The 63309-nt window shown below is 32.8% G+C and overlaps 5 protein-coding genes and 1 long non-coding RNA gene across 11 annotated transcripts; 1 reads left to right on the top strand and 5 right to left on the bottom strand.

The window, feature by feature from the left end:
- Nucleotides 1-15978: 15978 nt before the first annotated feature.
- On the top strand, nucleotides 15979-22315 carry LOC105126660 (uncharacterized). 4 transcript variants are annotated; one of them, XM_011027601.1, is made up of 13 exons: nucleotides 15981-16261; nucleotides 16616-16834; nucleotides 16921-16967; nucleotides 17080-17136; nucleotides 17225-17297; nucleotides 17565-17620; nucleotides 17721-17900; nucleotides 17984-18156; nucleotides 18734-18882; nucleotides 19129-19271; nucleotides 19358-19572; nucleotides 19674-19822; nucleotides 21545-22311. In XM_011027601.1, the coding sequence occupies exons 2-13, from the start codon at nucleotides 16745-16747 to the stop codon at nucleotides 21653-21655; spliced, it is 1443 nt and encodes a 480-aa protein (XP_011025903.1). In that variant the 5' UTR covers nucleotides 15981-16261; nucleotides 16616-16744; the 3' UTR covers nucleotides 21656-22311. The 4 variants fall into 4 exon arrangements, with proteins under 4 accessions (XP_011025919.1, XP_011025903.1, XP_011025896.1 ...); XM_011027617.1 differs by having other exon boundaries at nucleotides 15979-16834; nucleotides 19737-19822; nucleotides 21545-22315; XM_011027594.1 differs by having other exon boundaries at nucleotides 15981-16834.
- A 114-nt stretch (nucleotides 22316-22429) lies between these two features.
- LOC105126685 (uncharacterized) lies at nucleotides 22430-23079 on the bottom strand. The gene is made up of 2 exons (XR_842467.1): nucleotides 22631-23079; nucleotides 22430-22534 (listed from the first exon to the last, which is right to left on the bottom strand). It is a non-coding gene; the product is annotated as an uncharacterized LOC105126685 (long non-coding RNA).
- Nucleotides 23080-24675: 1596 nt separating this feature from the next.
- On the bottom strand, nucleotides 24676-30166 carry LOC105126651 (cullin-3A-like). The gene is made up of 2 exons (XM_011027582.1): nucleotides 29604-30166; nucleotides 24676-27031 (listed from the first exon to the last, which is right to left on the bottom strand). The coding sequence occupies exons 1-2, from the start codon at nucleotides 29762-29764 to the stop codon at nucleotides 24994-24996; spliced, it is 2199 nt and encodes a 732-aa protein (XP_011025884.1). The 5' UTR covers nucleotides 29765-30166; the 3' UTR covers nucleotides 24676-24993.
- A 9852-nt stretch (nucleotides 30167-40018) lies between these two features.
- Nucleotides 40019-42367, bottom strand: LOC105126641 (homeobox-leucine zipper protein ATHB-13-like). Its single transcript, XM_011027570.1, has 3 exons — nucleotides 41832-42367; nucleotides 41333-41724; nucleotides 40019-40773 (listed from the first exon to the last, which is right to left on the bottom strand). Exons 1-3 carry the CDS (start codon nucleotides 41959-41961, stop codon nucleotides 40417-40419), a joined length of 879 nt encoding a protein of 292 aa, XP_011025872.1. The 5' UTR covers nucleotides 41962-42367; the 3' UTR covers nucleotides 40019-40416.
- A 7563-nt stretch (nucleotides 42368-49930) lies between these two features.
- LOC105126626 (sucrose transport protein SUC3-like) lies at nucleotides 49931-57071 on the bottom strand. 2 transcript variants are annotated; one of them, XM_011027550.1, is made up of 14 exons: nucleotides 56515-57071; nucleotides 56359-56424; nucleotides 55582-55680; nucleotides 55423-55487; nucleotides 55258-55342; nucleotides 55156-55189; nucleotides 54951-55050; nucleotides 54645-54720; nucleotides 52175-52528; nucleotides 51866-52009; nucleotides 51098-51331; nucleotides 50951-51014; nucleotides 50812-50855; nucleotides 49931-50452 (listed from the first exon to the last, which is right to left on the bottom strand). In XM_011027550.1, exons 1-14 carry the CDS (start codon nucleotides 56773-56775, stop codon nucleotides 50285-50287), a joined length of 1794 nt encoding a protein of 597 aa, XP_011025852.1. In that variant the 5' UTR covers nucleotides 56776-57071; the 3' UTR covers nucleotides 49931-50284. The 2 variants fall into 2 exon arrangements, with proteins under 2 accessions (XP_011025852.1, XP_011025861.1); XM_011027559.1 differs by lacking the exon at nucleotides 56515-57071 and having other exon boundaries at nucleotides 55423-55462.
- Nucleotides 57072-57318: 247 nt separating this feature from the next.
- Nucleotides 57319-62610, bottom strand: LOC105126610 (protein kinase 2B, chloroplastic-like). 2 transcript variants are annotated; one of them, XM_011027532.1, is made up of 6 exons: nucleotides 62059-62610; nucleotides 60512-60858; nucleotides 60294-60429; nucleotides 59057-59193; nucleotides 58793-58916; nucleotides 57319-58073 (listed from the first exon to the last, which is right to left on the bottom strand). In XM_011027532.1, the coding sequence occupies exons 1-6, from the start codon at nucleotides 62120-62122 to the stop codon at nucleotides 57598-57600; spliced, it is 1284 nt and encodes a 427-aa protein (XP_011025834.1). In that variant the 5' UTR covers nucleotides 62123-62610; the 3' UTR covers nucleotides 57319-57597. The 2 variants fall into 2 exon arrangements, with proteins under 2 accessions (XP_011025834.1, XP_011025841.1); XM_011027539.1 differs by having other exon boundaries at nucleotides 60512-60852; nucleotides 62059-62608.
- Nucleotides 62611-63309: the final 699 nt, after the last annotated feature.

The following is a 63309-nucleotide window of genomic DNA, read 5'->3' as shown; positions in this document are numbered from 1 at the left end:
TATATATATATATAAACAATGTTTAGTAAATACTCGTAATATCTTTTTTTCTCTTCAATGCTTTTCAAGAGACACTTATAGTGTTTCATCAATATTCAATTACACATATATAAGTTTTTTAAAAGAATTAACATATATTTTTTTTTAAATAAATTAATGTAAATTATTATTTTCAATTCAGATCGAAACATGAAAACTAATTTTAAATTATGGTAGCAATGGAGTATAATTAAAGTAATTTATTTATTCTTATTGTTTCAATAAAACTTAAGTAAATTGTACATAACTGATAACACAATATTTATAGATGTTTTACTGTAGTGATTGTAAATTGTTATTTTACATTTAATGAAGCAAAAATATATTTTTGAAAGGTAATTTAACTTGCGTGTCTGTAAATAACACTACGTTTATAATAGTAAAGTTTCTTTGATGTCAGTAATAAAAAAAACTATTATTGTAATAATTTAATTACTTATGTTTATTATAAAATACTTTAAAATGTGTGGGTTGGGTTTTTCACTGTAGCAGTAGATTTTTTTTTTATTTTTGTTTCTTCTGTTTTTTATATATAGTGTTTCACTGTGCACACAGTGCAGAGTGAAACACTTGACTTTTTTTTTTTTCTTCTTTTGCCTATGAGTTTTTTTTTTTTTGGCCTTTTCCTTTATGTTTTTTTTATAAATTTTTTTTGTTCAATTTAGTTTGTTAATGTGAAATTTTTTTATTTAATTATTATATTTTTATTACACGATTTCGGATTTGATGAGTTAACTTGAATTTTTTTTTGTTTATTTTTAATCAATTTTTTCGCTTGACTCATTGATTTTTTTTTCTATTTAGTTAGTAAATTTTCATAACATAAATCTTAGGTTAGACAGATGAACTTGATTTGATAAGTTAACTCAATTAATTTAATTTTTTTTTTCTCATTGGTAATATGCTTATGTTTTTGGTTTGTTTTTATTTTTTTTCAATTAACTTTAAAACGCATGAGTTTTTCACTGTAGCAATAGTTTTTTTTTTCCGCTTTTGTTTCTTCTGTTTTTACATATAATGTATTACTCTACACACAGTGCACATTGAAACACTTGACTTTTTCTTTTTCTTTTTCTTTTTTCATTTTTGTTTTCCTTTTTTTTGTTTTGCATATTTTTTTTTTGCCTTTTTTTTGTGTTTTTTTTCTTTCGATGATTTTTTTGTTAAATTTAGTTTGTTAATATGAAATTTTTTTATTTAGTTATCATATTTTTATTACACGGATCTTAGGTTTGACGAATTAACCTGAGTTTTTTTTTTTCCTATTTAATCAATTTTTTTCGTTTGACCTCTTAATTTTTTTTTCTATTTAGTTAACAAACTTTCATGACGTGAATCTCAGGTTTGACAGGTGAACTTGATTTGACGGGTTAACTTAGTTAATTCGGATTTTTTTTCTTTTTTCTCATTGGTAATATGCTTATGTCTTTTGTTTGTTTTAATTAATTTTTTTCGTTTAGTTTAGGTTGTTAATATTCACTTTTTTTTCTATTTCTTTTAATGAATTTTTTTTGTTTAATTTAGTTTGTTAATGTGAAAAAAAAAATTATTTAGTTATCATATTTTAATGACACGGATCTCGGGTTTGACGTGTTAATCTGGTTTAACGAGCTTACTTGAATTTTTTTTTCTTTTTAATCAATTTTTTTTTGTTTAGTTTAGTTTGTTAATTTTTTTTTGTTTGACCCATTGATTTTTTTTTTGTTTAGTTATCAAACTTCCATGACATGATTCCTAGGTTTGACAAGTTAACCTGATTTGACGGGTTAACTCCGTTGATTCAGATTTTTTTTTCTTTTTTCTCATTAGTAACATGCTTATGTCTTTTTATTTATTTTTATTTATTAATTTTTTTCATTTAGTTTAGGTTGTTAATGTTCAATTTTTTTTCTATTTAGTTATCAGACTTTCATGACACAGATTCCAAGTTTGACAGGTAACCTGGTTTGACAGGTTAACTCGGTTAATTTTGGGTTAACCCGACAATTTTTTTTCTATTTAGTTATCAAACTTTCACGACACGAATCCAAGATTTGACGGGTTAACCTAGTTAATTCAGATTTTTTTCTTTTTTTTCATTAGTTTTTTTTTCTATTGATTTTTTTTTTCAATTAATTTATTTAATTATCATACTTTTATGACATGACCTTGTAACCAGATCCACATCTAAGGCTATTGAGCTTGGTATTATAGCGAGACCTATTGAATTATGCAAGTTTAGTATTATTATTATTATAAATATTACTTTTAGGTCAGCCGTTATAGTTACACCCAAGATTTTTGGGTAAAGCTTTGCAAAAAAACCTAATACTTTTAAATCTTATTTTTTTTTATATTTTTTATAAATAAATTAACTTGCGGCATTGTGTGGGTTACATGACTAGTATAATACTAAACAACTTTTTTTGCATTGTGTGGGTTACGTGACTAGTATAATACTAAACAACTTTTTTTATTGTTAACATTATCTTTTGAGTGCTATAAGAATCATAACTGTCTTATTCATGGTAAAAGACATCATTATCATAGTCAGAAGACATTTAAAGTGTACAATAAATTTTAACTCCACTCTAATAAAAGAATATTTGCATAAAAAATAATTATTTTTTTATAATATTGAAAAAATACATAAAAATTATACAGCATAAACATTTCAGAAGATACTATTAAAGCATATTGATTAAGAATAATTCATAAGCTGCGTTTTTAATAGAGTTCATGAAATTTAGCTGATATATTTTATTTTTAAAAGTTCTTGAAATATTAATTCTACTGGCAACAAGTATTTTTTTTTAATATACATATGTCATAGCTATTTTACTCATTTAAAATGTAAATACAGTCATTTTAGAAAAGTCCAAGATGCCTGACTCGAAAGAATCAAAACTTGTTCCCTTTTCTAATTCGCGAGACGGAAGAGTTGTTGCGCGCTAGCTATCAAGTGGTTGTTTGTTATCGTGGTTGTGGGTTAGGTATTCTCGTAATCATAACTTTTAGTGTTTGGTAAGTTATAAACAGTAATTTTTATTTATGAAATCCGCTAATAACTGTGGTATGCCATAGGTTTATGAGAAGCAACATTTTACTACTTCTCATCTGGATATTAACACTAACAGTAGAGCATGACTCCACTATATCACTGTTTACTAACATAAATATTAGGGTTTTTTTATAAAAATTTTTAAAATTAGCAAATTAATTAATTCAGAATATTGTTCACATAAAAAGTTTATTTTTTCTAAAAAAACAGTGTAATTAATTGATTTCGCTCATATTATTCACATAAATATAAATAATATATATATATATATATATATATATATATATTTTAAATATAGTTTAAGGTGAATTAAATTTACTCGTACTGTAATCTAAATTTTATTCATGATAATATTTTATCTAATTTTATTACATACTCAAAAAATCATGAAAACTATAGTTCTTGTCGAATGAATTTTGTACGTAATGAAATTATATTTTTTTTAAAAAAAATTGAGTTTTACTCGAAAAACTAGTATCTAATATTATTTATAACACTACATAAATTAGAAGTATATCGCATGATGATGTAACATTTGTGAAATTTGATCGCAATTCCAATTATGTTCTTGTTGGGTCCGACCCAGTTAAAAAAATTCAGTTTTTATTTTTATTTTAATTATATTTTATTTAAAAAATTAAAAGGATATCGCTTGATGACGTAACAAAAAAATTCATTTTTTGTTGTTACATGCTTAAGAAACCATGAAAAATATAGTCATTGTTGGATAAATTTTGTATGTGATGATATTACATATAATTTAATGGAACAATAAAAAAATATTTGATATCAATATTATTTATTCTATGATGTAATAATAGTAGTTAAATTTCAATATTTAAATTAAAAATATTTTTTAATTATTTTATAACCTCAATTTGAAAAGTATTTTTTTAACCAAATACATTAAACTATTTTTTGTTCAACCTTAATTTCAACCACAGTTTTAACCAAACATATATTTTTTCAAACCAATCTCAACTAAAAATACTTTTTATAAAATAATATTTTTCAAATCACAACTACAACAACAATCGCAATACTAAATACACGGAGAATCTCATACAATGGTAGCCTAACAATCACAATACTAAACACACGGAGAATCTCATACAATGGTAGCCTGGTCTTGCATTTTCCATGGGCTTTAAGTTCTGGGCCTACTCCCTCGAATACAGCTGGGCAAGTTTCCTTGAACATTGAATGAAAACACAAACATCTAAGCATCCCAGCAGAGGACCAGGAATTCCATAAACCTGCAAACTCAATTTTTAAAGCATCATCATCATCAAAAGTTTGTGCAAGGGTACAACACTGACACCTTCTATATGTCCCATGTGTAGTCTGCTTAATCAAATATTGTACCCGCAGCAGACTTGGGCAGTGAGAAAAGAAAAGCCAAAAAATGGACCAACCGCAGGTCATGAAAAGAAACTGAAGCTGGGGTTACCAATCCATCAGGACTCCAGGTCTTTTGACCATGTTCAGCAGTTTTCTTTTCTGTTAGCTGTTTGTAATGAGAGTATATATGGAAGATCAGAACGAGGAGAGAAGGTGCTGTCAAGTCATTGTTTGGCAAAGAGTATTAAGGGGGTCTGGTGATCGAGGGAGCGAACTCTTCCATGAACGCATATCTTTAGTGAAAGATGACAGGTTGTAACTTCATCATCAACTACTCTTTGTCAGTTGCCCTTTGCAGGCTCTGCTCTGCCTATAAAGTCCTCTAAATAAACAATAAAACTTCCTTTTTTTGGTACAATCCACATGAAATTGTATTGCATGAGACAGCTTGTACGCTGATTATAACAAGTCCATTGTTAAACACCCCCCGTGTGTTTTTCCTTCAGTGAGCTAGATTATTCTTTGCCTGACCGGCCACAAAGATGACAATGGGCAATTTTAGGTCCCATATTGGCACTGACCATCCAAGTTTAAACAGTTTTGAACACAACTGAACTAAGCTCAATACGAGTCATTTTCTGCAGACACCGTATGGTTTTCTCTTGGTGGATAAATATAAATACTCTACAAAATGCATTGATAAGTTATACTAGCAGTGGCGCGGGAGAGCCAAAAGGAGGTGGAGCAAGGTTTACGTACTAGCAGGGCACAGCTTGGACCATACCCTCTCATGACAATTAGAATGGGGATTGATCCGCTGCCTTCATGATCTTGTATATAATTATTTATGTGTATAATAATTTCATGGGCCTTCGATTTAAACCAAAACGTACTCTTTAATTAAGTGTGTGGTATATCATGGGACTGCAATGCTGCTTGTTGAACAGTTAGAAACTATTTTTCAAATACAAAGAGAGCACAGTATTTAAGTCAATTGGACAATTTAAATAACGATAATGATAATAAAAGAGTGCTGTTGGGATCCATAGTTTGCATTATGATTCAAGTCAAAAGTTGTAACTTGACCGCCCCTTAATTTATGCAGCGCTGGTGCTCACTAACACTCTTGCATTGCCACAATATTATTTGATTAATTAACAACAATTAACACTAACACATCTCGAAGATTAGGTTGAGTTAGCGCACTTACAGCTGCGTGAGTTAGGCATGGAAAGGGTTCAAACCCTGCTAGTTAGGTCATGCAGAAGAAGAAGAAGATTATTTTATGGATCTAGCTAGCTTCTAGGATATTGAGTTATGAGCACCAGTTTTGAAAGGCAAACCCTAATTATGCAGACCATTAACCAGTCAAGATCTACCCCGGCCCTCTTACCTGTAATAAGCAAAGATTAATTATACCCTGTATATTACCGGCGACACCATGCATAAATAAGAGTATATGGATACATACGCCAAAGTAGTGGCGATACATGGAAAGCCAGGCCACCACGAAAAGGGGATATAGCAATAAGAACCAAGTGATGGGAATATTGGGAATATACAAGCAAGAATGGGGGCATAGGATTCCGAAAACCTTTCTCTTTAGCAAGAGCGTGCTTTGCAGAAAAGATGGCGATGGCAAGTGATCCGTGAAGTGAAGAGCCAACCCTGGCCTTGAAAGGTGGCTCTAATACACGAGATGGTGCCCACATATGTGTAGTAGGAATCCCAAGCGAGTGAGCCGGCCCAACATTCGCATAAAAGCTAAGTATGAAATAAACAAAAGTGTAAGGTTCCCCAATGTGCTGTACACTATTTGGATCCACACGTGGGGTCTTTTCCTCTTTCTTTTTCTTATAGATGGATCAAGGAATATAAACACCCAAGAAACTCTCCTTGAATAAAAACAAACTTTTACATTAAAAACAAAAAATCAAAAGGGAGAAAACAAAAGAAGGGAGAAAGAAAATAAAAGGAGAAAACGAGAGAACAGTAGGGACAAGATTGAATCCAATGTCTCGATGCAACATGGTCCATGCTCCATGCTTGGATCAATAGAAAATTTCACATTAATCATCCTTGTGAAATAATAATAATAATAAAAACCATAATATATAGCGCTAAGACAAAGCGTGTAAAGTAGTATGTACTCTTGGTTTAAGCTTTGTTGATTGGTTTTAATTGTAGGGTAAAAACGCTCTCTCCCCTTTTCAGCCTTCTTTTTCGACTTTGCTGTCCTCTTTTTTCATAGTCCAACTTGAATTGATGAAAAGGAAATAATTAGGAAGCGCTCGAACAAATCCCAGATTGCGGTCCTTAGAGAGAAAAGTAAGATTAATATTTTGTCGAAAAAATTATCTGTTGAACTTTGAATATATATCAATTAAGATTAATAGTTAGGTTCTGATATATATAATATTAAAGAATCATTTCATCCCTAAAACTAATTTAAACCACCAAAATAAAAATTCAAAATATAATTTTATATTTCTCTATAATATATAAAAAATGACCAAAAAGCAAAATTAAGATTAATGTAATTAAACGCTGGACGACCAAACAAATGATCAGAGCTTCGGGTTAACGATTCGTTATTTATTTGAGATTAAAATTGAGAAATTGGAGACAAACAAATGTCTTCTCCTTTCTTTCCTTTAACCAGCTTTTTTGAAAGTTAGGAGTACAGAGGAGTTTTTTTACGGGCCCCGTAATATTTGAACTAGGCAATGGGATAGCGTATCAAAAATCAACCTCATTGCTTTTGAAGAAGGCCAGGAGACGCATCTACATTACTTTTAATTAATTTAATTAAGTATATGGCCGGATTTATTCTATTTATTAATTTTCCGATAAGAAATATGGCCCGATTTCATTGGCAATTTTGTTCTTGGGCAAACTGCTGCCATGATCGCCGATTAAGCTTTGATATAGGTATTGCTTCTTTATTTTCCATTGGGTCATTGTTCATGGCTGAGTGGTTCATCTCTATATTACATAAGAGAAACATCATCATTTAAAGATGATTTAAAAACGAAAAGGCAATAAAATTTGAAGATTATTCAATGGAGCCCGATTACAGTGAAACCTTTATGTATACATATAATCTAGAGTCCCGTTTCTATAGTCCGTGCTTGGACCAAAGTTGAGGTAAGTTATCATATGCTCATTGAATATATAGCACCTAATCATTCTCATTTTTCCTTTTGTTGAGAATGGGAGCGTAATAAAGGCCCACGTGTTGATTTTTCTCTCCTCTTTTTTGTTTTCACTGTACAGAAAACTTGAAAGGAGACACACATGGCAGGCGACAGTTGGTGAGCTGGCCGCTCTTGCTTGGTGCCTTGAGTCCGCTAAAAGATGATGCATAAGCCCCACCCCCATCCAATCAAAATATCAATCTCTTTGGGAACTTGGGCCTCTACTAAGCCTAACGAAATCATGGCGTGTATTTTCTCTTTTTCAGAAAGCATTTTTGCATTAGTTTGCCTAAGTACTGCTTTTTTGGGGATGTTGGGGTGCTTTATTGGCTAAGTATATGATTAGCACATGAAGATTTGGCAGTTGAGTGCTCATCTGGGGCTCAATGCTGTTGTGTTTTGCTCCGCTTACGATATAGAATCCATTAATGTGTTAATGCATTTTTTAGGAGAATTTATCTGCTAATTGGAAATTACAATTTTGATCTTAGCCTTGCATTTTCATTTATTAACTAAGTTTACTATCTAAAATCATGGATCAAGCAAGTAAAATCCTTAAATGTCGATAAATTTATCCATATCATTTTGTGGTTGATGCATTTTTTAATTATTTTATTTCATAAATATAGTTTGTTATTAAATATGAAAAGCCTCGCATTCTACATGTCATTTTATAAACTGATTATTTGGAAAGATATATTGATTTAGAATAATTCTAGTGATTGTTTCAAGATTTTAAATGATAAACTAGGTTCACTTGATAATCTTATGGTGCGCTGAATAAAGATTATGTTTTATTAAAGGCAAAAAAGAAAACGTAAGGCCTGTAAAGTTTTTTTAACAGTTTACTTTATTCGTCAACTCAACATTAATTAATATGGAACTTAAGCAAAGATGTTTTCAATCACTTCATAAAATAAAGTAAATGATCATACTTATCTTATTTGTACATATAAGAGGTTACAAATTTGGAACATTATTTTCTTGATTAAGATGATTGATAATCAACATCTGGTATCTGAAAAGTTAAAATAATTAACATTTATAAAAGACATCTCGTTATATATATTTTTTTAAAAATAATGATATTTTTTAAAAATAAATTTAAAAAACACATATATTAAAAATTATTAAGAATAAAAAAAATTACGAATCTATTTTTTTTTAAGGATTCATATAATTTTTATAAACAATAAATCTTTTTTTATTCTTTAAGAGGAGGGGCTGAATTTTTATCTTGACCTAATAACTTTAAAGTAGAAAAATATTTTTTATATATTATTAATGATAAAAAAATATTTTTAATATATAATTAATAAGAGATAAATTATAAATTTTTTAAAATATTTTTATACACATGAAGGTGTACATAAATGAACATCTTTAACTTTAAAATTTTATATTTAAATAATAAAAAAATATATGGAGTCATGTGGTCCAATATAAAACTTAAAAAAATTATCAGTTTCACATATATTTAAACTCGATGTGATGTCTAATATAAAAATATTAAGTTTAATAGTTTTATACAACAATAAGTAATTAAACTTAATATATAATTAAATTTAAATATATTAGACCGGACAACTTCCTATATTCACGTACATTTGAACTTGTGAGTAGTTGAGCGAAGAATATTAAACCTTTACCATGCATTTAATTTAAACATGAATGTTAAAAAGAAAAAATAACATGTACCAGAGATAAAATACCCCTTAAACTTAATAAATTTAAACGATATCCATGGCAAGTTCCAAAAATCTCTCACTCCTATTAATAATCCCGACACCCCCTCTCCTATTATTAATAATCAAAAACCCTTATCTGTGGATCAAATTACCTGGTGTTCGTGGTGCGAAAGTCTTCTGGCAGGAAATTTCGGAAACTTGCTATAACGGAAACAAGACTTTTGTGAACGACCTTGAAGACGAGAACCACACCTCCAAACGAGTGGCTTTTGTATCGTAATGTCTCAGGCTAGTTAATGGTGTCACCAACTGAATCTAAATCAAGCTTTTGATCTCCAGTCAGTCAGACGGGTACAGCGGCACTCCTCCTTTTGTACGTCCCTAGATAGCCTGTAGATTTGTTACTCAAAACATGCAAGAAAAAGTAACAGAGCATCGATCAACGATTGTCCTTCAACTGAGCGGACACATGCCCTTGAACTCCCGTAAATTCACGAGCTGTCTTTTGTTTCCAATAAATTTGAGGACACACTATCATTAACCAACTCAAAAGGTTGGCAGCTGGTCCATAAACCTCTCTGTAATCATATAATATTATGTATAACTTAAACGATCCACCTCTTCATTTATTCCCGTGTATAATAATAATAATAATAATAATAATAATAATAAGAATAATTTACCATAAATGATCTTTTCTCCCTAGAAATGGACCATTTGAGATTCTTGCTACTGTGTTGATAGATTTAGGTATTTTTCACGATCGTGGCTCCTAAAAAGACACCCCATGTAGCATTTTCATCTCTAATAATTTTTACCCGGTGTTTGTCAAAGATCATAAAGAAAAGGAGTTCAAAATCACATCTAATAATATTGTTTTTTTCTTTTTTTTCTTTTTCTGATTGTTTGCACTCATATATTAGCACAATAAAACAAGAATAGGAAAAGTGAGTTAGGCACGTAGAGTCAAGCCCAATACAAGATAAATGACCAAAAGAACAAAAACTGATATTCGCCTTCAATCAAAGCCGAAAAATGCCAAATTAAGGCATGATGGGTGGAGAAAGAGGCCACAAGGATATGCGGTAGTACTTTAACTTTTTAAACATTATCTGGCTTTGCTAAGGAGTGTTTGAATGTGTGATTTAACTTGTTTTTTAAAAGTGATTTTTAATTTTTTTTTATCTAAGAAAATATCAACTGATTTTTTTTAATGATTTTAATATGATAATATTATAAATAAATATTTTTAAACACTTTTAATTGAACCCTGCTTTACCGAAAATGCATTTACTCCTTTTATTAAAAAAAAGAAAAAAGAAAAAAGAAAGCAAGCTTAATTTTTTCGACAGTACTTTTGAAAGTTTTTAAAATAGGATTCCAAAGGGTCGGTCTTTTCGGGGTTTTCTTGCTCTTTGATGGCTGCTTGTGGGACAAATATCCACCGACCCCCCAAAGCGTCCCTGCCAGTTACTATTTTCGCTTTTACACATCAATTCACGTATTTTCTAGCTCCCATTTAAATGGTCTTTTCAGTTTTGTATTACATTTATCATGTTCTGTGTTTAATCCAGTCAGCTACCTTTTCTCCGTAGTTTTGGCGGGAGATTGATTGCCGAGAAAACGACGTCCAGTGAGATGGCCGTTTGTAGTTTCTTTCTTTCCTTCTTTCCTTTTCAATTATCATTGTTACTATGCTCTTGGGTCCTGGCATATTGGGAGTGCTTTCCCATTCACGGGAGTACTTATTTTACCATGTTGGAAAGTGCAGCATATGCCTTCACTAAGCAATGAAGATTTCAGCCATTGTACTTGTTCAGATTTTCTAATAATGTCTTTTATTTTTTTATTTGAGTCTCTATCTTTTTCAAACAAATATATCTTTATTTTTATTATTTTTTTACTTAGATGTTTGTATCTCCAGTTGCTTCTTCAATCAAGTGCCGCTACATCTAACGGAAGAACTTCAGGAAAAGCCTAAGGTGCCAAGAACAAATGAAAATATACGTCCACCAATGCTTTATATATAGGGAGGTTGATACGCATATAGCCTCCATCCAAAAAAGAATGGTGTGCATCGAGTTTTATAGTTAAATTTTTAAGTTTTATTTTATAAAATTAAGTTCTAAGACAGATGGTTTATTCTAAAGTTTTCGTTGTTTATTTATTCCATATATATGGGATCTTGATAGTTTGAACACTACTTTTTCACTTGTAATTAACATCGATCTCTCTTTCGAGGCTTGAACTTTTCAATTGGATTAGTGGATTTTAATAACTTTATTGTCGTATTCAAATACTTAAAATTAATCTCAAGGTGAATGGCTCATTCTTGTTTATATGTTGATCTTTTATTGTTTATTATTTCATGTAGGAATATTGGTGATTCTAACAATGTACACCTTCTAAGAACTAATAAGATATTAAGATGGACGCACGCCTCCTGCAGGATGCCATCTTTAAACGAAATGATTCACTTTTAGACATACGCATCTCCATTTTCGTTTTATTTCATTAAGATATCTCTACATCCATGCTCGCAGTGAGATAACATCAAGCCCAGCTCTCTTTTCTCTCTTTGCATAACCTGTTGAAATTACCAACAAGCTTAGTTCGCACTATTCACGAAGGCTTGTTATCGAGCTTTCCAAAAATGTGTAATCTGGGATATCATGGAAGATGTGGCTTGAAAGACTCAGGTTAGGGCTTGTGAAAGACCACATATTTGTTAGCCGGAAAAGTAGTTTTTTTTAAAAAGGTGTTTTTATGGAAAATAGATTATTGAGAAATGGATTATTTTTATCATGAAAAATAATAATTATTTTTTTTGTATTTGGTTGTACCATAGAAAATAAGTTGAAAATTATTTATTAAAATTTAATTTTTTAAATTTTTTATCTATCATGTATAGAATATTAAATGTAGCTATTTAATTTTTATCTAACATGTATAGAATATTAAATGTAGCTATTTGATCTATTATAAAAAAAGATTTAAAAAGTGTATCGGTGAGTTTTTATTACTATATCGTATATTTATATATAGTTTATTTTAGAAAATATAACTATATATATAATATAAATATCTTAAATATAATATTATATGTATATAATCATTTTTTTTTTTGGTGTTTGGAGAACATTGAAAATCAATTTATTTTCTATGGTATACTAATTTTATAACACAAACTGTATATGATTTAAAATGTATGATTATTGTATAATATAACATGTTTTGTACTCAGATATATTCTCTAGCAATATCATATAGATTAAACTATTATATGCACTAATATATCAAATTAATATAATTTTATACTGTATATTAATTTATATTAATATAATAGTCATTTATTATTTTCTAATAATATTATTTTTTAAAATATCTTACATTATTGTTTTTATATATATAAGAATAATTAAGAATTGTATTACTTAAGTTTTGTGTTCTTTATAGAAAGTGTTTTTCAATCTTTTAGATTTAAAAATACTTTTCCTCATCTAAAACTTGTGTTTTTCTGTAATTGAAAAATAAATTTTATTAATTATTTTTTTATAATATAGCCAGATATGAAAAAATTAAGAAAATATTTTTTTTAAAAAATTATTTTTAGAGGAATAAACAATTCCTAGAGTTTATGATTTTTCCTTAACTGAAGAGTACAAAACGCTTTGCATTTCCTGAAGACCCCGTAAAATCCTATTAGTTGTAACATCTCATACACACATACCAACATTTGACCAACTGTCACAATCTTATTGGTTGTGGTATCTTGTTCTTTTCACATAAATAACCTTCACTTAGCCGTTTTAGAGACATCTAGATACTAAAAGTGTACTTCGGAGCCTGTCTTTTAGAGCTCTCTCCTTAAAAATTTATGTCTACGAGAGAAGTTCCCCTCATATGCTAGAGAATACGTCCTAGTGGAACCCTCTCTATGCCATGCCATCTAACAGCGCATGGCAACCTAAACATGAACACGCACTAAGAAAATGTCCCCTCTTCTACTCTTTAATGCATTTTTTTTTTGGATGCAGTTCTAGATCAGATTAATTTTTTAAAAAATATATATAAAAAACTAGATGTAACTAATGTTTTCCTAGCTAATATAAAAGGAAATATTAAGAATTGTCCGTAGGCTAACTTTTTAAATCTGTTATCTAGATTATACATTTTGATAAATTTATATAAAATAAATTAAAAATAAAATATAAAATTTAATTTTCAATCAACATAATGTTAGTAAATAAAATTAAAAAGAGATAACAAATGATCTAAGACAACCTATCAAATCCACATTATAAATTATAAAATCAGGATAACTCTGTGTAAAATAACTTAAAATAAATTATAAAATTTAATTCTCAATCAATCATATATAAAATGATAAAATATAAAAAAAATAATTTAAAAAAATATATAAAAAAATAATTTAAGTTAATTTGTGTTAACCCATCAAACTCGTAACTTAGATCATAAGATATGAAAATTAATAACCTAAATCACGAGAATAGGATAACCTTATGAAAAATAAATAAAAATAAATAACAAAGCTCAATTTTCAATTAACACAATGTTAAAGAACAAATCTAAAAAAAATATCAATTAAAAAAGATTAAAAAAACTCAAATCAACTTAATTAACTTGTCAAACTCTTGACATGAGTCATGAGATTGAGATAAATATATAAAAAATAAATCATAATAAATTATAAAGTTTAATTTTCAATAAATCAAATATTTTGAAAGATTAAATTAAAAAAATATTAAAAAATAATAATAAAATATCATTATAGCAAATAATATTTTATGAAGTGAAGCACAATGAAAACACCATCTTTTCTAATTTTTATTAATTCATCCATTTTTAATATTCTTATGTCATCATTTATATACAACATTTTTCTTGTACACTTATCCCATGCACACAAAACCTAGAGTTGACTTCTCATAATTTTTTTTTTTTAAAAAAACTTAGCCTTAATTGACATATAAGTTAATTCAAAAATATATCTCTTTACATAAATGCAAAAAATTAAAAAAAAAATCCCTTGATTATTGTTTGTCTATCCATAGTAGATTTTCTAACTAATTAAAATGATATGTCAATATTCTATAATTTTATTATCCCAATTGGTGCGTCATTTTGTTACAGGTAAAGTCACCCGAAAAAATCTCCTAGCAAAAACATTAATAATAGATGTTGGATGCAAGATTGTCTATTTGCGTTTTTCTAAATTGACTCTACCATATTTTTTTTATTCAACATTAATTAAGAGATACTATTTAACTAATTTATAAGTTAATCGATAATAAGTTTCATTCCTAGACAATTTAAAGTCAAACCTCCACCCTAGAGTAACATTGGTGCATAAGGAAAAAAAATTAAAACCCACTATATATATATATATATTATATCGTAGATATATATAGTTATTTAGAGAGGATTAGACTAGATTACATCATTAAAGAAAAATATAATATTAAAATTAGTAAAAATATAAGTGGTACCATCCATATTCCACACCAAAACGAAAACGAAGGAAGCAAGTCAATAAAAGCAACATGTACATATTACCAAACAAGAAGCACCACCCACGTCAAAACAAAAAAACTTTGAAATTTCAAATGAAGCGCTCGAAACACTCAACACATCCTACGGCGGGCGTGTGACTGTAGTCTTAATTACATTGGAGTGTTAAAGGCAGGAGGAGACTGGAGTGGAAGCAAGCAACGCATGCACGCACGTGAGCCATCCAATTCCAATTCCAAAGCATAAAAAAAAATTGATTTATATATATAATGATACATATATATATATATATATATATATAAAAGCAGCATTTTAGTATAGAATTGAAATGCCAAAGATGTTGCCTGGGAGGTCACGGAGAATGTCACGTTCCTTTTTAAAAACCACAGGAGCAAGTACCAGGCTCTCTTTTAAAAAAAAAATAAAAAACTGCAGTTCCGCTCAAGCATAATGTATGCAGGATTAAAGCTAGAGATACTTGAGTTAATATTTTACAAAATAATAATAATAATAATAATGGATAATGCACGCAGGATCTAAAGCTAGAGATACTTGAGTTAATAGTTTACAAAATAATAATAATAATAATAATCAAGTGTTGATTGATGCGTCGTTTTGTTACAGGTGAGTTTTGCAATTTATATTTCATCAGTTTTAGTAATACAATGTGATTATGGAATGTATTAACTCTTAAATCATCAATTAGAAGATGCCACATCACCTAGCAAAAGAAATCCGGTAGAGTCAAGGAAGACTACCTAGCGTCGCTCAGGCAACAAAGAAAAACAGTCTCCACCGAACATTTGGACGGTTGATTCGAGCACGAAGCAGATGTCTCATCACAGATCTTAAGATACCAAGTTCAGGCCAATCGGGCCGGCTGTTGTCTTTTGATAAGATGATAAATCTACATTAGTTACGTGGGATGTGCGGTGAGACGTCCTTACAGGAGGAAAAGGGGGGGAGAAAATGAGCTTGATGACGCAAGCGTCGCCTAACATAAAAAATGGAGCAGTAGAATAATAACTAGTTATTAATGTGAATTGTTTTTAATTGATTTTTGAGGTGGGAGAGGGTTCTAGTGTCGTTGGCCATATTAATTAATATCCCATCCATGTCATGGATTTCAGCGTTATTTTTCTTTCATTTTTTTTCAAACTTCCCTTCATAGCCGCGCACTAAAGCAAGAATCCGTTGATGTAAATTAATTAATATTTATTTTCCACAGGCACCACTCTCTCTCTCTCTCCTTACCATTTCAAAAAAGTGTTGAGAGTAATGAGTGAGAGAGAAAGACGAGTGATTATTTTGCTCACAACTTCCGATCAATCTTTCTGCAGCGTACTCAATAGAAGAGAGAGTAGTAGTGGAGTAGTTTCTTTTGCCTGCCTCTCTCTGTCTCTACACCTCCTCTCTGGGTGTAAGTAAGTAGATTCAGATCTCTCTCTCTCTCTCTCTCTATATATATATATATATATACGCCTCCATATACAGTGTACCTAAAAGGCCAGCGAATGTTTCAAGCCCCTTTCCCTTTCCTTTATTGTTTGTTTGCTTGTTGTTTGAATAGAAAATAAACAACATTTATAGTGGTAAAACTAAAAGAAGAAGAAGTTGATTACAAGTCTAGAATCCAAGAGAGCTCCGTTTGAACCAAACAGTAATACTTCTCCATTGTTATCCATCCTTGTAAAAAGATTACGAAAAGAGAGACTTTTATTTTCTTTTTTCTTTTTTCTTTTTTTTTTTAGAAAAAGTTTGGCTTTATTTTATTACAGCATAGCATAGGATAGCACATAGCATGCGAATTGGATTGATAAAGGTGAGGAGCGTCCAAGGCAGAAAGACACACTCACATAAACACAAACAGATTTAGCTATCAAAAGAGAGGGTGATAAGAGTAAAGAATGACAAGCAAGTCGAAAAGGATTGCATGTGGAGATCATGAAGAAGAATCGAAGAAGAAGGAGAGACATATAGTCACTTGGACTCAACAGGTGATTAATCGATTCCTTCTTGTTTCTTTCTTTGTTGTTTATTGGAGGAGTATTAGTATATATCTGATTGATTTTTTGGAGCGCAGGAGGATGATATACTTCGGCAGCAGATTAGCCAACATGGGACTGAAAAGTGAGAACAACCGTATTTGATTAATACCAACCCTCTCTCTTCTTTTTTTCCCTTTCTTTCGGGCACTCTTCAATGGTCTAATTAAATTGAGGGGTTTTGTGTGTTCATGCAGCTGGGCCATCATTGCATCTAAATTCAAGGATAAAACCACAAGACAGTGCAGAAGAAGGTTAGCGTGTTATTTCAGCTTGAATATAGTTACCCTGCTCATCCTGTCTTCTGTGCTTTGGTGCTTATTAAGTCATTAATTACTTCAGATGGTACACATATTTGAACTCTGATTTCAAGAAAGGCGGATGGTCACCAGAGGAAGACTTGCTCTTGTGTGAGGTACTCTGATTTTGATCTTTTTCTGCACTTTAACTCTGTCTTGTCCATTTTGCCCCCCTTCTAATGTATATTAGTAGGAAAAGGTTACTTCGATTTGCAAAGTCAAAATACCGTTTTGTTTTTCTGCTTCATTATTAACTGTTCCGTAGTTAAACATGTTAAGTGGTCCTGCATCCACATGTTTTGCAGGAACAGCCTCTGCATTTCAGCTTAGATTTTTTTAGTCATTGCTGCATATGATAGGTAACTTCTTGAGTTGATCCGCAGGCACAAAAAATATTTGGAAACAGATGGACTGAAATTGCAAAGGTTGTTTCAGGCAGGTATACGAGTTTTTGCATGCCCCTCTTCTCTCTACTCACACATTTTTGTATGATTTAACGCTTATAATATCCTTCTTTCAAAAATATGCTACTTCTGCAGAACGGATAATGCTGTGAAGAACCGCTTCTCCACTTTGTGCAAGAAGAGAGCAAAATACGAGGCTTTAGCGAAAGAGAACAAAAACTCGCATATCAACTTAAATAACAAAAGAATCATATTACATGATGGGTTCAACACAGATGGAGCACCAGAAAATGATCCCCCAATTAAGAAGATAAGGTACAATGGAGTTTTGGTATCAGCAGACAATAGCGAGTGGGAAAGTATTTAGCATAGTTAACCTCATGTTTGTTCAAATGCAGGAAGTCCCACATCCCTAGTCTTGCAGGAAGTTGCAACTTTGGAGACAGATCACACCCACAACGTGGAAATCAGCAACCTAGACCTCCATTTGCTGTGTTGGCCCAAAACTTTCACAATGTTAACATGTCTGCTCAGCATCATGTCAGCAGTGTCAAGGAGGTCCCCATTGACGGTAAAACACCTCAAACAAAGACTTTACAATTAGGACGTGGTTTGTGTTTCCTTTTTAAAAAATAAAATCTTGGGAGGAGTCTCAAACAACAGAAAAGGACTTGCACCCTACACAAACAGGGTAGAAATACCCCTGCTTCATCCTGCCCGATGCAAAAAAAGAAGCCTTCATTAGCTAGCCAATCCGCACATGAATTTCGTTAACATGTATGACTAATCCTGATCCTCCAATTCCTTTGTTGAAATAAAAAAATTCCTGGACAATGGGATCAGTCGCCAAATTGCTGCCTTTTCCGTTAACAGCTTTGAACACTACCTCTGAATCTACTTCCACTTCCACTTTCTTATACCCCTTCTGCCATGCAAGGTCCAGCCCCATGTAAACTCCCACAATTCAGCTTTCAAAGCATTAGATTATTCAGCTTTGCAAAATTTGAGGACACAATATGGGCTTTATGACAGAAAATACCGTGCATAATTTATCATCTTTACCAATTTAGTTTGTGTTGATTTTTTATTATTCTGTGTCATAAATCTTTGAACTTCTTCAATAGTCTCTTTACTTGCTCTTCATTTAGCAGTTCAAAGCAGTAGGATTCAAGGAACATTTCTAAAAAAGGATGATCCAAAGATAACTGCTCTAATGCAACAAGCAGAGCTTCTCAGCTCACTTTCACTGAAAGTTAGTGAAGAAAATACAGACCAGAGTCTGGAAAATGCTTGGAAGGTGAGCTTTTGTTTTCGAAACCCAAATATTCAATGCACTTGACCACTTGTCCAGGTGCGGTTTTTCAATTTGACCTTCAGTGTTATTGAGAAAAGCATAATTATCCTATCAAAATGGTAGTTGAAGTGATTATGTTGATCCTACAGACTTAAGCATAACAATACACCAAGTATATTCCTCCTTGACTCTTATCATGCACACAGATTTTGTTCCTGCTCTAATATGTTTATAAAACATGACATTCAGGTTCTCCAAGATTTCCTGAACCGGAGCAAAGAAAATGATCTATTTGGACAAAAAATCTGTGACATTGATTTTAAAATTGAAGATTTTAAAGACTTGATAGAAGATCTAAGGATTAGCAATGATGGAAGTCAACCATCTTGGAGGTAATAGAAATAGGGAAGTTTAATGTTGGGGATTGAGCATGTTTTACTCGTCATAGAGTGTCTAATATATGATTAAAATGCTGTAGACAACCTGGTTTATACGAGGAGTCTCCGTCAAGTTCTGAATACAGTACAGGGTCAACTCATTTGCCATTCACAGCCCCGGATAAAACAGAACAAACTCAAGCCGGTGTACTGCATAAGGATATTGAAATTGAATTGCAAATGGTTCATATTGATGAGGGAAATTTTGTGGGTGCATGTGACAAAGAAATTATTTCCAGTGCAAATATAACCCAAGGTGAGGGATTTTCATGCCTGACAGAGTGGCTTTCTTTCTTTTCACGTGGAGGGTGGAATACCTTAAAAGTACATCTTCTGATTAATCTCAATTTACTGCAGTGGAGATGTTTCCATCCTGTGATGAGCAAACAAAAAATGACATAATTGTTTCTGCTTCATCAGGCACAGAGTTCAGTTCTCCTCTTCAAGTTACTCCGATTTTCAGATCCTTGGCAGCAGGAATTCCCAGCCCAAAATTTTCAGAGAGTGTAAGTCAACTTTGACCATCAATTCTACCGACTATTAATCCATTAGTTCTAATTACGTGGTGTATGCTAGAGAAACTATCCCTTATTGCTGCTAGCAGGAGGAACTGTCAGTTTAACTGTTATGCCTTAGTCTCATATGGCTCTCTGGTCAGAGCTCACCACTAGGCAACATCATTAAAACTACAAATGATTGTGAATAGTTGCACCAGATTTAGCTGTAGAAGTAGTGCAATTTGATTCTAAATTACCACTGATTTTTTGGGGTAATAGTAACAAGAAGTAGAGGATTGGTGATCATCAAATCACCTGCAGCAATTTTTATTTCATGAAGACTTTAATAAAGCTACAATCTAAAATCTAGAAGGGACTAGCAATTCATACTATTGTAGGACTTTGAGTTCCTGTTGTCGTTGAAGCATTAGTGATAGCATTGGGTGTGATAGCACTTGGTGTGCTAGCTAAGTATCCATCATTAATTAGAAATTTGTGATGATTATCACGACTTGAAGAGTAGGTGCCAAGCAATTAAGCTAGCAGGAGATGATGTTCCTCTGAAAGTGCTGAACATGAATTCAATCACTAAAACTGTTGGATAACTACTGGTTGTGCAGATGACAAACATAGCAGTAGCAGCTGTTGCATGTATAACTATTCCAATTAGATTTATGAATTCCATTTATCTCATAACCTGGATTCATTTTTAATCATTAACACTGCTCAAGTCAACTTTTCTAATTGTCAATTTAACCTGAAGCCGAAGTTAAGAATGCATGGACACAATTAGTTATACAAAAAACTTGCAAGCTTCCACAAACCTCGAAAGATTAAAGGCTGTTAAGGTTGCAACAACCGCTGCTGAAATACTTTTTGTTGATAAAATTAAAGGATAAATATGCTTTAGATTTATATAATGCTATAATGCAAGCCTCTGGCCCAGTAATCTCACACTTCCAAAACATACGCACACTACATACCAAATCTGCAATCTGAATGCATATCGAATATTATTGTGAAGCACATGCATGCCTGACACATTGTGTTTCCTTTCAAGTTACTTCCCTACATAATGTCGGCTCTAGTCGTGGGTTAAGTTTGTGACATTATTTGTAAGAGGTGAGATATTAAACCAAAAGGTTGACTAAACAATCAGATGAATAAATTATGTTTGAACAACTACGAAATTGCCTGTCTAATTCTTTATGTCATAACTGCTATCTGAGCAAATTATTCCCTAGAGTAGCCTGTCCAATTCCATATATTCACTAGGAAGCTCAACTAGATTGTTTTGTTTGAGATGCTAAAAATGCTTTGATTGGACCATTACACACTGATGTAAGAGGCTAATGTACTCCTTTTGAGAATAGTATTTTCCTCCTGTCAGTCAATCTAGGTTGATCGTAATGTATGCTTCTGCAGAATGAATGGTCAGTGGGCAAGACTGCAAACTGGATTCCAAGAATGCCCACGCCTCTACAAAATCATCCCCATCTCTTTAGTACTTAAGGGTCACTTATAAGAAAGATTCATGAGATTTCCTTTCTGAGATCAGCATGTGGATCGCGTGGAGTTAATTGCCAAATGCAGCCATAGATGTCTTCTTGTGTTCATTGCATCGTGTTTTCTTTCTTCTTCTTCTTCTGCTTCTTTTTTTTTGGAACAAGCATCATCTTTCAAAATTTGATGTGAGGCTAACCACTTCTTTTGGCATTTTTTTCTTTCCAGGAGAGAAACTTCCTACTAAAAACACTTGGAGTGGAATCTCCTTGTCCCAATCCAGGCATCAATCCTTCACAACCACCACTCTGCAAAAGAGCCCTTCTGCAAAGTCTATAGCAAACCTCTCTGATATATCTGATATAAAGAACATGGTCTAGCCAGTCATATCTGGTCTTTAATTGCCTGGGACCGTATAACATTTATTGAGTTGTGTCTTCTCTTGTTTACTATCAGTTCCTCGTATTGCAGCTATCATGGCCTGAAGTTTTATAAAGAGGCATATTATCTGCATTCGAAGACAGGACACCCCGTGCTGGAATGTTGCGGTGCATTCTAGCAACTCGGACACATCTAACAACGTGATCTGAGGTCGGTTTTATTTTTGCCTACTAGAAGAGTACTACCCTAATACTCACATAAAAACCAGTGTGCTTGTTAATGAGTGTCATTCTTTTGTTTGTCTTGATTTGTTTTCGAGTGTTCTATCTTCTCATCCAGTTTTTGGCATTTGATTTTGCCATCTGTACAGACCCTTCTATGTAAGTCCGTAGTCGGAGTGTAATTATATACAGGCAACTCGCCTACATATGATTAAAGAAAGGGAAAAGAAAAAAAAAAGAAAAGAGTAAAGGAGGATTAACCAGCTGATTGGATTCCTATTTTTTTTGTTTTTGGGTGTGCTAAGGGTATAGAATAAGTTTTCTGTATTTCTGTTTCCTAATGTAGTAACTATAACTTGTGTGATCGCAATGGAAATTGTTCTAGTTTTTGTGTGCATGTCTCATTTTGTCTGTTTCCTCTTCTTTGAATCATTGCATTTGCCAACTCTAACCAGACTCTACAGAAAGATGTGTGACCATTTTGCATCAGAAAGAGTAGGAAGTAAACAGAAGCTCTAAAATGAAGATTTCAGTATTTCTCGACCTTCATAGTTCTTCTGGGCAACAAAAAAACGCAAAGAAAAGGCCACCATAGATAAAAGGAGAATCAGGATACCTAAATGGCTCACGTTATTGCAGTTTCTTCTGCCCTCTCCATTCCTGTCATGAACCAGAGAAAATGCCACCATAGATAAAAGGAGAATCATGATACCTAAATGACTCACATTATTGCAGCTTCTTCTGCCCTCTCCATTCCTGTCATGAACCAGAGATCCCCTTCTTTCCTGACAAAATGCTAGAAACAGGGGAGGAGGAGAAAAGCAAAGGAAATGTAGATGTTCTTACCCACATTGGATGGAAAAGCAACTCGTGTCGATGTTGTAGCATCAAAGAAAGCCTCCAGATCTCCATGGATTTTCTGAGTTTGTTCTCCTTGAGTTGTGTCGTGAGAAAGAATGGTCCTAAGGATTCTGTTATATTTTGTACGGGGGTCTCATGGTGGTGGTGGACATCTGGAAACATGTAATAATGACCAAAGCAAAAGCTACAAGCAAAGATGGTTAAAAGATGAAGAGGGAACCTCATACAAAATAAAGTGCACTCATTGGCTATAACTTTCTCGAGAGAAGATTTAGTTGACTATTTTGACCACTTAAATTCAAATAGGATCGTGATCTTCATATCAAGGATGAACTGCCTGATTTTTCCGCTTCCCTGCTGAACCCACGGTAGCTTTGTCCCGCTTGTTTTGTTGTTGGAAAGTGTTTTTATTTAAAAAATTTTTAATTTATTTTTAGATTATTTTAATATACTATGTATTTAAAATAAAATTTAAAAAATAATCATTAAAACAGTATGAAACGAAATCTAAGACTTGGCAGCAACACAACGAAGAATGTGGAAAAGGAAACCCACACGCTGGCTAATGTCTGGTAAAACCATTTCTTATCCTGTTCGAACGGCGGCTCGTGCCATTCATGTAGGTGCAATCATCGCCTAAGCTGGTCTAGTGGACTAAGTCTAACTGAGAAGGCATCTGTTGTACAAAATACTAGTTTCCTTATGCTTTGTACTTTTATCGGTCGACCACATATTCAATATTTTCCATTAATATTTAATAATTTTACTAGTTTTATTTTTTTTTTAAAATTCAGTTTTTTGGGATTAAATTAAATGTTTGATGCTAAAAAATTAATTAATTTTATATAATGTTTGATAATCCGTCAATTAAAATAGTTAATAACATAAATGTGAATTGTCGTAAATGAATATACAAGAATTTATAAAATATTTATTATTAGAAAAACTACATGGTTTTTTTATTACCATAGTTAGAAATGAAAACAATATTTCTTCAAGTTTTTACAAGAATATCTCTTATTTTCCTTTTTAGAAACAAAAACGAAAAAGAAAAAGGTAATGAGAGCTTCATTTTTTTCACAATCCTTGTGAATAGTTTTCCTAATAAAAAAATTATTCAAAATCTTTATTTTAAAAATAAATTTAGTTTGATCATAAAATAAATATTAAAATAGAAATACAATACTAAATAATACTATCCTTTTCTAAGTTCTATTTGTTTACATTTTAAAATATGTTTATAACTTAATTTTTTTCATCACTTTTATATTCTTTTCCAATTTTTCCTTTTTTCCTTTTGTCTCAACAAATTTTTTCTTCCTTTCTTTGTTCTTCCTTCGCCATGGAATTTGTCTTCTTCGGAAAAAAAATTTGTTTTTTTTTTTTTAAAAAAATTGATCTTTTTATAACATTCACACAAAAACTTAAGATAGTTGTCATATCCAAATTGAAATAACTCATCATAAATCAATTATTTTTATTAAAATATCTTTTAAATTTTTTTATTGATGTTGACTCAATTAAATTTAAACATAAAATTATTAAAACATTAACTAGACTAACCATGTCAATATCTAATTCAGTTCAAAAAAATCTAGCCCGGGTTGCACTGTGTACTCAGTTTAAGTTTATCGGGTCTCGAGCCGAGCATAATTAACGTCAATGGTATAAAAAAATTAACAAGTCTTTCAGGAAAACCACATGTAATAATCAGAACCAACATATCCAAAAAAGACTGCCGAGAGAATGAGGCAATCAATTTCACATCAATCCAACACTTCGAAAGTTCGAAGGAGAATCATGGAAGGAAGGTGCAGAAAGCTGAAGATTTTGACACGCGGAGAACCTCTTTGTGGTCAAAGTGTACCCCTAACGCCATCTTAAGAAAATCATTCCTGAAAATGGGATTTGGATTGACTATTCGAGAACGGATAGGCTGCCATCTGCACAAGCAGATGTATCCCTGACTTCCGATCATGTTCAAGTATGACCTGTCTGAATTGGAAAATGATCAAGGAGCTATGTAATGCATTTGTGTAGTAATTCAGACCAACTACAGCAGTATAGACAATAAGCAAAGCATAAAGAAATGGATATTCATTAAATCCAACAAACTTGCGGAACTAAAACAACTTTCCACCTGCAAAGTTACAGTTCCAATTGCCAATTCTAAGCCATCCCACAGTACAAGAGAAGCCTGAACAAGCCATTCCTTTAAGCGAGATATCGATACAGTTTTCTGTCCACACTGTCCCTCTCCAAGAAATCCCGTTCAATAAGGGATTCAATCCGTTTCTTAATTTCTGTGGGGTTCGCTAGGAAACGTGACTGCAACTGCTTTGTGACCTCAGTGATTATATTGTTGTGATCCAATACCCTCCTTGACTTCATAATCCTAACTACTGCAGCTTCTATCTGAGGCTTTCGGTCCTCCTCTACTCTCTGCCGAGTCTCCTGCTTTTCAGGTTCTGATTCCTTTTGCGCAACTACAGTTCCTATCTTCACCTTATAGAATTTGCTTGTGAATTTGTCATTAACAAAAAAAACATCTTCCTCACCAATGTCTTTACTCATGGGTTCTTTGCGAAGAACATTCTTTCCCTTCACACAAGCCATGGATTGCAAGCACCTCTTCAAGTCTGCTGCAGGAATCTCAGTTGCCTGCTCAATCTCTTTGTAGCCAAGTCTATCAGCTTTATTAAACAGCATGAGAACGCACATCTGGTAAGTGGAGACATTCAATTCATGCTTCTGACCCTTCCCGAAGATTGCCTTAATGTCCGCTGTGCCCATGTTAGTTTGCCATGACAATCTCCGACCAGTGTGGGTCCCAAGGTAATATGACCTGAACTTCTCACATAATGCTGACATTTCTGCAGGCAAGTTGCATGGAACACCAGGTTGGGTGGGCCAAGACCCTGTTGTCAAAACCTGGACAACCAGTGTTGGTCCATCCCCCAGCTCAGGGTGGCTTGCATAAAAACCTTGCATTGTATCCTGGGAGGTTTTCATGTCTGTAAACATGCCTTCTAATTTTGAAGTGAACTGGTAACCACATTCTGTTTTAAGTTTGACTATCAGACTTCTCTCTGCATCATCAGAGACTGTTTTCCCTGACAGCAGCCGCTTAGCCAAATGCTGCTTGTAATACTTTTCAAACACGTCTTTCTCCTGCAAATAGCGGAATAGCATCATCACCTTGTCAAGAATGATCTCCACATCCTCCTCACTAACTCCTTTTAGACCTTTGCGAAGTTTGTCATCCACAAACAGTGAAATGAACTCCGGAGAACGAGTATTCAAGTTAATGAAATATTCAAAAGAAGAGTTCAGAGCATTCTGGAATGTCTTGTCATTGTTAAATGCATTGCTTATGATGCTATCGTACTTATCTTTTTCATTCAACAGACACTGAACAAACTCCACTGGATCCTTCAGCCTTTCTGGATCAATAACAAGTTGCTTGCCAGTCTCCCTAAGGTGAGAAGTCATCACTTCTCTTATTGTTGAAAGACCATCAGGAACCCGGCGGAACAGGTTGTACATCCGTCCCAAGTCATCAAATTTATCATCAAGAAGCATATTTACCAAGCCTGAATTCTCCATGTGGACTAATCTCAGCATGTGATTAGCAATCATCTCCTTCTCCACCACATTATTTATCCTGACTTCACTCTTGGAATCCAAATAATGGGTCACTCTCTCTATCTCTTCATTTAAACGTTTCTCAGCTTTCTTTAGATAATCACCACAATCACAGCACTCAATGAACTTCTGAGATTCGCCACTGTAAAACTCAGCAGAAACCTCAAGAAATGGCTTCTCAAAGTCTTCTTGGTAAACAGAAGAACCTAAATCCATTAGCATCTTGACAATGTTCCTCATCAAACCTCGGTCAATAACTTCACCAGTCCGTTCCCTGTGAACCAGTTCAAGAAGCGTATTTTGAAGCCTTGTCTGAATTTTGCTGGAATGTATTATGTTATCCCTCCACAAGTTAAGCCCAAGTTCATGAACAGGGGTTTTATGCACACTTGGGATGTACGTCCTGTCCATATACATCAATATGTCTCTGATCATTTGCAATGCTTTGTTATGATCGTTCCATTTCCTGTTCAGCTCCTCCAAAAATGAATCTCCCTGAGCAGCCTCAATAGATTTTGATATTTCTTTTAGATGTGAAGTCATAGTCGCAACCAGACCATTATACAACTTCTCACCAAATTTGTGTAGCACCATATTGTAGGCGTTCCTGAAACCATAAAAAACAGTGTTACTTCAAACACAAGATATGTATTATAATGGCCATGGTTTTGACAAGATAACCAGCCAAACATCTAAGAACTAGGAAAAATAAAATCTATTGAGGGGGCTTTTTTTCCCGGAAAGTGGTTTCTCATGGTTGGTTTCCAGGAAACCACTTTCCGAATTTTCTTGTGTTTGTTTGCTATTAGAAAAGTTGGTCAACAGAATACACTTTCCGGTCAACGGAAAACATTTTCCAATCAAAGAAAAATTTAGCTTGATTTCCAGGAAAGCGTTTTTCTTTTATTTTAGTGGAAAGCACTTTCCGGAAGTTGTGAAAAATTTAAAAATGTCATATTATTTACTGATTATATCAAATTTAAGCCTCAATCTTTTGATATATATATATATTGTTTTGAATATTTATTTTTCAATTTTATCCCTTAGAATTTAATTTTTATATTAACTTTGATCCTTATTTTTATAATTGTTATTTGCTTTTCTCTTATTATTTTTTTATTGAAATTTTTTTCTATCAAATTTGATCCTCATTCTTTTGATTGTTACTTGTTTTATTTGAAATAATTTATGAAATGTTAATTATTAATATTTTAATTTCATCATTTTTTATATTTGATCTCTATTATTTTTATTATTATTTATTTTATTCTAGATAATTTATGAAATTATATTGTTTTTTTTAAATTTCATTCTAATTCAACTTTTTAATTTATAAAATTTGTTCCTCATTATTTTAATAAATTTGAAAAAAATAAAGCATTAATAAGTTCACTTTCCAAAAGAAAACTACTTTCCAGCAAACAAACGGGGCCTAAATTTGAGTAGACTCGGACAAAATCATAGGAAGCAGAAATATCCAAAATAGATAGTCTCTTATACAAGTAAGGGTTAACTAAGAAAAAGAGAGAACAATTATAAAAGTACCTATTTTATACATGTTCTGAGCGTTTCTGATTTTAAAACAAAATAAACGAAAAGGATAAGACAAAGGAGTTTGAGAAAACATCTCAAGAAGATGCCCACTTTATATATTGAAAGCTACCAAGTCCTCGCCATAAAAAAGAAGAAAAAAAGATCCTCGACCATTAAGAGGAAAAGTTAATGATGTTTTTATTAACAGGAGGACAGACATATGGATGAACCATCGTTAAGATTAATTAAAAAACTATTATGTAAAATATAAGAAATAGTACAAGCAAAATATGGTTTATGACTTTATAATGGATTTCATTTGAATGTACTGTGCACTAATTTTATCCCCTTTCTATTGCCAAAATAAATTTGAATAACAGGTCCGCCATGGATACAAATGGTATATACAGAAATCAAAGAATAACAAAATAAATATATAAAAATTGGTTACAAAAGTTTGATAGGCTTAAGATTATCATTCACATTCTCATACAGTAAGAGACGAGTAAAGTAGCCAGTTATATGAAATAATAACAAGAATGAGGGAGAGAGAGAGAGAGATCAATCTTTAAAACCTTGCTTGATTTTCAGAGAGAGAAAGACAAATAAAGGCATTCAGCAACAAAAGAAATTGCCAATAATTCAACATTTTTATATGCTGGAAACAAAGGAAGGTTTCAGTGATCAGTGTATGTTAAATTTATTTCAGAAAGGCAGGATAACAGATGTCTTAGTTCTTGTAACCATGTATCCTTCCCAATCAAGACAAGCATGAGAATGCACAAAAACAAGGTGCAAACACATTGTATAAGCATTGAGCATTACGTGTACAAGTTGTGATAGGAGCAAGGGCTTGGCAATATACCCTTGAAACCCATGAAAATCTTATAAAGAACAGATGGTGCATCCTTATATATCTAGCTTCGAAGAGGTTATCCAATAAGTACTGCTTTGGGTGCTGAGTCTGAAAGGAAAAAAAAGGCTCCGAGTGCTGATGGGTGAGGCCATCACCACATTGTACCTATACAAACCCCTAATGCAGAAAATATTATGTAAATGGCAATCAATTCTCTACCTCGTTGTTGGTCATTTGCGTCATCTTTTAGAATTTTAAGATATTGAATATCATAAATTGAGATGCTGCATGCAAGGGGGTATTCAGATGCTACATGCAAGGGGGTATTCAATTCAGTTGAGTTGTAGCATGAGTTGCATTTCTTTGGCTAACTCTACTGCACAGCATTACCTTGAGGGCAGGAAAAATATCATCCATCACAAGCCAACACAAAAAAAAAAAAAATACAAACACAAATGAAAATAGTAACGAAAGAAATAAATGAAAAGACAAAAATAATGCAACTATGAGTGAATTTGAGAAGAAAAAGAAATTGACTCTTCTGTTCAAGAATAACTTCAATCATCAGAACATCCCTGAAGCTAATTTTACTGCTCATGAGAGGAAACACGACACACTGCAGCAGATAAATACCTTGGCATAAGGAACTAAAAAAAGTTAAACGCGAGCACCGTTACCAACCAGGGCCAATCAACAACTAAGTTTAAGGGCAATAACTAAGAAAAACCCATGATCATAAATTCATCAGAGATTATAAAATAATAAGAATCGAAAAGGAAACGAGAGAGACCTGTAGAGCTCTTCAAAACTGAGACCACTGGCATTATGATTGTAGATTTCATGGATTGCGTGCTCCAGGATCTTCCAAGTCTTATCGGCGTATTTCGGATCCACCACCACCCGGTGCTTAAACGCATCTATCTGGAAATTCCTCTTCTTCTGGTTGCTCATTTTTTACCTGTTTCTCCTTTTCCGATCCCAAAATTCAAACCCCTAAACCCAGATCGAAACAACCCAAACAACGTCGTCGATTATATAAATATGGGCAAAGCGTCGACCATAATTCACAAGCAACAAATCATATTGTAATTTCAGCTCCTACCCGGAAAGGAGAGTTTAGGGTTTCAAGATAAATTAACAATCAGGGAGGACGAGTGTATGTTTTTAATTTTTATGGGCTCTAGGATGATATTAGCTTGGAGCTTGCTAGCTAGCTGCTGTGGGTGATATGGTAAAAAATTCAAGGCAAATATGGATTTGGCCCTTTTTCGTGGTTTTTTTTGGATTTCCGTCTGTTGCCAGATGACTGAATGAACGGGTGGATTATCGATCCAGTTTGTTTTCTTTCTTCTTCTTTTTTCCCTTTCATACACGTTACGTTTCTCCCCTGTGATTTTTTTTTTTTTTTCCATTTCGGATTAAATTATCCTTTGATCCCTTGATTTTAAATATGATTTTAACTTAGTTCTTCATGTTTATTACCTTATAATTTAGTATCTTCGAGTTAGCTTAGGTTGGTCCGTAAATAAGGAATTAAATCACACACGTGTTAGCTTATGCAAGTTATATTCTTAGAGAAAACACAACACAAAAGGAATTCAATGAAAAAAAAATCAGCAACTTGTAATGGTCCGTAAATAAGGATTAAGGTGCAAGTTTGCAAACATTAAAAATTAACTTATAATGTCATAATTTAATCCTTGTTAGTGTCTGGTACGAGGGTGACTGCTAGGGATAAATTGTACCCTTTTTATCATTTAAGCACATTTAGTTGAGCTCGGAGAGTTAATTAGTAGGGGTACTAGGTGCCCTCGTAATGATGTTTTTTAAGAATAAATTTGACTATTTGTTGTAGTGATATTTACTCTCCAAGCAACACTCTCTCTCTTTTCTTCTTATATCACTCTCTTTTGTTATTTTCAATGTGAGCTAAATAGGCTTCTTATTTTTTATTTTTTTATTTTGTAATTTTTCCTTTCAGTAATAACCCTTGTATTTAGGATTTGGAATAATATAATAGATAGGCATCTTTTTTCCTGTTCAAATATTTTACAATTCTTTTGTTATTTTCTATATGTATGAGCTAAATAAACTTTTTTTATTTTTTATTTTAAAAAATTTATATTCAATAGTAGCCCTTGTATCTAGGACTTGGAATAATAGGATGTGGAAAAATAAATAATAACAACAGCAAAATAATAAATAAATTAAGGAGAGGTGGGCAAAGGTAATACGATACTAGTTTAATTCTCTGATCTACAATTGGGGTTTCTATTTACATAAAAAGTTCATTGCAAAGGCCAAACTATTTTTCGTAATAAATTAGAAAACAAAGTGTCATTGACGTGGAAAATATTTTCTTATCTGAGAAGCTGTCTATCATACGCAATGATGCCATACAAAAAAGGTTTTATTTTTTTTTTATTTTTTTTATGAATTCTCACCGCAAGTTTCCCAAGTTAAAACATAATTCGCCGCAAATTGAGATGCATGTCGCGGTCAAAAAAAAAGTTGCGCCTTACGCGATTGAGTGCGAAGATAAAGGAATATTTTTTCTAGAAGAATTAATAAAAACTTCACAATAAAAAAAAATTAGATATTCTATTAATATAATATTTATGATAATTTTTTAAAAAAATCCTGCATGTTAGTTTCATATGTAGCTATTCATGAAGTAAATGCTAGCAATTTTATTAAAAGTATATAATATTATTTCAAAATTATGATATCACTGTATACTTTTTTAAATATAATTTTAATTGTTTTATTTGAAGACTATTTTTTTTAGCATGCTATAATAAAAAAAAGAAGGCAGCATAGCCAAGCCCCAAACACGCACTGGGCTTGGAAGACAATTCCTATGCGTTTTTGTTTTTTTTTTTTCAAAGGACAAACATCATTAATTTTTGCAATGAATTATAGTGATTGAAAAATTAAAGTTTAATAACCTCAAAAATCTAATTATAAACCTTTTTTTTCACTTTTTAAATATTGTTAGTGCCTCAATAAATAACCTGTTTACATGTTCCAAACACAATCTAACTAGTTTAAGAACATATAATCAAATTAGATTTTTCAAACTCTAATTTAATTTTTTCTATACAATTAAAGATTTACACATCCTTCATTTAAATTTCCTTGTCAGAAAGAATCTATAAAAAAAAAGATTTTTTTTTTCATGATGGAATATGGCCGGACAAAACTTCTCTGCCCCTACAGCACATGGAAGAACAAATTTTCATGGCCAAGTTGTAAATGCTGTAAAATATAGGGATCAAGGTGCAAAACAAAGTCTATTGCACTGCAAAACGAACGATGCAGAAAATTTTATTCTGTTTTAATTATCTATCATATATAAATTACAGTGTAAGGTGATTGAACTGTGCAAGAGACCTTAAAAAAAAAAAAAAATTGCGGGAAGCCACTATGCCATAGCTTGAGCTCGATTATAGCTTTATTTATTTTTATGTTTTAAAAAAATTAATTTTTTTATTTTTAAAATTAATATATTTTTAATATATTTTAATTATTTTGATACACTAATATTAAAAATATTTTTTAAAAAAAATAAAAAATATTTTTTAAAAAAATTAAAACATATTATTCTAATATATTTTTAAATAAAAAATATTTTAAAAGAAAATCATAAACTCGTACCCACCAGAAAACATTCTCTTAAGAGGAGCCGTCCATCATATAAAGACGTCTAGATGTGATTTTCCAAATGAGTAAAAAGAAGTGGCAGACCTCTTCGTCGGTGGAATCCATCATGATCCTCTTTAATTTCCCAATCATAACTTTAAAGCTTAACTTATATTTATTATTTAGATGCTTGCTATTATGTAATATTGTTTTTTTTGTTTGGCTGTAGACTTTTCTCGGAATGTATCGTAGTATATCACAAGTTTATTTCATTTTAGTTCCTATACTTTTCAAGAGTTCATCCCAGTCGTATTTTATTTTCATTTCCATTAATTGGAAGGTTTTCCTGGTTCTTTTGTCCCACTACAAACACAATTCAGTTTTTTTTTTACAATTAAATCCCTATATGATTATTTTTAATCTTAAATTGCTCATTATATAGCCCTTTTTGTGCAATACTCGTGATCATTTGTAATGTAACAAATCATTACAATTATAACCATCAATTGCATTATAATTTTGAAAATTGCACAGTCAAATATAGATATAGAAACGCCTTCAAAATTGTATGGTCATGTATCATTAAAATTACAACCATCTATTACACTTGTAATATACATTCACGATGAAAATTGTAATTCCAGCGTTTTTGCTAGTCTAGAGGTGAGAAAGGAAAAAAATCACTTGCCGAAAAAAAAAAAAGAGAGATGAAACAAAGTGTGTGTTTAGTACTGTGGTATTTATAATAATTATGGTTTGAAAAAAATTATTTTATAAAATATATTTTTTATTGAGATTGGTTTTAAAAAAATAGATATTTGATTAAAACTGTGATTGAAATTAAGATCGGAAAAAAAATAATTTATTGTGCTTGGTTAAGAATGCTTTTGAAATTGAAATTATAAAAATAATTTTAAAAAATATATATTAATATTGATAGTTTTAAATTAAATTATTATAGAATTAATTATTCCTATTACATCATGAAATAAACAATACTTTATATAAAATATTTTTTATTATTTCATTAAACTATTTATAATTTCATCACTTACAAAATTCATATGATAAAAATTAATCTTTTGAACGTGTAATAAAATTAAATAAAATATTATCAAGTATAAAATTAATATTATAATATGGATAAATCTAATTCATTATATACTAGTTTTTTTAATATTATTCACATGACAATACAAATAAATTTAATTCAGTCAAAACTAATTTTTTTATTAATTAACATATTTAAAAAACCGTGAACAATGTAGTGAATTGCACTGTTCATTATTTTTGAAGTAAATAATGTAATTTTTTATATTATTTACATAAATAATAATGTATTAAATATATACTATTTATATTAATCATAATGTGTAATGAATAATATAATTAATATATATAGTGTGTTAAAAGTAGAAATTTTTTGTTTTTTATTATCTGCATTTCAAACATAAAAATCATGTAATATCAATAAATAATAAATTATTTTTTTTAATTACCAAACTGCTGCAAACAAACGGACCCAAAACCCTTTCCTCCTACTTCATACCCTGTAGGTCCACTCCCCGGCGTCAAATCCACAGGCTTCTCAGCCACAGAGAGACAACACTTGGCAATTTCTCTGAATTGAGGAACGAACCTAGGATCCACGTTAGTACGATCTTGCAAGGGAATCACGACATCCCCCTTTTCACCTATAAAACTTGGCACGACCTTAACGTCTTTTAGTTTTATCACCTTGTAGCCTCGCAGGAGAATCCACTCCTATCTTGAGCTGTCAGCCCTGAAGTAGTTCTGTCACCCTCAGGTTGGTGAACCTCCAATGCCCTTGAAACAGCAGCTAGACTCAGGCAGCTGTGGAACCCAGTAGCAGGTTGGCTATGAGGTCACCGTAGTGGGCTCCACCGTGAAAAAAATGGCTTCTTCAATGGGTTTTTTCGAGGAGGAGGTGGTGGTGATTGGTTTGTTGGGGTGTAGTTTTAAAACCCGAATAGGTTTGTTAGGTCAATCTAGGCTTGAAACTTATTGGAAAGGATTTGGCTCGATAAAATTCGATCGATCAGAATAAACTCCGCTGAGATCCGGCTATTTATGTGTGTGTGTGTGTGTGTGTGTGTGTGTGTGTCTAAATACGTAAAACAATTTCGTCTTAGGCCTTTTATTGTCAAGCGGTTTGATAGTAAAATATCAAAATGAAGACAGAAATGAGAAAACCTAATCTGTTAAATCTACAATACACACATTTTCAATTCCAATCTCCCATTAGAATTCACCTTCTAAGAACAACACAAGGACACCAACAACAACAACCAGACTCAAATTCGAAGCAAGTCGGATTAAGAGAATCTCGACAAAGATATCAAAAAGCTCAATGCAGATGCTCTTTTCATCATCTCTAGCTCCACCAAGTTGTTTCTCCTAGAAATCAGCTGAAACTGCAAGCGAGAATAGCTGAAGCTAAAGACTGTAAAACTTGACCACGTTCGAGTCACTATTAAAAGGCACCACCCTCTTAGAACCTTTTCCTCTGCCAATTCAATCACCGGAGAAGTCTACGAGTGACAACACTAGTGCTTGTACCTTGGTAGATAAACCAGCCCCGCCTGGCACTCGTCGGATCGATCATTTCGTCACTAAGGCGGCAAGTATTCAAGTTTTAGAAAGCAAGTGATTTTGTTAATTTATCTTGGATTTTCACTGGAAATTATTACGTTTCAAACTTCTAGTAGAATAGGAAAATTAAAGCTTCTTGAATTCAAAACATAATTGTACATACTTTTAAATATCACTTCTTGAATTCAAAACATAATTGTGCATACTTTTAAATATCAATCCATTCAATACAGTAAACAATAAGTTAAATGTGCAACGGAAGGACATAGATAGATACATAAGGGTATTTTATGACGCAAATAGGTAAATTATTGTTCTGCAGAAGAAGAAAAATATTATTATGTTTAGTTTAATATCTTGTGATATGTGAGGTTTTTGTGGTTATGTGCGAAGATTTGAATATCTGAATGGAAATTTAGGGAGATAACGGCCCAGAAAAGGATGAGACGACGGAAGCTGCTTCATCTCGAAGATGAGAAGTGAGGTCCGGTCGAGGAAACATCCTCTGTCCTTGCATCTTCCTTCCTTCCTTTATATAAGATATTCCTTGATTTGCAGAATTGATGTTGTTGATTCCAACTGCTGCATTGAATTAATTTTTCTTTGGTTGATTCTGGTCAACTCATCGAATCTGGATTATTATACCAGGTCGTGACCTTGGAGAGAGGTTGGAGAAATTTGTGGGTCAGGGAGGAGGTAGCTGAGGGTGAGAGGAGTGGAGTGGAGTAGATTACTGACTGCATTATCCGGAGGAAAAATAAATAAAAGTGAAAAGTGCGGGTGGTGGTTGAAGGAAGTGTTTTTTTGTGTGTGTGCGTGTTTCTGTTGGCTGGAGGAGGGAAGGAGGTGATAGCCACGGAGGTGCTAGTCTGAGGCCAGCTAACATATTCATCTTTTAGAAGTAATAAATCAATATCCATCTTCAATGGGCCCAGTACCCAATAATAGAAAACGAAAGAGGACGATAGGCCCAACTGTGAACATCAGCTTGGATTACAGGTGCCAAGCCCAAAGTGTCCAGAACTCTTATCAGGTTCAAGTCCAGCTTACATACCTGGTGCCTCCTGTAAATTTCTAGTCCCCAACACCGGCGAACCAAAAACTTGATAATTCTAGCAGCAAGCTAGAACTTTTAGACCAAAAACATTCGAAAGTAAAATAAAAATAAAAGCCCTAGCCCACACTTATATAGAACAAGATGAGGTGCTTCTTTTCTTTGAAGGGACGTCTAGAACATATATTTTTATCTAGTTATGAAAATGTGCTTAAGCAAAAAAAAAAAAAAAAAAAATCCATGCTAAAATTAAAGCTTGCATTCGTTTCTAAACCTAGAACTTCAAATCAAGGAGAGGTTACTGGGTAGAGTAAGTATACAGTGTACTGCTCTATTTATAGACCAATTCAATAAACATAAAAGTTAAAACAAAAAAATAATACGATCTTCATGTGATGATGTACACTGTATGCAATAATTCCTTTCATGTTCGAGTACTTTGAACGTCTACAGTTTTGGATTTAAAATGTTTTTTTTTTTTTTTTGGTTTGGATAGAGGATCATGGAAAGGTCTTGGAGGTTTACGAGAACTGCACACAGAATCCAAAGTTATATCAGAATTATAACAATGAATTTGATTATAAAAATAAATAAAAACTATATTGAGGTTCTCTTCATGTTCATGGATTCTCTAATTAACAGTTAAATCTAAATTTTATTTAAGATTAAAAAATATTATATCTATACAAGTTCAAAAGTTTTAACCTTGTAAAATCTTAATTTGATTTGATTTAATGAAGATGAAGAGTATTCATAAAAGCTTAAAATATTTAATCTTGTGAGATTTCAATAAATAACTTTAATCCCTTACTTTACTTTATTGGTTTGATTTGAAGAATGAAGGAACTTTGATCATGTGCTTCTTTTATTTAAAAATGATTTTTTTTTTTTTAACATCTCTAGTCGTGTAGTCATTATATGCTTGATTTAATGGTTTAGTTGTTTATTTATATAGTCACATCATGTACAGTTTACCTTGAATATCTTTTATCTGAAAGGTATATTAGACAAATATATGAAAAAACTATAAAATATTCTTAATTAGAATAATAATAAAGTAAGAACCATAAAATATATTTGGACTGATTTTTTTAATTTTTTTAATTTAATCTTAGATTAAAATATACTCTTAATTAGAATAATATCAAAGTAAAAGCCATAAAATATATTTATATTATTTTTTAAAATTTAATTCAAGTTAAAATCTAATAAATTTAATTTGTTAAGTCACAAAATCATTGAATAAACTTATAGAGATTTTAGTTTCTACACAAACAAATCCAAATATTTGAACAAAAACATCTTTTAAAGTATAGATGTCACATCTCGATAAAACTTCTGTTCTTTCCTTGATTCACAAAGGCTTGTCAAGTAAGTAGCACTGCATCTTTTTGGTTACAGGAAGCGGTGGACTTTGGACAAGCATCCTGAAAATAACTTTCTATATTTGTTTGTATTTTATTACTATTATAAAATTTGGTAGTAAAAAATAATTTACAGTTAAAAGAAAATTTTGTTTTATTTTCATATAAGTGTTATTCTTTTATTTTAATTTTAGATGAAAAATACTTTTTAAAAATTATGAGAAATTTAAAAATATTTTTATGTGATAATTATATTAAGTTTGATTTTTAATATTTTGACTGTTATATATTTTGTTTTGAATTTTTTTTTATTAATTTTACTTTTTAGAATCTAACTTAATGTGATTTCTATACCGGTTTTGTTTTTCATTTTTTTTCTTATTTTTATTAGTTTTTATCTTATCATTTTATTAATTAAAATTTTTATATTTATTAAATTTGATCATATTTCTTCATTGTTATTTACTTTACTTGAAATAATTTATATAATTAAAGTTTATTTTCAATTTTGTTATTTTTTATCTTTTTACCTGTTAAATTTAATTTTTAATTTTTATTTATTTTATGTTGAAATAATTTATAAAATTAGATTTGTTTTTTTAATTTTATCATAATTTTATTATTTCATCTGTTAGATTTAATTTATATTCTTTAAATAAATTAAAAAATATTTTTTAATTTATTTTTTATAACACAGTTAAACACTGTAAAAAAAATTTAAATTTATTTTTTATAATACTAAAAAACATGAAAAAAATACATTCTTTATAATTTGTTTTTACATAACAGCGAAAAAAAAAAAAAACAGAGGAAGAAAAACTACTTTCCGCCCTTAAAGAAAGATAGTGAAAGTGGGACTGTGAAAAGGAGATATATAGGAGTTGGGTACAATTCAGACTGACTCTGTGTTGGATGCCATGGCCAATGGAGTGGGTGGCGCAGTGAGTCACATGAGGCCTCAATAAAGACCTGCGCAAATGGGAGACTGGTCACTGCGAAAAAGGTGTCTGTGGGGGTGTTAGATTGGCTTTTCGATGCCATTCCATTCTTTGTCAGCACAAAGATTGCCGACGTCTCCTTCACGAGAGTGACCATTTTCGACTCTCCCTGTTCTCTTCCATCTATTTGTCCTCTTCCTCTCTCGGAATGTGTGCTCGATTCTCTCTCTCTCTCTCTCTACAGCATGCTTCGTTCCGTACCCCTTCACTTTTCTTAATCTCATCATCCCTTTTCAAAAACCTGTACTCTTTCGATCCTTGTTCATCTCCTAATCCTCGTGCAGTATTCCTATCCAGCACCATGACTGATGGTGCATCCGATGATGGATACATGATCTTCCGCTGTCTTTTAATCTCGATATATGAAGTGACGAGCCATGCAAGGAAACTTCTCTTTCTACATGTACTGTTTCGATGACCAGGAACTGCACACACCTTTCACTTCTCATGAAGGGCATAGATTTTAACCTTTTTCTTAGGGTTTGGTATACTGACTTTCTAGATTGCGCCAATCAAATGTTTTGATCAAAAGTACTCTGTAAATTTTTTGTGATGACGCGTAATTAATCAACTTTATATACCTAGATCTCACTGGTTCTGTCTCTTGTAGAAGTCTCCTCCAAATTAATATATATCGTATTTTATAAATAAGAATTATTTTTAAATTGAAACAATATATTTAGTAATTTGATTAAATTAATAATTCCATGGGTTAAATTAATAATTCCTAGTCTTTGATGTAGATGACTGGAACAAACAAACAAATTTAATTTCACTATTTAGAAACTAATTCAAAGCTATCATGTAATCGTAAAATAAAATAAAAAATAAAATAACAAAGAAAAAAATCCTCTCAAATGGGGATTTTTTTTATTCTTTTAACAAAAAAAAGGGGTTCCTTTTTATTTACCGGATACAATATTGTTAACTAGGAGGGAGAGTTTCTTTTTTTAAAAAAAAAAACCTCTAAATATGAAATAAGTTATTTAAAGTGAACTACCATATCATAAAAAAAATTACAATTTTGATGGAATTACTTAAGCTGTTGAAAATATTAGTGCACCAAAAGAAATAAATTAAAGTTTATGAACTGAATTAAGTAAAAAGTGTTGGAAAACATTTTCCTTTTAGTGTTTATAAATATGAGTTTTTATTGTTTAGTAAATTAAATAAAAATCATGAGAAAAAACTTTTTTAATAAACTTATTAATGCTATTACATTAATATTTATAATATTTCAATGAGATAAATTTATCCAGTTGTCACACCTCTTAGCCATATCTTTATTTGTTTCCATTTCAAACTTTCTTCAACAAAAAGTAAAAGTGAATTACCAACGATACAATTTCCTTTTATGGTCCAGCCAGCACATCGGAGTATTTTTTTTTTTTTGTTTCGGTTGTCGCCGTAGGGTTAGCATAATATAGTGCCGAATGATGAAATCGCAAAAAATATTTCATTACTTGGACTTCCAAGAAAGCACTCGGAAGCATCTCTCTTGCACAGAGACACAACATTAAAAATAAGTCGAAAAAAAAAAGGCAAGGACGAGAGTAAATCCCCTTCTCATTTCATGCATGACCCATGCTAGCGTTCGAAACCAGTCACAAGCAAACGTAATTTCAACTCCAACGATCCAACCTAGCAAACATCCTCTTATATTCATTACTAAAGGAATATATATATATATATAACTCAAAGACACAAATCTTATTCCTCTGAAAACTAAGATCTTCAGCTCTCCCACCTGAAATCCCAACGTAAGGTATCCTACTTTATATGCCAATCTAAGTGCCGACTATATATATGAACTTAATTTTAAACTCATAAAATAAAGATAACTTCCCTTTTAATGAATTGAAGATTAACTATTTCCACATATACTGCGCGTATAATGGGTGCGGTCCAATATGGCATTCCAGGCTCATTTTCTTAGTTGAATTGCTGTTGCTCAAGCCATGGCCAAAATCCAGATTGATCATCAATGCTGCAGAACATATTGGTGAGACTTTCTTCCTTGACTATATGATCCATCTTCTGGCATTGAAAATCGGGCCTTGAAGAGTTGTTTATGTTGAGTTGTGCAATACCTGTAGGCCTGATAGATGATGAGGGAAAGAAGGGCCTGCTTGTTGGATGGTGATTAGGTAGAGGGCTGTCAATAGCTGGCGTCCTTGAGATATCCAATTTGATATCTGAGCTGTTTTCACTTCTATTACTGCAAGAACCCTCAGTTTCTTTATTGAGATTGATAGATTCAGTCGGTTCTCTGCTTTTCAGTGCCAATATCTGCAGCCGTGAGTTAACCAATCAACATGAAGCATACGCTTATATTTTAAGTTCAAAAAATAAAAAATAAAAACCTATATATACACACACACACACTAAACGTGTACATGCAGGAAAGATCTGTACCCTGCACATATATACATGACTAAGTAGACTTTAGCTCTAAAACCACGAACAATATTCAGCAGTACTTCAAATTAATTAAATAGTGTTTCTTGTGAATTTCTTTTTTTAAATTTTCGTGGGTGCTCAAACCAACGTATGTTAAAAAAAAAGGTTAACTAATCATAAGAAAAGAAGCTTTATTGAAAAGTTCACAGAAATCATTGTACGAAGAAAAGGCCAAGAAGCTGAACAAACCAGGGGGGAATGATTGGATTTCGAAACTTGTTATACTCAATAATTGTAGTTCCACGCAAAAAATCTGCTTGTAATTAATGATTTAAGTATCACAAAAGGTACAATAGACATTAAATAAGAGAGAAGAGGTCAAGAGCTTATGGCAAATTTTAATTCAAACATGAAGCTCTATATATATAATAGCTAATTGAAAACTAACCTCTGCATGAAGTCTCTGGTTCTGAGTTTGTAGTGCATTATTTTCAGCTTTAACAGCATCAAACTGTCTCTTGAGGAGATCATAATCTATCTCTAGCTGTTTGGTTTTCCATCTGGCCCTCCTGTTTTGGAACCATATAGCAATCTGTCTTGGTTGCAGACCAAGAGCTCTAGCCAGTTGCATTTTTCTCTCCGGTTCAAGCTTGTTACCCAACTCAAAGTTTTTTTCAAGAGTCTTGACTTGGTCCATACTAAGCCTCCTCTTCTTTTCTCCTGCTTGTGAGCCATCATCAGACAACTCATCCTCTCCATTACCTTCTTCATGACACACATCAATCCCTGAAAACGACATTGATGATCTCTTCCCTAGAAATGGCGCCACCCGGCCCACCCCTTCCATAAAAAAAATAATAAGAAAAAAAGAAAAGAAAAAAACACTCTGAATATATCCAGTCAAAGTTAGCTCAGAGAGAAAGAGAGAGATCAGATTGAGGGGGTACCATGAAAGTCTCGGGGTGCGCAAGATGGCAGAATTGGACTGAGAGAAGTGGGAGGTTGATGATCATCTTGATCATGAGAGCTTTGGAGCATGAAATTTGTTGGGAAGAAAGCCATCCCATTGCACGTCATCACCTAGACTTGTGTCACCAATCTCAAAACTGTGGTCGTGATCAGAATGTCTTGTTAACCCGGAACTCAAAACGAAAGATATCTGCAGATGCTGTGTGGAGAAAGTTTAGTCTAGGAGAGCCAGAACTGAACTAAGAGGGACTTGCGATGACATATTACACAAGAAAAAAGGGATATGTAAGATTATAACAAATTTATTTTTAAGAGAATCGGTATGCAAAATTTGGTTACATGGATAGCTTATCTTTCGGCTCCTAATACATCACCGCAAGGTAAGGGAAGGAGGTGAGGGCGGGGATGAGATAGATAGAGAGACGATGATGATTTTATTCTTCTACTTCTCTTTATATGAAGAGGAAACTGTTCTCATGTTCTTTTTAAATGTGAATTTACTGCTATAAAAGAAAAGAAATTTCTTCCATTCTCTTATGCAATAAAAAGAATGAAAAGTATGCGGTAATTCCTCTTGAAAACACAAAGTTATTTTCGTGAAAACAGAAACTGAGAACCGCGCGCCTCGTTGTAGATAGGAGAGCCAGAAGGATTTTATCGCGAGAGTAGGGAGAGTTTGAGTATCTAAATTAAGCTCACTTGCACATTCGTAATATTTTATAAAAACAAATAATCTGTCGTTGTTGACTTGTGTGATCAGGATATCTTTATCTATGTATTATTTTTATGAATAATGAAATAACAAAAATATATTCAAGAGTAAAATATTCATTTACATGAAGTAAGGGTATATTGGTATTTCCAATTTTTATCACCAATTGAATTACAAATTAATATACACTTGGATATAAAGAATTTAATTCACAAGGACAAGGATATTTGTGTGAGGGTATTATTTTTATGAATAATGAAATAACAAAAATATATTCCAGAGTACAATAGTCATTTGCATCAAGTAGGAGTATAATAGTATTTTTAATTACTAGTTGAATTACAATTATACACTTGGATATAAAGAATTTAATTCATAAAGATCATGTATATTAGGGTCTTCTGGCTCCATTTTTTTTTAATTATTGGTTGGCAGGTAAGGGTAGTGGAGTAATTTGACATTAAAATAATATTTTTAATTAAAAAAAATGTTGGCAAGTAATGTTAATGTGATAGCGAATGAGAAATGTTGTGTCTTTGCGGCGGTGTGTATGGTGTTCTCTCATAGTCAAAAATATGATTTTATCATGTTGTTTGATTCCTCATAGTTTCCTTTTCCCTCCTAAATGACGCATATAGTCTAAATATTTTTGAGTTATTATTAGTAACCCTTTTCTTTTTTTTTTGTTTCTTTCTTTTATCCTGATAAATATATTGTGGTCACTGGTGTTATTGGTATTTTAAATTCAATCCTTTTAGTTTTAATTTGTATATTTATATATTTTTTGTTTGTTAAAGTTTTATGTGTTTTCATTTTAATTTTTAATTTTTAATTTGTATATATAATGATTTTCAGTTTAGTCTTTCCTCTTTTAGTTTCATCTTTTTGTCTATTTTTTCTTTTAAATTTTTTTTATGGCTTTTATTTTTATTATTAAAATTGAGTTTATGATTTATTTATTTTAATAATAATAATTATTGTAATTTCATGAGTTTAAGTCTCTTTTCTTTTAATTTCTTATTGCTTTTTTTTTAAATCAAAACTCTTATAGTTTCAATTATATCGTAAAGGGGAACTGCATGCATTCGAAAGGGAGAGTGATAGAGAAGGAGCAGGAATCTAGGGATGGGCCCAAGCAGAGGGACAGGGGCTGCTACCAAAACCACCAACAAGCATCATGCATTAGCGAGGACGAAAGCTTTCCTATCCATTATCCTTTCATCAGTTTTGAGCCTCCTCTGTGCATTGGTTTCGTGTGTATACGTGTTGAGAGAGATGGGGAAAGAGAAAGAGATGGAGAAGGGCTTTGAAAAGCTCAAGCAAAATCCCTGTTGTTATAACCCTACAAGAGCTGGTCTTTTTTGTCTTCGTGCAAACAACACAATATACATCCATCTCTATCCTACTGCTCCTCTCTCCTCCTGTCACACCCCCAGATGGCCTCCGTCGACATCTTCTACTCTCAACTCTCACCTCTCACGCCCAATATTTAACCTTTCTCATTTTTTTATATATATAGTTTCGGAGGCAATCTCCATGATTATCAAAGTCATTATTATAATGATAGTCACTGAAAGTTAAATAGTACTGAATATTTTCATGTATTGTAACGTGTTATTCGATATAGTGGACATGCAGCCTCAATAAATCTAACAGAATCAGATTTTTATGCGGTTTAATTATAGTCAGATTGATGGTTTTCTTCTGTCGAGGAGCGATGCAGAAAAAGCTTTGATTCCTGCTACTCCATATATGTTGTTCCCTGGTCAATCTGGTTGGCTAGGAATGACGATGCTGTTTTCAAATGACGAGGGACCGGATTAGAAAAAGCTCCGATTTTTCCCAGATTGACGTTCTAGGCAAAGCATCTTGATGGGCATTTTGTTGATACAGTAAATGATTCTTTGTAGCATCTACGGACCAATACAACAAGACGATGTCCTAGTTTCTCCTACTGTTGTTGTAAATATGTGGTTGGAAAATAAATTGATGTACCTATTACTTTTTTTTTACTATATATTTTTATTCTTTTATTCCTAGCAGCCATTCTCTTTACTGGCTAGTTCTTAATTCATCTTCGTGGATTTTCATAAAAATTGAAAATTACAGGTAATTAAGTGATTCATCCATATGATCTAAACTTTTATTCTTTGAAAGTACTTAAATCAAATGAGAAATCATATCCTTATATATTGCATTTCTTAGTAATAGGTTTCTATTGAAAAAATTATTCAATTATTTTCTGTAAAATTAAAGGTTATACAAGGAATTAATGTATGATAATATCAATATTGTTAAAAAATAATATAAATTATATATTAAGATCTCACATAATAATTTAAGTTATTGAATTGAATTGATTCTTTAACATGATATCAACCTTAATCACTAAATGATCATGATTTCAAATATTATTTATTATTTTTATTTATTTAATAAAAATTAAACATAATATAGTATTAGTATGTACAAGTTTCAACTAAAAAAACTTTCATTTGAAGGGTGTTTTAGAAAATAATATAAATTATATTTAAGAACTTAAGTTATTTGGTTAAATTATTTCTTTAAAAAATATAAATTAATGAAAATCCACCGTTAAATTAATAATTATATAAATGCAAATTGTTACTCAAATTTAAAATGGTACATGCCAATAGTAGTTTGATTGATTAGGAAAGCTAAAATAAATAAATGACACACTCAAAGCACTTAAATAAAACTGTTACTCAAATTAAAAAAAAAATGTTCAATAATAGTTTGATTTATTATGAGAAATAATATTTCCAACCCCATGCTGCTTTCTGATATTAATGTAACCACTGTGTAATCCATAATAATAGTAAATATGTACCACTAAAGTTAAGTTTAAAATTAATATATTTAAACCTAACATGTACATGTGTTGTGTTCTAAAGCAAATTTTACTTTAAATTGAGGAAAAACAACAAAAGAGAACAAATATAAAACAAATAAAGCTAAAATAAATAAATAAATATTAAGATCAATAAAATCATTAAAAAATCATTTTCAAGATGAACAAATGTAATTAATATTTGCTAATCCATAAACTAAAAAATAGTTTTAAATAATTTATAAAATCATAATTAATAAGGGAGTCAAATGTTAAAAAAGTTAGTATTTAAACACTTATAACTTAAATCCAAACACAATCTTAATGTATTATAAAAAAAATTGAAGATGAGGAATTTATCAGTAAACCTATTTTGACACTAAAGAGACCAAAATGACACGTTTATAGACATTAACGGAACTACAAGGTAGTTTAGATATATATATATATACCAAACCTACGTGGTAAAAATCCTTCAAAGCCCCCCAGCACAGAGATATCACCATCCTCATGCAGCGAATTATTATGTATCCTTCAAAATTAAATCAATAATTTACAAAGACACTGAAACCTACTTCCATTGATATGCTGTGTCAAATTAACATGCACACACACAGTAGAGATCTCCAAACACTCGTAATTAATTGCTACATGTCAAGCAAAGGAATCCACTCGACCATGTTCATATATAGAGAACTGTGTAGATGCAGAGGGTAGAACTTTGAATAGTAGAAGGAAGACGGCAGATTGAAATGCAACCCCACCAGGTTGTTCAGTATTCTTTTCATTCTTATATTTCTCCTTTTAACTTCCCACCATTCACCACACGTCATGGCATGGAAAAGCAGTTAGGCAAATTGGACCCAAGAAACGAGTCGAGCATCCAACACATGGACCCAGAAATAGCTAATTTAGCCACAAGCAAGCATGCAATTAATGCCCGCATCCTCGTGGACGAGAGGCAATGAGTTTCGGCAATCTCGATTAGTCTTTCAATTAGTGATTGGAATGCTAGAAAGGTAGATTGGGATTTTTGAGATTGGAAAAGCCAAATGCATCATTCATTTATATCTTACTCCCACAAATTGCCTCCTTATCAAATGAACGTACGCGTTGATCAGAAACATCGATCTCTTGCACCCTTGCTAGTGCTTGCGTCATGTTTTTGTCCACATTATTTTGATATGGATTGCTCTCCTACTTTAAGAGTTAAAGTTATACACTGGCAAGATAATTAAAGAGAAATCATGAACTCGTCCATAAAATCAAAATAATAATTTTAACGAGCTGTCGATGAAGGAATTCTTTCTTTTAACCTATGAGCCTCTATCTCTGTGCATGTATATATATAAAGGATCTTACCGACTTGATTCTTGGAGACTGGTCTTCTGGACATTTTGTATATTACTAATATCACAGTTGTGGAAGCTGCATCCCTCCCTGTTTGGAAAAATCATTCGCGGGGATGTATCTTAAAACTGAAGGGTTTAGCAGGACCCGCTGATCTGGGGATTGGGAGTGGGGGGTGTGTTGGGACCCACATGATTGATAGTATGCCTTGAAACTGGGCAAAAGACAAGTTGTTCTTACAGCATTACATGACTTTATTACTGGGAGCTGGAGGCCACCACCACCTCCGTTGGAATGGGGGTGGATCCATGTTCTCAGCCAGAAAGCAAGGCACTATTGTTTTTCCCTCCCTTTTATCTCTCTTCATCTGTGAATATCAGGGTTACTTCCTTTGTAGTTTGATTTCCGGCGCTATCATGCGAGATGAAGCTTTTTTGTTCTTCTTTTTCAATGCAAATAAAAATATGGGGGCTGATAATGTTGTTTTTATCATCAAAAACATTTTACGAAATTATTAAATGAGAAGCAAAATAAAAAAAATAATGAATAAATAAAAAATTGTAACCGAACTATAATTGTTAAATAAAAAGAAAATTAAAAAAACCAATGAAGAAAAAAATGAAAACCCCGAATTCTTTAGCTGTATAGATAATTAATAATAAATATAAGGGATAGCACTCATACTAGTCGATGAGTGCCCGTTCTGCTGCCCAGATCTCAATTAAATCCGTGATTCTGTTTTCTGAGCAATGCTCGTTACTGAATGATTTAATATTTCGTGTCCTCGGAAAAAATATTTTTTTTAAAATTAATATCATTTAAGGTTTAATTTATTATTTCAATTTGAAATAAATAAAATCAGTAAAAGTCGCTGGGGATTTTTGATGAAACATGTGAAGTTGCCTCAGAACCGAATCATTTGATTGCGTAAAATTGATCCTACGGACACAAAACATTAACAGATTTGGATGTGAGGCTTAATTGAGATTATGACGCGGGGAATCCAATTGATTAGGGAGCCGATCGAGAGTGTTGTACAAGTTGGAGGACTAATCTGACGTCACTGCTAGGTTAAAAACCAGCTGCTCATCTTCTCAACACTGAACCCATGTGCCGTCTGTGGTCTCCGTCCCTCTATTTCTCGCCATGCGATTTATTTTTTATTATTTGTTATCTTTCCAGAACTTTAGGCTATCGAAATATTTCTTCGATGTTGACCTGTCAACCACTAGACCTGCCATGTTCTTTTCTGTTCCTTTCTTTCCCTCTTTTTTTAAACTAAAACGAAAAAAGGCATGCTATATTTTATTAATTTATCTTTCCTCGGGGCCGAGTTTAACTCTTTTTCGAAGACATGTGGCCCATTAATCACAACCGTCCATTCAGCATCGTGATATCTCCGGATTGTCACAGGCTACAATTAAGAGCGTGATAGAGATTTTGTTTGAAAGCGTTATTCATTCGATATTATAGTAAAATATATATTTTTTATATTAATACATTAAAATAATTTAAAAATATTAAATAAAAAAATTTAAAATTTTAAAAAACACAATTTCAAACATGTTCATAAATAAAGTCTAATTAAATGACTGATTGAGCATGTGATAAATATTATTTTTTACTTAAAAATATATTAAAATAATATTTTTATTTTTAAAAATTTATTTTTAACATCAATATATCAAAATAACCTAAAAACATAAAAAAATTTAATTAAAAAATAGCAAAACAGTTATTCCTCCGCAACTCCAAACATAAATTTCTCGTAGAAAGAAATCAAGACATAAGGACATCCTACTGTACAGAGTCATTTAAACTATGACAGCAAGAATTTTAGAAACCATTGGATTTGATCAATCCTAAACTAGTTAATTGAAAAAAAAAACACGTTAGTCGTCCTCAGTTCGACTCACCTAGTTGGAGATAAAAGGTAGAAGAGGATCGTGCTGAAACACCCTCCATTCAACGGCATACCAAACCCATTATCCTCCCCATTAAATTGTACAGTGTGCAAGGATTCTAGACTTTTCGTACATAAAAATAGAATGGAGGTTAGAAAGAAGAGGGACAATACTCTGAAAAAAACCGGATTAACTTGTTAATTATTTAAAATTTGATTAAGTGATTTATATTAAAGTAATGTTTGTTTTTTCATTTTAAAAATATTTTTATATCATTTTAATATATTATTAAATAAAAACTATTTAAAAGACAACCACGCTCACTCCTTCAAACATCCCTTCAATCTATCAAATTTGGTTCGGCATTTCAGCCAAAACATCATTACTAGATTTTTGAAACATGTGAAGTTTTGATTGCAGAGACGGACTAAGGAAACACACTGAGGCAACAGGCCAGTACAAGGCACTCACCTCACAGCTGAAAATAATAAAAAATCAGCACCGAAGGCACCGGCTCAGCGGTGGAATGACGCTTTGCGTCTTCTACTGTCACAAGTTCGAGCCTTGGAGTTGCATGCCTGTCAGCCCCGCGCTGCCTTACCTGCCTGCTGGGTTTGCAGGGTGTTCAGTGGGCCGTGGGGATTAGTCGTGGTGCGCGTAAGCTGACCCGGACACCCCACGTAAATCAAAAAAAAAAAAAAAAAAAAAAAAAAAAAATAATAAAAAATCAAGGACAGAAAGTAATAGCTGTGTACACTTTCTAAAAGTAGAAACATTTGCCGGAAATTTGATCTGAGAATATTCTTACTGTTAAAATAAAATAAAATAAAAATTACTTTTAACGAGTAACCTGCAAGTCACTACCCAAGGCTTTCCACAAAGATGAACAAGATATTGACATGGCAACCTAGGCAAGTTCAACTTTTCACTGATGATTCAAAAGTTTAGGCGCACGTCACAAAAATTTGATTTTTTTTTTTACTTAATATATATATATATATAAGATTGTTTTGATATATTAATATCAAAAATATTTTTTAAAAAAATAATAAAATATTTTAATACATTTATAAATTAGAAAAAAGAAGAGATAGTTTAATCATCCACTGCATTCGGCAAGGCCCCAGATAAAGTCGTGCCCCAAGCACTCTGACCCACTAACCCTACCCCTCACCTACGGCCCAGCAAATAGCTTGTGCTCGAAGTTAAAACGAAAGGTTGTATGGATGGGTGATCAAGAATCTAGAAAGAAATGGTACAGAGGCCAACGTGCTTAAATGATGATTATAAAACAATATCTGTTAATAACCACATGAAATGTAAAGCTGAGACCAGTTAACTCATGATTTCTGGATTAGTATTCATTGCTAAATGCCTGTGTAAACTTTTCAATTAAAATGATTTATACTCTACAGATAGTATAGATGCCCATGATGTGGGGCAAAAAAAAAAATTAATGAATTTGAACATGTAACGCATGATTCTTTTGATATAAAAATTATACGTACATAACAATCGAATATCTCTGTGGATGCAAGACCAACTAGCATGCTCCTGTTCTTGACAATTACACCTTGGATTGATGATGTCAACATGGTGAGCACGGTTTGGTGGTTAGCCAAAATGAAAACCAGACTGGAAGGACCTACTTGAAAGATTCGGCAGCTTGAGAGAAGCAATAACACCAGCTGCAAGAGCAGATACAGAAGCCAGAACGAAGGCTGGTATATTTCCTCCACCAAAAAGCGCATCCCATGGACCGGCACCAATGGATATAATCATCTAACAGATCAAAAAAATACACATGAAAATCAACTTTGACTGAATTAAATATTGTAAAACTGGCACAGAAAGTGGAATGACAGAAGAATCTGAATCAATAGGAGTCGCAGGGAAGAAGCAAGAGGTTGAAGTGTGTCAGGGAGTGCATACATGTTATGGGATCAATAAAATATCACCAGCAATAACCAAACACAAATTAGTATCAATCTTCCCAAAAGCCAAAAATGACACATGGTTACAGCATAGCAATATCCAACAAAACTTCTAGAGTCCAGTAGAAAAAAGTACAGTGGTTCATTATATCAGAGAAATAATTTCATCCCGGATGTACTGAAAAAATACATGATGTGCTAATCTACCTGTGGAATAACTATTGCAAGATTGAGAACTCCTATAGCCAATCCTGAAACGAGGTAAAAGAACATCAGAACCATCTGGTTAACACAAAAACCATATCATGTAAAAATAATTGCTTGATAAAAAAATATTTCCACACACCTTGGCCACCGCCTGAATCAGCAGTCAACTCTGCCGTGACAGAAAATGGAACACTATAGGTAATCTGCAGCACAAAAACAATTACTGCATGCTATTGAGGGAAGAAATTGACAAATATAGCGATGTTCTACTAGAACAGGAACATACAGCAAGAGGAAAGCCAAGAAGAGCAAATACAATCAAGGCAGCTATCCTGATTGGCGCATGTCCTCCAATTACATGTTCGATTCCTTCAGAATATTCACCAACTGATATCAAACTAATAACAGCAGTGCCTGCCATGCAGGCAAATACTATAAAATTGCTCATTGCCCATACAAATCTTGACCCCAACCTCCGACACATTGGCTCAATCAAGAACGAGCTAATGCCAAGAACAACCTGTATCATAACAGAATATAAGAAAAATAGTTGTTGAGATAATCAATAATTCAATTATTGCAAAGCACCACATGAGAAATAATGGGATGTGTCTTTAATAAATTTGGAATGAGCCACATAATATCAAGTTCATGTGTCAATTTGATTCATTTTTTTTCCTTTTTCCTCTCTTTTCCTCCAATTGTTTCTTAGTTTTGTAATTTTTTAGGTCCATTCAGTTGGTGCATTAGTTTCATATAGTTCCCATGATATATAATTCAACTTTCCCCATTTTCTCAATTGCATTACACTACTGTTCCCTATTTCCTTTCATTGAAGGGATGAATCTCTCTAATCTCTCTCTCGTGTCAAAATTTTCAAATTTTTTGAATTACTATGAGAAGTGCATTTTATCCTTGCTTCAAGAACTTCTAACATTAAAACTGCAATTATTGTAAAAATGTAAAGGTAAATTTGGGGATTCATAACAGAGTTGGTTTCTGTGATGATATTTAACAAAACAGACACTAGCAATGCTCAATATTGAGTTCTTACAGAATTCAACAGCAAACCAAATGCACCTTCTCTGACTCCTTGATCATACAACTCCACTTCATTCGAATTCCCTTTTGGATCTCCGTGATAAACTTCTCTTCCCATCCAATCTGTATCAAAAAGAAAGAAGGGGAACCAGGACAACTGCAAGTAAAATCATAATTGAAACGAAAATAAGCACAGATAAAATAAGAGTGAATCAAGACCATCACAGGAACAGTGAAAACATGTATTCTAAAAAGAGTTTGGACTAAAAGAAATCAGAAGGGAACAGTTCTGGAAATAATACACAGTTATTGAAGTCCTTACCCAAGTTAGAGCCATAACGACTAGCACTGAATGCATTCCAGGAGGTAAATGCCTTAAACTAGTTAATAAATTGACCAACACAGCTCCTGGGCCATCACTGAAATTTTCATTTTCATCCCCTACAGAGTTGGCATGCTTCGAATTCATTCTCAGTTCATGGTCATGATTGTTGCCATTCCCACTAATACTGTCAAGACCCGGCAAGTGAGACTCAGATGTTGAAAGTTCATGGCCGTTTTGTTGTGGGCCATTCAACAATGGAGCAGAATCTGATAAATGGCGTGGTTGATTAACATTTAGTGGAACCTCATCCGCAAAATATAGAGTCACAAGAGTACAAAAAGTGAGGAAGACCTGCACATATTCCATCCAAATTTATGTTTACTACCACATATTTTGTCAGTATAGCTGTGTAATTTGTATCCAAATCGTAAAGAGACCAGTAGAATGGGGACTTTCTAAGAAACTCGCATAAAAAGTATAAATAAGTGATTCTAAGAGGACTTTGCATCTTTGGGAAATCCAATAAGCTCAGGCACCAATCTATATAAATGATAGTCTGCGACTTCTTCTCTAAGAGAAGAACCTGTACTAAACTTAGTGATTTTGTTTCCAGCAATAGAATGAAAAATCCCACCATCTATGATTTCTAGATGCGAGTGGGACTCCTGTAAGAGCTCTTAAATTTGTTCAAAACCGATAGCACATTTCCACGAACAGTGCAAAAGTTACATTCCATCCTTTGCATTGATATGATCAATGATGGGAGATATTTGTTTCCTTTCTTTTGTCCCAACCCACAAATTGCATATACACCCAGGCACATGTTCCTTGTTATCAGAAACATCCCCTGGGAACCAGTGATTTCATGATATTTCTAATTGGTTTACGGCACTTCTGAATCTCCCACTCTTGATTTATTTTGAGGCTTTCCCACATTCCAAAAATAAACTTGTTCAACTAGGACTTATTGCTATTGATATAATAATTCATGTAGTAAATGGTCTACAGGAGTCTAATCATTGGGGACAAAAAGATTAGTAAAACAACAGTAGTCACAAACACTCTCCCCTAGTGGTACTACTACTACTATCACGTAACAGAACATCTAGGAGTATTTAGCCTTGCAAAATGGTCCTTGCTGGTTTACATGGGATCTCATGTGCTTCATGCTATAGTTTCCAAAATGTGAAAAGAAAAGGATAAACAAGAGGAATCCACCTCTGCACACGTTAGAGGAAACACTTCAAAGTTGACACTGAAAGTCTCATTCATTACCATAAAACAGCTTCCCTTGTACATGAGATATTTACACTTATATAGTGGTAACATGACCCTAAAGACTCCTGCTCAAAGTAGAAAAAAAAGCTAGAAAAGAAATACAAAAAACTCCCTACTGATCCCAATAATAATGAAATCTTACTTATCACTAACTATTCTAAGAAGATATTTCCTAAATAAAGTACAAAGTCTTAAGCTAGTGAAGTTCCAAATACATTGATAATAATCCTTCTTCTAGCAGTAAATCTAAAATCATTGAAATTTGGACATATCTCAAGAGGTCTCCCGTGTCATTTTATCTTCTACTCCATCTAGATTTCAATTAATTTGGTTTTTATTCAATTTATACATTTCTTTACATTTTATTAATGTTAAAATTTACTAAATTTGCACAGGGTGTATGATATACGCATTGATATAACTAATCTATTGTAAGATTATATGGGAAATTGCATCCCACTTTCACTTCAGTGACAGAGTTCAAGATATGAAGCAATGGTATTATGTGTTCTGCTTTGTTACTAGGATCCTTTATTCAATCAGTTTAGTGATGGCGTAACACCATCTTTCATGCCAAATAATGGTTTTAAGGCTTTTGCTAACAGTGCATGTTTCAACACAAATGTCAAAACTGAAGTGAAGAGGTGCGAATAGCAAACAGCATAAATTTGACCCTATAATATTTGTGCAATGAACTTCAAGATCACCTCTTTAGTTTTCTTAAAGTTCTAGAAACCTAAAAACTATAGAATTCACCCAACTCTCTCAAGAAGAAAAAAGAAAATATATTTCCTCTTTATGCGAGAAATAAGATATTGGATCTAGCCAAAAGATATACACAGCTTAGTTCACGAGGAAATTGGAGTAGGATAGCATGAGACAAAAAAGACCATTTTTCTAAAGAGATTAGGTTTATTCCTATTTTATGCCAAGGTCTAGTATTGGAATAATTTTAAAAGTTATCATTGACTTATAAACTTGCAAAGAAAAACAATTTGAGGACTGATTATATACTAAATGAATTCTCAGAAATCAACAACAAAAAATGTTACAGAAAATAATGAGATGCGAAACATAAAAAGACTATAAAAGAATAGGCAATACAAACATAATCACTCAAGCAAATTACACTACCAAAACAATAGCATGCTTAAGTATTGAAGAAGGATGTGAGGATAAATTAACTCACTACTGCTACAAGAAATGCTGCTTTAAGATTTCCGCAAGCTTCACAACAAGCTCTATTCATCAAGAAAGGAAACCATCTGCTTAGAATAGAATCATTTGACACTCCAATCAATTGAATATCCAGTTGCATAGGCAAGTGATGATACCATAAAAAAAGGAAATAAAAGGAGTTGAATGAGACAAAGCAGCATTCAGGTCATAAAAACCAAAGGTCGGATACAGCATCATAATGAAAAAAGGCTAGAAGGAAAATGAGAGTGCATGCATGCACATGTATATTCATTAGCATAAAAATAAAAAGTTTCACCTGTTCCAACTCCCACTAGCACCAGCTGAAAATCCTAAAATGTTTCCAACAGCCATCCATGAGCAAAATACAGCATTTGATAAGTTGTGTTGATCAGGACCTAGAACACAGTAGTAATACATCTAGTTATTTTTTGCATTAGCATCTTTCATGTAGTGCTAGCACTTGTGATCAATTGATAAGCATACAGATATTCAAATGGCACCTGATAAATCAGCAAGAAGGGCACGGGCTGGTCCCTAAAAGAAGAAACTCGTTATTTAGCAGTGATAAGAAGGTTCAAAATAATCATGACAACAAGCCATACCTGCACTGTATTATTAGCAAGATCCAGCATCCAGAAGCCAATAACAAATACAAATGCTGCCCACGTTCGAGTGCCCTTGAATTTACTGCAGCTCCATAGATAGGTTGGTCAGTATCAAAGAAATATTTATGGATTAAATACAATTAAAGTGAAGGCAGCAGAAACCTGCAATGCTCCTCTGTATCCCCTAATACATATCCAATGTCTGCAGAAAATCCAATTATTATCACCTAAATTTAAAAGATTTAGTTTAGGTCATAGAAGTTATTGTAGCAAATAGCAATTATTGGAACTAAAATAAAAAGTGCATCCATCAGTACTTACAGCAACAGAGATCATGAGTGATCCTGCAAGAATAAATGGCCGTCTTCTTCCAAATTTTGAAGAGCATTTATCACTCCAAATACCAACGCAAGGCTGAACCTAAAAACCAAAACCCCAATAGCTAATTCAAGCCTAAATTAATTTCATGAAATTGATGAAACAATTAATTACTTATAACTAGCATCATTTTCAAGTAAATAATATCATCAATGGTGACAGTACAAGCATGGTGTTTTCTCTTCAAATGCCAATAAAACTACTAAAATGAAGTAAAAGTCAGGTATAAAGAGTTAAGAGTTGCAAAATCAATAATAGCTACTGGTTGCAAATGAAGATGCAAGCTACTAGTACCAGATAATAAAAAAAAAGAAGGCACATTGTTTCAAGATGATCATGAAGGCCAATTAACGAGCACAATGGTAAAAGTCCTTGGAGGGTACAGGTTCAAGACACGAGAGTGGAAATTTCAAAAGGAAGAAAAATGCAGAAAGGTTTCCTGGTGTTATCATCACCATCTAATTAACAATCCTTTTATTTTAGGATAATTAATTAATTAATTAAAACTCTCAAGATGCCATGTCGTCAAATCAAATTCATCTATCTAATGCATATTCATTTCAAATGCAAATATAAATATGTATATTCATCCACCAGTTAAAATAACAACAGATAGATAATCGAAATTTATACATGATGCAGCAAAAAAATAGTAGATTCCAGTTTCATCAGCTGATTCAGATATTTCAATCAAACAAAAGATGATTTGGCAAAACCTACCACAAGGCCTGTAATAGGACCGCAGAGCCAAATGAATGACGAAAAGGCATGTCCAATTCCAAGAGTCTGCAACAAAAACCTCCCAAGTCAATTACTTTGGTAAAAATAGATGAATGAGATGCAGAGAAAAATCAACTTAAGAGATGATGGACTTGCCTGTATATAGGGAGTGAGGAGAGAAAGCTGCAAGGCCCAACCGAATTGAACACCAGCGGCGACGGTGCAGCTGAGAACAAGAGTGATTAAGCTAATATGATGTCTGGTGGATTGAGATCTCAAATCTGCATCGGAATTATGAGTGAGAGGAGACTGGATCCGAGGAGGAGAAGGAGGAGACTCCATTTCCAGACCCACCATTTCTACCTCTATCTCCTTCTTGAGATTCCGGTACGGTACCCGAATCGGCGCCGACTCCATCTTCTTCTACCGAAAATTACTCACAGCATTTAAATTCTTCAAAACTACTTATTTATTAGATCTAAGATTTGTCTGTCTAGGTGACGATTTTATGTTAGGATTAGGAGGAGGACTGTCGAGTTACAAATTAAATTACAATACATCGAGTATCATTAAAGCCTAGTGCATTGCCCGCTGATTTTAGACTGATATTGAATTTGACTTTTACCATAGCCCCCTACTTCCACAATTTATTTCTATGCTTTTTGACGCCTTAAGTTAATGCTACGTCCTACTTTTTATATCTTCCATGCTTATATTTATTTATTTATTATTGAAGGAGAAGTGATCAAAATTTTGAGTTATTTTCTCCTCTGTACCCCAAATGCTATAAATTTCTCTTTTCTCCTCGTTTATAACAAAAAATAAAATAAAATCTAAGAACATCGATATCATTATCACTTTGGATTTTACTTTTATTTTTTGTTCTTGGGTACAAGTGAGAAATTTATTCAAACATAGAGAAATACAGACGGCTGGCTCTTCTGTGGATCGACATGTTTGTTGACAATAAAACATCTACTCAGATTGCATCAATCAAAGAGCTCATCATAATGGAGGAGTAATTACAGATGGAGTGCACAAAGATTAATTAAACAAGAAACGTTCATCTATGTTACTACAACAAGATATGACTAAGGTCTAAGCCAGCTTGTACACCTCCCACGACCCTCCTTCGGTACAATAAGTGATCATATCTGTTTCTCTAATCCAAAATTGCATCGAGATACACAACCATATTATAGATTTTACAACTAAATACAAAAGCAAATAATATGGAATTTACAAGTGATTGTCTGCTGCTGATCGTAATCGTGGAGATTGGTGGTGGGATGGCAGGGGGGAGGCACTGGCTGGTGGAGTCCCAGGAGCGTGATGATGTCTCATGGGGGACTGTCGGACAGGTGTCTTAACTGTTTGATGCTCTGATCGGGAGTTTTTTGTGGCATCTTTTGGGGATTCAATGTTCTCCAGGGTTGCTAATACCTCTGACATTCGAGGCCTGACTTTAGCTTCATTGCTTAGGCACTGTAAAGCCAGGCTTGCAGCCATAAAGGCTCCCTTCTGAGGATATTGCCCCCCCAACTTGGTGTCCATAATTCGGAATAATTTCCTCTTGTCACCCAGATATGGTTTAGCCCAGTCTGCCAGGTTCTGCTCCACACCCACCTTAGTTTTATCAACAGCCCGTCGCCCAGACAATAATTCAAGCAACACAACCCCAAAGCTGTAAACATCACTTTTGGCTGTCAAACGACCTGTCCAGCAATGGAAGCTTTGTTACAATACACACATGATTTAGGAGTTCCATGTAGAAGAAATATTTAATAACATGCACGTACGATATCAGTTCTGAGTGAACAATGAAGATGCTGAACATAGATACACTCATATCAGAAAATTAAATTCAACCTACGTCAATAACTATGTTTACATGAAGACAGTACTTTACAGTAATGAGCTCCCAGGACTGATGTCAATGGTATGACTGTAAATCAGTTTACAGTCCCGCCAAAGGAAGTCGCAGATCATTTTTGCATAAACTTGTCTGTTTCAAATACTGTAGCCCCACCCAAACAAGCACATGACAGAGAAAGAAAGCTTAAAGCTTAGCCCCATGGAAGCTTGGATCTTCCAAGCTTCTTCTCCAGAGGCTGATTCTTTCTTTAGTGACATGGCATTTTTATTTAATGTCAGTTGACCTTTCCCCTACTTGGACATCAGAAAAAAGTTTGGCCATTATAGAAGAGGCTTGGTCTAGAAAGGGAGAAGCATCAGCATGGTCATCAGAGACAACAATGACTAAAAATGGATTAGCATAAATAACAAAATAATCAGACACGTCCACTGTTTTATCACAAATACCAACCTAGTTCAGAAGCACAAAGGTGAGAGATTGGCATAAAAAATTATTACCAGTTTCAAAAATACCAAGGAAACAGCAATATTCTTTAATTAGGAAAAGCACTCTACAGACCTGTAGCAACGTATTCAGGTGCTGCATACCCATGAGTACCCATAACTTGAGTGGACACATGGGTCCTATCGCCAGTAGGGCCTGCCTTGGCCAGACCAAAATCAGAAAGTTTTGCATTAAATTCCTGCAAGCCAATGCATTGTTAGCACCAGCAATCTAATAAAATCTAATGGGATGACATGTGAAGGCTGATGACAGGGAGAAATTTTATTCTTTATTTATAAGGAAAAAAAATTAGATCAATCATGCCTTTATTAATCATACCGCATCTAGTAGAATATTAGATGCCTTGAAGTCACGGTATATGACTTGTGATTTTGCATCATGAAGAAAAGAGAGCCCTCTGGCAGCACCTATAGCCACTTTGACCCTTACCGCCCATGAAAGTGGCTGTGGCCCTCCTATAGAACAAAATACAGAATCAAAGGTTACTAAGTTTTCATAGATGAATGCGCAAGGACTTTCATGATTTTCAGATATTTTTGCTTGTTCGCTTGTTTATGACAATAAGAAAAGGACAGTCATGGTAAAATCTCTTAAATGATATGTTCTAGCCATATATAAGGTCTTTTGTGAGCTTGTCTACGCACTATAGCAACAATAAAAACCTCAGGCAAGAAGTTAAAATACATCATATCGTGCATCAAAATCTTAAAAAATAGGAAAATACGTGAAATTAAATTGCAACAAAGCACTTTCATCACTTAAGGTGGTTCAAGAAGGCCTCCAACAAACTATTGATGACACTTTGGCACCGATTGTATTAAAATCGCTATAGCCCAACAAGTCTGAATGAGGGTTCTAGTGATTGTCCCTGTTTAAAGATATAAAATACGAGGTTCCAAATCACAGAGAAGTTTAGCACCCCCATATCTCAGATATTCATACGGGCAGGCCAACTGGCCCTTGATATCAGGGAAAAATTGGGTGAGTAAGATATCCGTCCAAGCGGGGATGGTCTTAAGAATACTTGGTGGATCAGTCCCAGACATCCTCTTTGCTAACATGAAAACTTATCCGTAAGGGTGAGTAGCTGGTAACTTGTGCCTAAGGGTTATTGATTGTCTGGCTTGTGATCCATTCACAGCTGAAAAACTATAGCATGAATGGAGAAACCAGATTTTGTTTAGAAGATGCTGTCTCCGATAGAATGTGGCTGAATTTAACCAAAACGATTCATCTGAGATAGATAAGAATGGAAAAAAAAATAGGACATAACTACAGAGAGGTAAAAAAAATTGTACTTCCTAAATTTTTGTCTTTTGTCATTTGATCCTCAAACAGAAGCAAATAAATCAATTCACTGAATAAGTTATACAAATTACTTTATTTCTATTCCATGAACTAAAACAAATGAGTGGGAAATGTTGTTAATTTATATTTCTCAGCAACCATAAAACATAAGGGTCAAGTTTCAAGAAGTACAAGCATATAGTAGGAGTATAGTACAAGTTACAGCACATAATGATTCCAAATGAATTCAGTGCACTGAATTACTTACTTCTAAACAGATGATTCTCCAAGCTCCCTTTAGGCATGAACTCATAGACCAGAAGACGGTTCTCAGCTTCCACGCAGTACCCAATCAATTTAACCAGATTTGGATGATGAAGTTGGCCAAGATAATTAACTTCTGTCTGATACCAGCCAGCTATTAGTAAGTAAGAAAAGAATGCTTCAATTTGAAAAATATTGAATTTCACAAGAGAGAAAACCTACCAACCACTCCTTGTGGCCTTGGAAACCTTCAGGTTTAAGCTTCTTGACTGCCACAACCATTCCAGATCCAGGCTTTGAAGCAGTCAAAGTGTTTTCATCAATCCATCCTTTGAAAACAAAACCAAAGCCACCTTCACCAAGAAGACTGTCAGGACGGAAGTTTCTGGTGGCACTTTTTAGCTCATTGAATGAGAAGGCCTTTAAATTTGGAGATGACAATATTTCACCTTCACTCCTTGGTGTAGGAAAACATTCAGAACTGCTCTTTCCACTGTATGATGGGATGGTCAGGCTAGAAGGAACTGAAGAACGGCTGGTTCTGCTGGAAATTCTTGAGGCTCCTGATGGTAGCAAGAGATAAACGAATCAATATTTTAGGTATCATATTCTATCAACAACGATGCCCTGTTTGAAGTACACGACTATACAATATGAACATCAATCTTCAACAATGCAACCACCAAATGACACAGGCTATCTAGGCTAGCCAAAAAAGCTCTTTAAGCTTCTAATTGAAATCCTTGGGGCAGTATGGCTTGCTTTCCAATGATGACATTGTGAATTTTTTAAGTTTATAGAACGGTTTGAACAACAGTCTTTCAGATATATTAACAGCACATTTCCCTTTGACTCTATAGTTCACATTGTGAATCATCTGCAACCAAAGCGCGCTTCTTAATAATTACGAGGAAAGAGGAGAAAAAAGGAATGCTGCTTGGCATAATTTAAGAATGTTGCAGGATAAGAAATTATTCGGTGAACCCAATTCACCATCTAAGATTATGGAGCAAGCCAATAAATTTGTATACATCGTTAAATATGTCAAGGTTATATTGTGATTGACACAATATTAATTATTTCTTTCCGTTAATATTATTGTGCTATCTAAAAGATTCACATTCTAAATGGCATTCTCTAAACTGATTGTTCGGACAAATTTAATGATTTGTAAGAGTTCCAGTGGTTAGTCCATGATCTTAGATGGTGAGCAAGGTTCACCTAATAATTTCTCCTGAGGGGATTAAGAAGTTGTTAGAACATAATTTCATGACATGGACGAGTATGCAGAGTCATATCTCATTTTACGTGGATCCTACCTTCACTGGTGTAATGGCAACAAGTCAACGCACAATTATCAAGTTGGATGCGATCACTTAAATTGATTTCACAGAGATTGGATCCTAGTCAGCCAGCCAAAATCATAAGCAAATGTTCCAAATCACAAGCATTCGAAGTTGCTTCTAAAAGAAAGATCACACACATTAAGAATGAAGAGAACCCTAACGAAAAACCCAAAATGCAAAAACAATAAAGAATATTAAGGCACGCTTCAAATACTGATGAGGTACAACAGAATTGTTGATAAAGAAGGTTAGCTATCATAGAGAAAGCTCAAAAGGGTTTTTTTTGGCTTCACAAACAGGCAGTTGCGGTAACAGCAGAATAAATCTGGGAAAGAAAATTACAAGAAAACCAAATCTAAGAAAGCTGGAAGGTGCAAAGACAGCAAAGCTATACAAAATAAAAGGAAAAGTTGTGTTACCTACCAGGAGTATGTGAACTCTGAGTAGAATCTACTTTAGCAGCAGAAGAATCTAAGCAGTTGCCCATTTGGTAAACCAAAGCAGAGCAACCGCTATTGGAATCCTAACTTCTTCTTCTTCCGGTGTCTTAGTGAGAGAAATCAAGAAGAAACCACCCTGTCACATGATAATAAGATAAAGACGAAGACTTGTAGGCTGTTTATTTTTGGGTTTGGTCAAGTACAAATACAAAAAAGAAAATACCACTATAATATTTTGATAGAATACCGATGGAGAAGCAAGAAATTATATTATACTAGTTCTTGGAAGTGGTAATAATAGAAAACAAAGGACGTGTGGTTGGAGGGGAGAGGAGGGAGAATTAGAAAAGAGAAGACGGAGTCCCTCCCCGTGGTGCTTGCTTGGTGCGTGACTGTGTGCAGACACAGACAGCATTGACGCGTGAGAGCTTTGTGAGCTCCACAATGACGTGGATGTCACCTTGACCTTCCTTCCTTGAACTTTCCTCTGCCCCCTGACTTTTCTTTTATTAAAATCTCATTATTATTTCATATTCTCTAAATTTTTCTGCACTGAAGCTTTAGAAAACAGAGAATTTTTCTACACCCTTCATTCATGCACTCTTGACCAAGTTATCCCTTTCGCTTTTTGGTGCTGTCCCACCGGGACGACCACTTTTCTGTAATGACGTGAAATTCTATGCGGTGCTTGTAATTGTTTCATCTCATTTTTATTTTTATTTTTATTTTTGTTTCTGAGAAAATTAAAACTTCCTTTGCTGAGATTCTTTTCCCAGCTTTTGTTTCCGAGAAAATACCTTTAGTCTCGGTTTCTGTTTTTCCAGCAATTTTGTCTTGTATGCTTTATATATTAAAATATTTTTTATTTTATTTTTAACATTAACATATTAAAATAATAGTAAAAAAAATCATAATCTTTCAAAATTTAAATTTAATCACGGGCCAAGCATGAAGTGTGTTTTGTTTATATGGTGCATATGCTTTTATAAAATTATACTGGGATTGAAGAAAAATTATTAATTTAATATTTTTTTTCCAACGTTTCTAATATTTTTCGTATCCATTCATCTCAAAATATATAAAAAAATATTAAGTCAATGATTTTTCTGGAAAATTATTTTCACACGTAACGGTTGAAATGCCAAGTCAAAATGGCTTGAACACCGTTCAGACCTAGCCATCTTTGTGCAGTAGATCAATGTAGGGAGTCTTGTCTCACATGAACCACTTGCTG

This window comes from Populus euphratica, unplaced genomic scaffold (genome assembly GCF_000495115.2).
Source record: "Populus euphratica unplaced genomic scaffold, PopEup_1.0 scaffold1.1, whole genome shotgun sequence".
Classification (NCBI taxonomy): domain Eukaryota; kingdom Viridiplantae; phylum Streptophyta; class Magnoliopsida; order Malpighiales; family Salicaceae; genus Populus; species Populus euphratica.
Note: the sequence above shows the minus strand (reverse complement) of the source record. Positions and strands in the feature narration are given on the sequence as shown.

Coding starts and splice junctions, on each gene's coding strand:
- LOC105126641 (XM_011027570.1), bottom strand. CDS start 41,961: ATGACGTGCAATGGGATGGCTTTCTTCCCAACAAATTTCATGCTCCAA. Junction 41,725..41,831: donor CGCACCCCGAGACTTTCATG/GTACCCCCTCAA, acceptor TTTTTATGGAAG/GGGTGGGCCGGGTGGCGCCA. Junction 40,774..41,332: donor ACCAGAGACTTCATGCAGAG/GTTAGTTTTCAA, acceptor TCACGGCTGCAG/ATATTGGCACTGAAAAGCAG.
- LOC105126660 (XM_011027601.1), top strand. CDS start 16,745: ATGACAAGCAAGTCGAAAAGGATTGCATGTGGAGATCATGAAGAAGAA. Junction 16,835..16,920: donor TAGTCACTTGGACTCAACAG/GTGATTAATCGA, acceptor TTTGGAGCGCAG/GAGGATGATATACTTCGGCA. Junction 17,137..17,224: donor ACAAGACAGTGCAGAAGAAG/GTTAGCGTGTTA, acceptor TAATTACTTCAG/ATGGTACACATATTTGAACT.
- LOC105126651 (XM_011027582.1), bottom strand. CDS start 29,764: ATGAGCAACCAGAAGAAGAGGAATTTCCAGATAGATGCGTTTAAGCAC. Junction 27,032..29,603: donor AGTTTTGAAGAGCTCTACAG/GTCTCTCTCGTT, acceptor TTATGGTTTCAG/GAACGCCTACAATATGGTGC.
- LOC105126610 (XM_011027532.1), bottom strand. CDS start 62,122: ATGGGCAACTGCTTAGATTCTTCTGCTGCTAAAGTAGATTCTACTCAG. Junction 60,859..62,058: donor TCAGAGTTCACATACTCCTG/GTAGGTAACACA, acceptor ATCTCTTGCTAC/CATCAGGAGCCTCAAGAATT. Junction 58,917..59,056: donor CTAATATTCTACTAGATGCG/GTATGATTAATA, acceptor ATTGGCTTGCAG/GAATTTAATGCAAAACTTTC.
- LOC105126626 (XM_011027550.1), bottom strand. CDS start 56,775: ATGGAGTCGGCGCCGATTCGGGTACCGTACCGGAATCTCAAGAAGGAG. Junction 52,010..52,174: donor TCGTTATGGCTCTAACTTGG/GTAAGGACTTCA, acceptor TTTTACTTGCAG/TTGTCCTGGTTCCCCTTCTT. Junction 51,015..51,097: donor TTCTTGGCTTTCCTCTTGCT/GTATGTTCCTGT, acceptor TTTGTGCTGCAG/ATTACCTATAGTGTTCCATT.